The 72089-nt window shown below is 45.1% G+C and overlaps 1 long non-coding RNA gene across 1 annotated transcript; it reads left to right on the top strand.

The window, feature by feature from the left end:
* The first annotated feature begins 43030 nt into the window (after positions 1-43030).
* On the top strand, positions 43031-57097 carry LOC136572004 (uncharacterized). Its single transcript, XR_010785731.1, has 2 exons — positions 43031-43221; positions 56344-57097. It is a non-coding gene; the product is annotated as an uncharacterized lncRNA (long non-coding RNA).
* The last annotated feature ends 14992 nt before the right edge of the window (positions 57098-72089 follow it).

The raw sequence follows: 72089 nt of genomic DNA on the forward strand, positions 1-72089 counted from the left end.
GGTGTGTTGTACATACAGTGTGTATACAGGTGCATGGTACATACAGTGTGTATAAAGGTGTATAGTACATACAGTGTGTATACAGGTGCATAGTACATACATTGTGTATACAGGGGCGTTGTACATACATTGTGTATACAGGTGCATAGTACATACAGTGTGTATACAGGTGCATGGTACATACAGTGTGTATAAAGGTGTATAGTACATACAGTGTGTATACAGGTGCATAGTACATACATTGTGTATACAGGTGCATGGTACATACAGTGTGTATAAAGGTGTATAGTACATACAGTGTGTATACAGGTGCATGGTACATACATTGTGTATACAGGTGCATGGTACATACAGTGTGTATAAAGGTGTATAGTACATACAGTGTGTATACAGGTGCATAGTACATACATTGTGTATACAGGGGCGTTGTACATACAGTGTGTATACAGGTGTATAGTACATACAGTGTGTATACAGGTGTATAGTACATACAGTGTGTATACAGGTGCATGGTACATACAGTGTGTATAAAGGTGTATAGTACATACAGTGTGTATACAAGTGCATGGTACATACATTGTGTATACAGGGGCGTTGTACATACAGTGTGTATACAGGTGTATTGTACATACAGTGTGTATACAGGTGCATGGTACATAGTGTGTATACAGGTGCATAGTACATACAGTGTGTATACAGGTGCATGGTACATACAGTGTGTATACAGGTGCGCTGTACATACAGTGTGTATACAGGTGTATAGTACATACAGTGTGTATACAGGTGCATGGTACATACAGTGTGTATAAAGGTGTATAGTACATACAGTGTGTATACAGGTGCATAGTACATACAGTGTGTATACAGGTGCATGGTACATACAGTGTGTATAAAGGTGTATAGTACATACAGTGTGTATACAGGTGCATGGTACATACATTGTGTATACAGGGGCGTTGTACATACAGTGTGTATACAGGTGTATAGTACATACAGTGTGTATACAGGTGCATGGTACATAGTGTGTATATAGGTGCGCTGTACATACAGTGTGTATAAAGGTGTATAGTACATACAGTGTTATACAAGTGCATGGTACATACATTGTGTATACAGGGGCGTTGTACATACAGTGTGTATACAGGTGTATAGTACATACAGTGTGTATACAGGTGCATGGTACATACAGTGTGTATAAAGGTGTATAGTACATACAGTGTGTATACAAGTGCATGGTACATACATTGTGTATACAGGGGCGTTGTACATACAGTGTGTATACAGGTGTATAGTACATACAGTGTGTATACAGGTGCATAGTACATACAGTGTGTATAAAGGTGTATAGTACATACAGTGTGTATACAGGAGCATAGTACATACAGTGTGTATACAGGTGCATGGTACATACAGTGTGTATACAGGTGTGTTGTACATACAGTGTGTATAGTACACACAGTGTGTATACAGGTGCATGGTACATACATTGTGTATACAGGGGCGTTGTACATACAGTGTGTATACAGGTGTATAGTACATACAGTGTGTATACAGGTGCATGGTACATACAGTGTGTATAAAGGTGTATAGTACATACAGTGTGTATACAAGTGCATGGTACATACATTGTGTATACAGGGGCGTTGTACATACAGTGTGTATACAGGTGTATAGTACATACAGTGTGTATACAGGTGCATGGTACATACAGTGTGTATAAAGGTGTATAGTACATACAGTGTGTATACAAGTGCATGGTACATACATTGTGTATACAGGGGCGTTGTACATACAGTGTGTATACAGGTGTATTGTACATACAGTGTGTATACAGGTGCATGGTACATAGGGTGTATACAGGTGCGCTGTACATACAGTGTGTATACAGGTGTATTGTACTTACAGTGTGTATACAGGTGCTTGGTACATAGTGTGTATATAGGTGCGTTGTACATACAGTGTGTATACAGGTGCATGGTACATAGTGTGTATACAGGTGCGCTGTACATACAGTGTGTATACAGGTGTATTGTACATACAGTGTGTATACAGGTGCATGGTACATAGTGTGTATACAGGTGCGCTGTACATACAGTGTGTATACAGGTGTATTGTACATAGTGTGTATACAGGTGCATGGTACATACAGTGTGTATACAGGTATATTGTACATACAGTGTGTATACAGATGCATTGTACATACTGTGTGTATACAGGTGTATTGTACATACAATGCGTATACAGGTGTGTTGTACATACTGTGTGTATACAGGTGTGTTGTACATACAGTGTGTATACGGGTGTATTGTACATATAGTGTGTGTACAGGTGTATTGTACATACAGAGTGTATACAAGTGCATTGTACATACAGTGTGTATACAGGTGCATGGTACATAGTGTGTATACAGGTGCGCTGTACATACAGTGTGTATACAGGTGCATGGTACATACAGTGTGTATACAGGTGCATGGTACATACTGTGTGTATACAGGTGTATTGTACATACAGTGCGTATACAGGTGTATTGTACATACAGTGTGTATACAGATGCATTGTACATACAGTGTGTATACAGGTGCGTTGTACATACAGTGTGTATAAAGGTGTATAGTACATACAGTGCGTATACAGGTCCATTGTACATACAGTGTGTATACAAGTGCATTGTACATACAGTGTGTATACAGGTGCATTGTACATACAGTGTGGATACAGATGCATTGTACATACAGTGTGTATACAGGTATATTGTACATACAGTGTATGTATACAGGTGCGTTGTACATACAGTGTGGATACAGATGCATTGTACATACAGTGTGTATGCAGGTGCATGGTACATACAGCGTGTATACAGGTGCGCTGTACATACAGTGTGTATACTGATGCATTGTACATACAATGCGAATACAGGTGTATTGTACATACAGTGTGTATACCGATGCATTGTACATACAGTGCGTAAACAGGTCCATTGTACATACAGTGTATATACAGGTGCGCTGAACATACAGTGTGTATACAGGCGTATTGTACATAGTGTGTATACAGGTGCATGGTACATACAGTGTGTATACAGGCGTATTGTACATAGTGTGTATACAGGTGCGTTGTACATACAGTGTGTATACAGGTGTATTGTACTTACAGTGCATATACAGGTGCGTTGTACATATAGTGTGTATACAGGGGTGTTGTACATGCATTGTGTACACAGGTGTATTGTACATACAGGAGCATGGTACATACAGTGTGTATACAGGTGCGTTGTACATACAGTGTGTATACAGGTGTATTGTACTTACAGTGCATATACAGGTGCGTTGTACATATAGTGTGTATACAGGTGCGTTGTACATATAGTGTGTATACAGGGGTGTTGTACATGCATTGTGTACACAGGTGTATTGTACATACAGGAGCATGGTACATACAGTGTGTATACAGGTGTATTGTACATACAGTGTCTATGCAGTTGCATCATACATACAGGGTGTATACAGGTGCGTTGTACAGGTGTTTGTTTTACTTTAATAGCACACAAATGCTAGACGCACAGTTAATAATTAGTGCCTGCTCAAACAGAAGGTGTCACAAAGCGTGCCAGATGAAGCATATAAAACAATGTCTGCAGCGGGTTGGGATGGTTGTGTTTCGCCTCGGGGTTCACGGTGGCTACAAGTTTGACACCAAATGGCTCCAGCTGCAAGTGAAAAAATGGGGGAAACAGATGGAGGCGGGGATGATGGTGGTAGTTTGTGACGCCAGTCCGCAGCAAGGCCTGAGTGAAAGGCAGCCATATATAGTTGTGCTGTCACCCCGGGCATGCTACGAACAAAGTTTTTCTTTGCGGGAGGGGGGGTTTGGGGGTTGTAGTCTCTTTCCCTGGAGGGCGGTGTAGTAAGTGGCGCAGTGCTGGTGGTCTTAGGTAAAAAGGAGCTCCAGGAGTCAGGATAACGGGGGAAACAATGTAAGGCCGCCTGCAGACGGGCGGAAATTCCGGGGCGGGATCTCCATTAACAAACGCAATCCTATGCAGACGGCCGCGATTTGGACGCGCAAAATCTCGCGTGGCAAACAAATCGCGGCATGCTCTATTTCTGTGCAGGGCTCGCACAGGAACGTCACTCCCCGGCCGTCGGCTCCGCTCTGCTCATGGGCCGGCTGCCCGGCAGCCGGCACATGAAAGAGCCGGGGCCGCGGGAGAGTGCCCGCGCTGCTCTCTGCAGAGGCTCAGGTCGGGTCATGCTGCGAGAATTCTCGCAGCCGGATCTGACCCGGCCGTCTGCAGGCGGCCTAACTCAGTTTTTGTTTGCAGTTTTCTCATGTATTGTAGATCCCCTCTTCCATATATAAACCACGCGGAGTTTGATGACTTCTTTATTTCTAGTTTCTCTCCCCTCTTCTATAATGTCTTCATTTTTCTTGCTATTATAATCTATTCTTGTACTAAACTTCCCCTTTCCTTCTCACAGCACCATCAACGCCTCCATCTTCCTCCTGCTCTTACTTCATCTTCCCAAGCCTCTTCTTCCTCTCTGACTGACGCACTCCACTACTCCTCTACACAACTACCTCTAACTTCCTTCCCATGCGGGACTTTCCCTGTTCTCTCCTCCAATCACAGTCTCCCTTTCACTGTCACCCCACTGTCTATCAGACAATCCCAAAGTAGTTCTCATCAGACAGAAGGGCCAATGAGGACTACGACAGGTGAGAGCCAATGGGGGAAGAGGATGGTTGTTGGGCAGATTATACTTAACACTGTCTTCAAACAAATTATTTTTCCAATTGCGGTTCTCCGATTTCGAAAGTCCTACTGCAATAATCACAAATTCAAAGTTACATACATGCATAGACTTCAATGGGGACCAAAATTGTCACGATCCAGCGATTATATAAAAAACATGCTAATGACTCCATGAAAGTGTTAATCCGGCCAGCAATGAGATGATGTTAATCGCTTTATTTACAGGCAGGACTCTTCCGTTATTAGGATCTCAGCTCTGCTGTGAACCTCTGACTCCCCGCTGACTCCTCGCTATCACCCTGAGAATCTGTTTCTCATCACGGAAAAACAGACACCGCACTGCAATTAAAAGAAAATATCTCGTATCTGTTATCATTCGCACAAATGTTAACCCCTTAGGGCTCATGTCCACGGGGAAAAGAAGAATTAAAATCCGCAGCGGATTTTAACTCTTCTCCCGCGCGCGGATCCGCACCCCATAGGGATGCATTGACCACCCGCGGGGTAGATAAATACCCGCGGATCGTCAATAAAAGTGATTTTAAAAAAAATGGAGCATGAAAAAATCTGGACCATGCTCCATTTTCATGCGGGTCTCCCGCGGGGACGGCTCCCGCGGGCTTCTATTGAAGCCTATGGAAGCCGTCCGGATCCGCGGGACACAAAAATCAGATTTTACTCACACGCTCCGGTTCTTCTCTTCTCCGCGGCGTCATCTTCTCTCAGTCGCGGCCGGATCATTTTGCTTCGGCCCAGCGCATGCGCGGGGCACGTCACCGACGTCATCATGCACATCCGCCGAGCCGAAGAATGAAGATCCGGCCGCGACGAGAGAAGATGACGCCGCCGCGAAGAGAAGAAACGGAGCGGATGGGAGGTAAGTTTATTCTCATTTATTGTTATTTTCAGCGCTCATGTCCGCGGGGCAGGAGGGACCCGCTGCAGATTCTTCATGTAGAATCCGTAGCGGGCCCGATTTTCCCCGTGGACATGAGGCCTTAGTGACAAAGGCTGTTTGCGCTTTAATGACCAACTCATTTTTCTGTTCTTCTCATCGTCAGCCGTAACCTTTATCCATTGATATAGCCAGATGAGGGCTTATTTTTGTGGGACAAGTTGTTTTTTAGATCATTTTTGGGCACATATTACATACTGTATAACTTTTATTAATTTTTTAGGTAGATCGAGAAAAAAAAGAAATTCTGCAATTTGTTTTTTGGATTTCATTTTTACAGTGTTTCATTTAGTACTAGAGATGAGCGAGCATACTCACTAAGGGCAATTACTCGATCGAGCATTGTCCTTAGCGAGTACCTGCCTCTCCACCCCGTGCCCATAGTCTACGCAGCACAGACGCTGGGATGATATCAAGAATCACACCTATAGCAGCCGCCAGACTGGAGCTGCAGACTGGGTGGGTGAATTGCTTGCTGGATGAACTGCTGTAGGGCTGTAGGCCAATGCGGGAATCACTATTGCTATTGGGACTACTATGGGGGACACTAATAATACTGGGGTCAATATAGGGGATACTATTACTACTGGGCCAACTATGGAGTTCAATATTACTACTGGAACCACAATGGAGGTCACTATTATTGCTGGGACAACTAAGAAGGTTACTGATACTGTTAAGGCCATTATGTGGGACACTATTACAACTGGGGCCCCTAACAGAATCACTATTACTACTGGGGTCATTAACAGGGGTGCTATTACTCCTGGGGACATTATGGAGGTCATTATTACGACTGGGGTCACTATGGGGGTCACTTTTACTTCTGGGGCCACTATAGGTGTCATTATTTTTACTGGGGTCACTATAATTACTAGGGCTATTGAGGGGATTACAAATACTATTGGGACCACTTAGGGGGACACTTGCTATTGGGATCACTACTGGGGGCAATATTACTATGCCACATCAGACAAGTCTCAATGAATCAAATATACACTCATTGTCAAAAACCATCCCTTTCCTAAAAAAAGGCAGAATGGAATGAAACTTTCTCTGTGTGATTGTGTAATGTTGTTATAAGTAAGTTAGAGCAAAAGCATAATTTATTGCGGAGAACCGACTGCTTGTAGGGAGGCTCTAGTACCCTGTTGTACCGCCTCTAGCTTGGATACAAGATGTGATACGGGCAGGCATGGAGGCTGTTGTACCCTGCTGTACCGCCTCTAGCTTGGATACAAGATGTGATACGGGCAGGCATGGAGGCTCTTGTACCCTGCTGTACCGCCTCTAGCTTGGATACAAGATGTGATACAGGTGGGCATGGAGGCTCTAGTACCCTGTTGTACCACCTCTAGCTTGGATACAAGATGTGATACAGGTGGGCATGGAGGCTCTAGTACCCTGTTGTACCGCCTCTAGCTTGGATACAAGATGTGATACGGGGGGCATGAAGGATCTACTACCCTGTTGTACCGCCTCTAGCTTGGATACAAGATGTGATATGGGCAGGCATGGAGGCTCTAGTACCCTGTTGTACCGCCTCTAGCTTGGATACAAGATGTGATACGGGGGGCATGAAGGATCTACTACCCTGTTGTACCGCCTCTAGCTTGGATACAAGATGTGATAACTTGGGGTCATATTCGACTCTGATCTATCATTCACCCCCTACATCCAATCTCTGGCCCGAACATGTCAGCTGCAACTCAAGAACATCGCAAGAATCCGCTCTTTTCTCACTGTAGACACGCTAAAAACGCTCACTGTTGCCCTCATCCACTCTCGGCTCAATTATTACAACTCGTTGCTGATCGGCCTCCCCTGCACCAGACTCTACTCTTTCCAATCCATCCTGAATGCAGCAGCCAGGCTCATCTTCCTGTCCAGACGCTACTCGGACGCCTCTGCCCTGTGCCAGTCACTGCACTGGCTGCCCGTTAAATACAGAATTCAATTTAAACTTACTACCTTCATCCACAAAGCCCTCCACAGCGCAGCGCCCCCCTATAATGCCTCCCTCATCTCAATCCATCAACCAGCCCGGGCTCTCCGCCCTGCTAACGAAACCAGACTGAGCGCCCCTCTAATTCGAACTTCTCATTCCCGCCTCCAAGACTTATCCAGAGCAGCACCGGTCCTCTAGAACGCACTCCCAAAGGCTACCCGGGCAATTTAGGACTCGCAGAACTTCAGGTGTGCTCTAAAAATGCAGCTCTTCAGGGAGGCATACCGATTCTGCCGTCACACGGCCAAATGTCTGACCATTATAGCATCCCTCACTCTTCCACCCCGCCATACCGTGCACATCTCCAGCCCTTTACCTTCTGTATCACCCCATTACTTGTAGTATGTAAGCTCGTTAGAGCAGGACCCGCACCCCTATTGTTTCCATCAATTGATTACTTTGTAACCGTGGTTCTGTAATGTTTGTACTTTTGTCTTTCTGTATTCCCCCTGTCTATGTAAGCGTTGCGGGATATGTTGGCGCTATACAAATAAAGAATATTATTATATTATTATATGAGCAGAAATGGAGTCTCTCTTACCCTGTTGTACGATCTCCAGCTTGGATACAAGATGTGATACAGGTGGGAAAAGATGCTCTAGTATCTTGTTGTACCGCCTCTAGCTTGAATACAACATGTGATATGAGCAAGAATGGAAACTCTAGTACCCTGTTGTACCGCCTCTAGCTTGAATACAACATGTGATATGAGCAAGAATGGAAACTCTAGTACCCTGTTGTACCGCCTCTAGCTTGGATACAAGATGTAATACGGGTGGGCATGGGGGCTCTAGTACCCTGTTGTACCGCCTCTAGCTTGGATAAAAGATGTGATACAGGTGGGCAGGGAAGCTCTAGTACCCTGTTGTACATCTAGCTTGGATACAAGTTGTAATACAAGCGGGCATGGAGGCTCTAGTACCCTGTTGTACCGCCTCTAGCTTGGATACAAGATGTGAAACAGGCAGGCATGGAGGCATACAGGTTCCATATGGTGTCCTGCGGCGTGTCACTCCACCTTTGCTGTAACTGAGCCTCTAGATCATGCAAACTCATAGATTGTCAAAGTTGGGGTCCCAGATGGTCCCATACATGTTCTATTTCTGATAAATCTTGCAATCGGGCGGCCATAGAAGTGTGACAATGTTGTGGGGGCTTCCTGTGACCCCCTTGTGTGTGCGGCCGAGCATTACCCTGCTGGAAGCCCCCATGAGAGGAACACATGTGGCTGCAGGATGTCCTGAACATATCGCTGGGCTGTCATTTCAAACTTCGCCTCCAGCAGTATAAGGCTAGGGGCACTCCTGCGAGGACCCCAGCACCATACAGCAACAATGCTAACCACTGAGCCACAGAAGAGGAGGCTCTTCCTCCCCCCAAAACTTGGCAAATCAACCAAACTTTTCAAAACTTCCCTCATCTCTAATTGTGAAATTAATTGTTTTTTACAGGCCACCAAGAACAGGTGTTTTTTAAAGGACCCTTGTAGTGATCTTTTTTCATTTATCATATAACTAGCCCCCCACCCAGCATATATAAGTTGGCTAGTAATATCTTAGTTTAGTTATTCCTTTCTATTTGAATATATATATAAAACTGTGTGGACTGTACCACACAAGCTCTTCACAGGGGGAACAGTTAATGCTGATGATTCGAAGCGCCTGTCACATAGTTTTAATGAAGATAACAGCTAATCCTCCTGATTTTATACTTACGGGCCTTAGCTTATTTAGGAGTATATAGATGGTAATGATAATCACACTGTCCTCCCAGCAGGCAGAGATGGTACTGGTCCTCGCTGGTCATATAGTGCTGTGTGATGCATCATGGGATTGCTAGCTAACATAAAGAAAGCAGGAGGAAATCTAAAAATCAGTATGGTGTCTGAAAAGTATAACATAGAAGGCTGCACTACATGGAAGTGAGTGCAATATACTGTACATAAGAGATGTCCAGACTGTGACAAGCAATCAGATAAGGGAAGGGGGGATGGGAAAATGTGTTTGCACTGGAGTGGACCTTTAAGAAGTCATATAAAATATGTCAAGGGATTTGTGTTCTAGAGAACTCCACCCCTACACATAAAAGTGTCCAGAGCGCAGTCCTCAGAGCAGACGGAGCACAGGAGCATCACACAAGTCTACTGCAACTGCAGATTGAGGGAAGCAGGAAAATATGTATGAATCTTCCACAATTATGGTGACCACACAGCCAGAACTGGAACCCTACCCGCCCCCACCAAAGGATTATTTCATCTGGTCCATTCTAAATCTGCTCTGCTGCTGTTTGCCCCTTGGGCTCACTGCTATGATCTTCTCCATCAAGGTAACTGCAAACAAAACCCAGTTGCTTTAGTATTTTTTCATTGCTTCATGCTTCTTTTTGTGCTTTTTTTTCTTAGCCTTTTTTTTTCTAATTTTTTTCTTCTTTGAATGTTCTTTTTTTATTTGCTGCATTGCAATAGTCTGTTTTACTTGCTTTTTTCCTTCCTTTTTCCCTTCCAATGTCTTTGTCTTACAATATTTTATTTGCTTTTTACGTTTTTTCCTTTTTGGCTTTTAATTGTATTGCTTTTTTCTGTTATTCCTTTTTTTCTCTTACATAGTCCTCTACAGTCCTCCACACAAACCCTATCATCCTCTACATAAACCCCATCATCCTCCGCAGTCCTCCACACAAACCCCATCATCCTCCACAGTCCTCCACACAAACCCCATCATCCTCTACATAAACCCCATCATCCTCCACAGTCCTCCACACAAACCCCATCATCCTCTACACAAACCCCATCACCCTCCACAGTCCTCCACACAAACCCCATCATCCTCTAAACAAACGCCATCATCCTCCATAGTCCTTCACACAAACCCCATGTTTCTCCACACGAACCCCATCATCCTCCACAGTCCTCCACACAAGCCCCATCATCCTCCACACAAACCCATCACCCTCCACAGTCCTCTTCACCAGCGCCATCATCCTCCACACAAACCCTATCATTCTCTGCAGTCCTCCTTACAAGCCCCATCATCCTCCACACAAACCCCAACCTCCTCTTCAGTCCTCCTCACAACCCTTATCATCCTCCAAACAAAACCCTCATCCTTCACAGTCCTCCAGATAATTCCCATAACATAGTAACACAGCATGGAAGGCTGAAAAGACATATGTCCATCCAGTTCAGCCAATAACCCCCAATGTTGATCCAGAGGGAGGCAAAAAAAAGCCAAATGAGGTAGAAGCCAATTTTCCCCATTTATGGAAAAAATTCCTTCCTGACTTCAATTTGACAATTGGAATGATCCCTGGATCCTCGACCCTTCTGAATAATCAATGATCTATATATATATAAAGGTGAAAGCTCTCACTGACTCACTGACTGACTGACTCGCCATTAACCCCTTGAGTGGCAGGTTTCCTACCACCCTGTCGTGCCCACCAGGGCAGGTTTTTTAAAATGGTCTAATCATTGAATTTCAACTAGTTTTGCAGTTGCGTCTCAAGAGCCATAACTTTTTCATTTTTCCATTGACATGGCCATATCAGGGCTTATTTTTTGCGGGACAAGTTGTGATTTTTTAAACAGGGGGGAGGAAAAAAAGAAATGGGGAAAAAAGAAAAAAAGGGGCCATGTCATTAAGGGGTTAAATAATGTATTAACTTCCTTCTCTGGGTCATTACGACGCACACGGATACCACATGTGTGATTGTATTTTTGATTTTTTACAAAGTAAAGGGAGACAAGTGTTTTTTTTATTTTTTTAATAATTTTTTTTACTTTTTTTTTTTTAATTTTTTTTTTAATTTTTTTTTTTTGTCCCTTTAGAGGACTTCCACAGGGACCCATCAGGACCCCTGATCACATTCCGGGGGTCCGATGGTGACAGCCCTTTACATGCTGCAGTGACAGCCCTTTACATGCTGCAGTCACATAGACTGCAGCATGTAAAGGGTTAACACAGTAGAGATCGGAGGTTTTCTCTGATCTCTGCTGTAAGAGCTAGTACCTAGCTGTCCTCTGACAGCTAACAACCAGCTCTCCCTGCCACAGAGACCATCGGCTTGCTTCTAACAAGCCGATGGTCTCTATGGCAACTTGTAAACAAAGCAGGACATTGCCGACATGTCGGCAATATCTTCTGCTGGTTTTTCAAAGCCCTTGCACTGCTCTCTGTGGGTCTGTGCAGGCAGAGCACAATGTCACAGCTTGTGGCATTGTGCTCTGCAGCTCCCATAGTGATACATAGCCCGGAAATCTTCCGGGCTATGTTGCTATGAGCAGTAGAGCTCGTCCCCGGAAAATTTCCGGGCGTGCCACTCAAGGGGTTAATTCTCTAACTTCCCGGTATCGTATAAATGTGAAATTTGGCAGGAGCATTCTTTAGGTCCTAACTAGGAACAGTAAAGGGGTCATAACTTGATTATTCAATGCTAATTGCAAAAGTATTGGCACCCCTATGTAATGTACCTAATATAATTCTCTAACTTCCAGATGTCATACAAACATGAAATTTTGCAGGTGTAACTCTCCACATTCCAGTCTACAACGTAACTCCTCATAGAAGCTGATCAGGTTGGTTTGACAGGAACAATCTCTCATAAACCCATGCTGATACGGAGTTAGGGCGCCCACCCACTGGCGTTTGCGATTTTCGTGCGTGAAAAACGCTGCGTTTTCGCGGCGTTTTTTGCCGCGTTTTCGCGGCGTTTTCGCGGCTTTTCCATTGACTTTCATGGGTGCATTAGGAGAAAAATAAGGACACATATGCAACTGACAGTTCCTATGTTAAAAAACGCAACGCAACGCAAAACGCCAGTGGACAGGAACACATGTTATCTCTATGCCTGTGCAGGAAAAACGCAAAACGCAAACGCAGGTAAAAAAACGCAAGTGGGTGGGCGCCCTTATACAGCTATTTTCCTTGAGGTCCTCCAGAATAGCATCTCTTAGAAACCCTACAAACATTTTACCCACAATAGAAGTAAAGGCCCATTTACACGCAAAGATGATCACTCAAAATTCATTCAAAAGATAGGGAGAATGATAGTTTGAGCGATCATTTTGAAGAAGCTGCTAATAATCCCTGGATCAACCTTTGATAGTTTCTACCTAAATAAAAGACCCGAAACTACAAACCCGCTGGTCACCTAATGTCTATATCCTGTAATATTCTTCCACTCAATAAAGACGTCTAGTCCCCTCTTAAACTCCTCAATGGATTTTGCCATCACCATGTCCTCAGGCAGAGAGTTCCACAGTCTCAGTGCTCTTACAGTAAAGAACCCCCTTCTGTGTTTGTGATGAAACCTGCTTTCTTCTAGATGTAGCAGATGCCCTCTTGTTACCGTCTAAGTCCTTGGTATAAACAGATCATGGGAGAGATCCTTGTATTGTACGATCTCTCCCATGATCTGTTTATACCCAGGACTGCAACGGTAACAAGAGGGCATCCGCTACGTGTAGAAGAAAGCAGGTTGCATCACCAACACAGAAGGGGGTTCTTTACTGTAAAAGCAGTGAGACTGTGGAACTCTCTGCCTGAGGACGTGGTGATGGCAAAATCCATTGAGGAGTTTAAGAAGGGACAAGACGTCTTTCTCAAGCGGAAGGATATTACAGGATATAGACATTAGGTGACCAGTGGATTTGTAGTTCCGGGTCTTATATTTAGGTAGGAACTACCAAAGGTTGATCCAGAGATTATTCTGATTGCCATTACAGAGTCAGGAAGGAATTTTCCCCCAAATGGGCTACTTGGCTTCTGCCTCTTTGGAGTTGTGCCTTCCTCTGGATCACCTAGGGGTTGAGATGGGCTGAACTGGATGGACATTGTCTTCATTCAGCCTAACATACTATGCTAATATTTTACTATGTAATAGGCACTAATGCCTATTAGCAGCCTATTACCTTCATTTGCATGTAAATTAGCCTTTAGGCATTGTATGCAGAGAACAGCAGGTGGTCTGTTCTCTGCATACAGTTCCATTGTTTGCCATGGGGCTGCATGCTGAATGCTATGTAATGGAGAACACAGCATGCGGTCCCTGCCATCAACTCTCCAGCTGAACAATGAATTTTATGCCCACCTAAAAATCATTGTTCAGCGGAATAGTGAAAGATGGGAGCATTTACAAACAAAGATTATATAATTAAATATATAATTATCGCTCAAACGATGGCTTCTGAGTGAATTTTTAGCAATAATCATTGTGAGTAAATTGGGCTTTAGACTTACTGGCCTGTAGTTTCCAGGTTCATTTTTTGACCCCTTTTTGAATATCAGCACCACATTGGCTATATGCCAATTCAGTGGTACAGACCCCATCACTATAAAGTCCTTAAATTTAGGAAACAAGGGTCTATATATCACATTACTTAATTTCCTTAGAACCCAGGGGTGAATGCCATCGGAACCAAGTGATTTGTCTATTTTAAATCTTTTTAAGACCGCTCTACACTTCTTCCTGGGTTAGACTGGTGACATTTAGTTAAGAGTTTACTTTATCACTCTTGATCTCATCTGACATTTCATTTTCCTCTGTAAATCCACTAGGGAAAAAACTATTTAATAGATTTGTTTTCTCCTCATCCCCCTCTACAATTTTCGTACAATATTTATTAAAGGGCCAACACTTTCGCTTTTCAGCTTTTTACTATTCATATAATTGAAGAACAGTTTAGGGTTAGGTTTACTCTTTTTTGGCAATAAGTCTCTCCATCTCCATCTTTGCTGCTTTTTACATACTTGAATTTTTCCTTATAGGTTTTTAATTTTCCTTATAGTAGTTTAAACGCTTTCTTTTTGCTGTTTATTGCCCCTTTATATTTTTATTGTGCCACATTGGTTTTCTCCTATTACTAAGTCTTCTATTCCTGTAAGGTATCAACCTCTCACAGTAAGTAATTAGAATGTTTTTAAACATTCCCCATTTATTATTTGTACTCTTATTTTTGAGGACATTATCCCAGTCAGTAAGGTTAAGGGCATCACTAAGCTGATCGAACTTGGCCTTCCTAAAGTTTAGTATTTTTCTAGCTCCCCAATAAAACTCTCCTAAAAGACAAGTGGAAATGTATTATATTATGGTCACTATTTCCCAGGTTCCCCCCAACCTGCACCCTTGTTATACTGTCATGTCAGTCAGTTAATTTTAAGTCTAAAATGGCCGTCCCTCTAGTCAGGTCCTGTATAAGTTAGGTAAGGTAATTGTCTTTAGTAATTGGCAGGAAGTTGTTACATTTATGAGGTCTGTAGGTTTTGGCTTCTCAGTTTATATCCAATCAGTTAAAGTCCCCCATAATAATGACCTCATTGTGATTTGTTGCTTCATTTATTTGCCTCAGTAATACATTCTCTATGGCTTCTGTTATAGAAAACCCCTTTGCGGATTTTATTGTTTTTCCCCTCCATGTATTTCCACGCAGAGACTGCACATGTTCACCTCCATCACATATATCTCCCCATAATATGAGCTTTAAACAAGATTTTACACAAAGACAAACCCTCCCCTTTCTGTTTTTTACTATCCCTTTTGAACAGACTGTAACCCTGTAAGTTTACCACCCAATCACAGCTTTCATCCAACCAGGTCTCTGTTACTCCCACTATGTCATAGTTTTCCTCGGACATTGTTACTTCCGGGTTGTCTACCTTAATGGTCAGACTTCTAGCATTAGTCATGATACAGCTTAGAGGTTTTGGGTTATTTTTTATATTATGTGTTTCCCTACTAACTGTTCTGCCAGTTCTAACTGTACTAACCCCTCCCATGGCTCCACCCCCATTTCCATTCCTTAGTCCCAGGTCACTGTTTACACTGTCTTGCCCTCTTTCTCTCTGGTTGCCCTCCTCCCACAGTCCCTAGTTTAAACACTCCTCCAACCTTCTAGCCATCTTCTCTCCCCAGCACAGCTGCCACCTCCCCATTGAGATGTCACCTGTCCCTCCAGTAGAGCCTGTAGTCAACAGCAAAATCATCCCAGTTCTTCATGAACCCAAACCCCTCCTTCCTACACCAATTCTAGAGCCACTTGTTTGCCTCCCTAATCTCCTGATGCCTTTCTGGTGTGGCACGTGGTACAGGTAGTATTTCAGAAAATACTAGTTTGGGGGTCTTTGCCCAAAGCTTACATCCTAGTTCCCTTAAATAGTTTTTAGGGACCTTTCGCCTACCTCAGACTTTGTCATTTGTGCCAATGTGCACCATGATTGTTGGGTCCTCACCAGCCCCTCCCAGTAATCTGTCAACCCGATCCGCATTGGGTCAAATTCAAGTGCCAGGAAGACAACATACTGTTCAACAATCCCAGTCTTTGTGGCAGATTGCCCTGTCTGTCCCCTATTGAGTCTCCCACTACCAGGACCTGTTTAGCCTGCCCTGCACTCCCCTTGATAGTGCAGCAGACACCCCCTGGTGGTCAGAGATCATGTCATACTGCAGCAGTGCTAACCCTGTAATAGCATCCCCCTCATCTGCCAGCTATGCAAACGTGTTGGGGTGTGCCAGTCCAGGACTCTCCTCCCTGGCTCTCTTCTCTCTGCCGCTCCTCCTGTCACCCAGCTAGCTGCCTGCTCATCCTGCTCTCCCGAACTACCATCCACCCCCCAAACTCCTTTCCAGGATGTCAATGGATCTCAGTGTTACAAGCTGCTCATTTAGATCCAGGATCTGGGCTTTCAAATGTGCAACACGCTCACATTTCATACAGAATGGACCCTCCGCCGGCTGTTCATGGACTGCATACATGGCACAAGATGTACACTGGATGGCATTGCCAATCATGGAGCTAATTACAATAGAAAAGCATTAATTAAATAAAAGCTACTCTTAAAAGTCCTGAATCCCAAATCACTCACCCCAAGTCACACACTTAAGACACAGTACAGTTAGAAGTCAGCCGCACACCCACTTAGTTTTTGATTTTTGTAGCTCTTATTAGTAGTACCTCTGCTCATCCACAGTCCTCTACAAAACCCCATCATCCTCCACAGTCCTCTACAAACCCCCATCATCCTCCACAGTCCTCTACAAACCCCCATCATCCTCCACAGTCCGCTACAAACCCCCATCATCCTCCACAGTCCTCTGCACAACCCCATCAGCCTAACACATTATTTACCCCACATGGTTTTGTAAACATTGGCTCTGCCGCTGTAGACCGTAGGCTGCGGGTGCATCACTCACTCACGGACATGCTCAGCGTGACTCTTTTTTAATTCATCGCTCTGTAATTCATCGCAGTGTGCCACGTATGGGCAACGTTTTATACGTATATAATGTACCGGGCTCACATCACGCGGTACACAGAGTGGTAGAGCATGCTGCCATCTATTTCTCATGCATTTCGACACGCAATGTCTACACCCACATGGAACAATGAAAGTCCATTGACTTTCATTGTCTCCATGTACCGCGTTTCACGCAGCTGTGCAGCGCATGTGTAATACGTGGTGAAAACACGCCATTTGAGCAATATGTGACATGAGCTCATAGTAAATACTGATACTTAAAAACATCACTTTATATTTAGGAAGTTTACCATTATTTAGTCACAATCCCAGGCTAACTTCACACGGGCGAGTGTGATACGGGCCGTGAATCCCCACATTGCGCTCCCCACCATGTGAGTTCCCCGTGGATGCTAGGCGTTCTCATGTCACATCACTGCAGGCAAGAAGCGATCCTCCGGCGTGGTTGTCATCCGTGGAGGAGGATCGGGGAGTTATCCCCATCATATGTACCTAGCACGTAGTGTGATGCTGCCGCCAGCCCCATTGATAATAATGGGTGATGCTATGCGATGGCACGCACAAGATAGAACATCGCCACAATCTGATACTCACATCGCCGTGCTATGCAGGAAAACATGGCTCATGTGTACGACCGTTCGAAGGACTGGGGTTCATATTTGTGCATCTCACAAAGCACAAAACTTGCGCGATTTTCTGGCCCGTGTGAAGCCGCCTCACCTCACTAATCTATGATTATCTAATGAGGAGGAGATTACAGAACGGCACCGACCTCACCGATCAGATTAGGGCTTTATTAGAGATAAGCGAGCACCCAAATGCTCGGGTCCGCGTTATTCGAGTCGAGCTTTTCGTAAAATTCGAGAGCTCAACTCGAGTAACAAACCCCATTAACTACAATGGGAGACTCCAGCATTTTTGTATGTGGAACGCAGGATCCCGATCTTTTTTCTCTCTCCCTCTCCCCCTCTCCCTCTCCCCCTCTTCCCCTTCCCGCCAGACCAAAAATTTTCAATTGATGCGCTCTGCATTGTGGCGGGGAGGGGCCAAAACAGGCACATCACAGCGGGGAGGAGCCAAAAGCTGGGGCGGGGTCGAACGCGATTTGATGCTCGTTCGAGCAACGAACACCATCGAGTACGCTAATACTCGAACGAGCATCAAGCTGGGCAGAGTACATTCGCTCAACTCTAGTCTTTATTCAAATGTTTTTAGTTTTCAGATACAATAATTCAATTTTGTTTTGCTATTATTATTCCCATCATTATACTTCATCATCATCATCATCATTATATTTACCATCATCATTATTTTATTTATCCATCATCATCATTATCCTTAACTAGAGATGAGCGAGCGTACTCGGATAAGCACTACTCGCTCGAGTAATGTGCTTTATCCGAGTATCGCTGTACTCGGGGCTAAAGATTCGGGTGCCGCTGCGGCTGACAGATGAGTCGCAGCGGGGAGCAGGGGAGAGCGGGCGGGAGAGAGGGAGAGAAAGATCTTACCTCCGTTCCTCCCCGCTCTCCCCTGCAGCTCCCCGCTCCGTGCCGGCACCCGAATCTTTAGCCCCGAGCACAGCGATACTCGGATAAAGCCAATTACTCGAGCGAGTAGTGCTTATCCGAGTACGCTTGCTTATCTCTATCCTTAACCCCTTAGTGACCAAGCTGTTTGTGCCTTAATGACCAACTGATTTTTCCGTTTCCTTCATCATTGTATTCCGGGAGCCATAACTTTTCTACATTCCCACCTACGCAGCCATGTGACGGCTCGGTTTCTGCGGGACAAGTTGTATTTCCTAGTGGCCTCATTTTGGGTACATAGAAAGTATTGTAGAACTTATTTATTTTTAAGGGGATTGGGGAAAGAAAAGGAAATTCTGCCATTTGTATTTTGGGTTTTGTTGGCACAGCGTTCAGTGTGCAGAATAAATATCGCGCCCACATTCTTCTCCGGCGGCACGACTCCGGCGACGCCAAGTTTATACAGTTTTTTTATGTTTTGCTATTTATGTACACACAAAAAAACACTTTTTCTTTATGTAAAGACCCGCATTTGTGTCGCCGTGTTTCGGGATTCGAAGCGCTGTTGTTTCCCATCTCTGTGACGGCTTGTTTATTGCAGGATGAACTTCAAGCTTCATTTATCCGATTTTCGGGAACAAATGATAATATTTTGATTGCTTTTATTCCATTTTTTTCTGGAAGTAGGATTAGCAGACTCTAGCAGGGCTGGAAATAAGAATAAACTCACCTGCTGCGGTCCGTGCATGTCTTCCCTTCTTCGCGACCGGATCTTCTTTCTTCGGTCCGGCGGATGTGCTTGGCACGCAGGCAGCGTGCCGCACGCATGCGCCGGGCACATCCGCCGGGCCGAAGAAAGAAGTTTCCGGCCACGAAGGAGGAAGACCTGCATCGCCCGGAGCAGGTGAGTTTAATTCAGGCGCGGGTCTCCTGCGGATCCGGACGGCTTCCATAGGCTTCAATAGAAGCCTGCGGGAGCCGTCCCCGCAGGAGACCCGCACCTAAATGGAGCATGTCCGTTTTTTTCATGCTCCAAAAATTTTTTCATTCACTTTTATTGACCATCCGCGGGTATTTATCTGCTGCGGATTTTAATTGTTCTTTTCCCTGTGGACATGAGGCCTAATGGTTTTTTGTTTTTTTTTGCAGGATGAGTTGTACTTTTTTATAGCATTTGCTGATTCATGTGACATTTTGATCACTTTCTATCCCGTTGTTCATAAGGCAAGATAGGTGCAGACTTGGAGCCGGCAGGATTTCTACTAGTGTCACTGATATTAGTAAGGCCTTATTCACACGAGCGTATATATACGCAGTTATTTAGCTGCGTCATCTGAAGCATTAGGTTCCAATGATGAGCGATTTTTGGGCGCGTAAAATGGCGACTGATTTTATATGCTGCGTCAAAAGATAGATCTTGCCCTATCTTTTGCTGAGATGCGCTGGAAGTTTCCATAGACTTCTATCGGATCTGAAAAAAAGGGACGTGGAGCGAGTTTAACTGCGTCCAACGTTGGGAAAAGATGACAGCTGTGCTTAATTAAGCATTAGTAGTCATTTAAAAAATCAGATCTGCCATGCCAAAAAAACAATAAACAGCTTATACTTACCTCTCCCGACTCCCAGCATGTTCCCTGTCAGTAGATGCTGATCCCCGCTGTGATACATAGTTTACAGGCTACTGCAGCCAATGACTGAGTTCAGCAGACGTTCATTGAGCTCCATCATTGGCTGCAGCAGCCCGTGGCATCCCATACTCCTGCTGCTGCAGCCTGTAAACAATATGTCACAGCAGAGCTCCAGGGCTGCCAATGGAGGGCATGCGGGGAGTTGGGAGAGGTGAGTATAAGCTGTCTATATTTATGGGTCATGGGGACAAAAAACTTTTAGCTTGCACAAAAGATGACCACTCCAAATTGTGTATTTATTACTGGAGTCTGTCCAAAAAGCACAGATTCCTCATCTGGAGGATCACTTGAACAAAGAGAAACAGACAGGAGATGAATAATAGTTTTAGCCACAGCAATATGACGAGCCTTCGAGGCGTCACAATCCAGCTTTTCCAGATCCCAAATCTGCCTAATTCTGTAACAATATGGCGGCAGGGTGTGTACTGCATTTATTTGTAAGCTGCCTTTCAGGGCACTGAGAAAGCCGGATAACAACCCCTGGAGGAGCTGTAAGGGCTGCCATACTGCCTGTCATCTATTTATCCCTCTAGGAAAGCTGGGTGGAGACCCCTTGGGAAGTGTAATGGCTGCCGTATTGGTAGTCATTCCACTTTCCAAGAAACAGGAATAACAAACTGAAATGTCTTCCGTGCTCCTTACACCATTGATGAATCTCCTTTTTTTCACAGAGCCGCAATGCCGCGCAAGAGAATAAAATGCTCTTAGCCACTAAGCACTCCGGTACAGCCTGTGGCCTGAATATTGCCGCCACAGTGGTTGGGATCTTTGCAATCATTATCCTTCTGATTACTTATTCCAAAGCACACTAAAAGTAGAAACATGGACACCCGCAATGACTTTGTGAAGAGCCCTCCGAGAAGGGAAGACATCAATAAACCTTCTGAAGATCCCGCTGCGTGCGGTTGTGCGTTATAATAGTGTGATGCAACTACCACAACTTATTCACCCTTCCTGATCACAACAGTGACAGTTGGACATGTTTTTATGGTGTCCATTATCGGTGATGACCAAGGATCATCATTGGCATCAGTGTGGGATGTGTAGAGTGATGTCATAGAGTGGTCATCCTATAGACTTCTCCTATCAGCTGGGCTCCAGGACTTCTCTCGTGCCGCACCTGCTGTCCCTCCAGTAATGAAGGGAATGGAGGAACACAGAGGAGGAGCAGAAGCTAATTAGAGACCTCTCCATAACTTCCTCAGTGCTGGTTTTCACTCTTAGGACTGAAGACGGTGATCATCAGTGGTCTGGAGAAAGTGGTGCCAAATTTATTAACAAGTGCATTTGGCGCATCTGTGGCTCTCCGCCCATCAGAAATTCAAAGCTTCACTTCTATGTACCTCCCTTTTCTTATCCACATTCTCTGTAAAGGCATGACTTCGGGCCACATTTGCGTTTTATTACTCAATGTAGATTATTTGATTTATTTTTGTGTTTTATGCAAAAAATGTATTTGAAGCCACCACACTTTTCACGATAAAGACATTAATAAAAGAGAACACTTCAATGTTAACCGTCAACTTTTAATGTGTGAGCATTTTGCTTCCACCTAGATGCATATGTCTACAAGTACAAGCCCTCAGCTATCCCCGGCATTCCTATTTAAAACCTTTATGCCTCAGTGACGGTCATTTGCCTCCATAGACAATCTGTTTTACTTTCCTTTTGCTTAGGTGCGCATTTTTACCCTGGCTTAAAAGGGTTTTTTGGGCCATAAGTATTGATGACCTATCTTCAGGATACGTCATCCATAGTTGACTGCCAGGGTTCCACCACTTGGATTTCCCGTTGATAAGCTGAAAACCTCCAACACCGGGGATGGACACGGATGTCTAATAGCTGCTTTAGTGCTTAATGATTTCAATGGTAATGAAACCAGCTATGGCACTTCCTCTTTGTTCCCCTATAATGATGCTGAAGCGTCCGAGAGCGGGCCCCAGCCTAGGAGACAGTGAGGTAGAGTTTGGCCTTGTCATGGTGGCTCTACCATCTCCCACCCGGAAGGTAACTGGTGACATGTCCAAGGAGCCATGGGCAGGCTATTCAATAGGGGAACCCAATGATGGATTACCTTAGTCTTTTGTGTCACGCGTGACGCCACTGTCCCATCCTCTGTGGTGAATCCAGTTGCTGATAATAAAGAGTCCACACACAGGGATTTATCTTCCTGAGCCAAACCGGAATGCTCGGTGATACTCGTTTACTTAAAACAACTTGAAAATACACGCCAGCAGAAAAACACAGTGCAAGCTTCAAAGTGGTGTGACAGGGAGGATTCTCGGGAGAACAGGAGAAACCACCGTCCGGTTATCTGTGGGTCCTGATCCCAGCAACACTCTTGTTTCTCTTCAACTCTCCAGTGGTCAACACTCACATTTGCACGGCGATTCCTCATTCTCTCTCTCTCTCCTAGCATCAAAGAGGTACTTTCACATCTCCTGGGTACAGTAAGCCCAGGGCAGGCTGTAGATTCCTTTCAGCCTCTTCCATTCTGGGCCACACAGGTTGAAGGTGCCTATGTGGCTCCCTTACAGATCCAGAACAGAACTCCACTCTCTAGCAAGCCCAACACTCCCTCTCGTGGACCTTGCATCCTCATATTACAAGGTCACATGACAAACAAACAGATACATTTTCCAGACAGTCAGCTTACATACCAGACAGTTAACTCTTTCAGTGCTGCAGCTATACAATACACATCATTCATGCAACACAGAAGACACTGACAATACAGTAGACAAATGCATGTACACTACTATGGAGGGGCCCCATTGTTCTGGGCCACTACAATGCCCATTGTCAACTCATCCAGAGCAGCAGATGTTCGGCAAATTAACTATTGATAACCTGTATTGAGGACAGGTCAGTATTAGTTATTGCTTGAAAAAACACCTTTAATGTTTTTATATCATGCTCTTATGACATTTTACTTAGTGACAAATGTTTTCCTTTTTTTCTTTCCCCGTTTGTTGCCAATTTTTTTTACTGTTGTATCACCCCTTTTTGGTTTTAATGTCACGTATTTTCGTAATTCCATACAGCTGTCTGAAGAAGAGGCTTACGTCTCGAAATGCATTACATACTGGTTAAATAAAGTTTCTCTTTGTTCTGATTTAATGGCATCCTCATCTCCATATCACCATCACAACTAAAAAAGAGCAAACTTTAAAGGATGTTTATGGAACATTTTAAACGACCTCTTGGCTATTTTTGCAGCTTTTTTTAGACTTGTAAATGCGTAAATGATTTTCATGCTTTTCCTCCCTTTTTTTTACAAGCCTGATTCTTGCATATACATGCTTCTAATGCAGCTTTTTTGGGTGCCTGAAGAACGCCATGGACCCAAAAACAGCACCAAAAGTGAGAAAAACTGCCAAAAAATGTACTTTGCAGTGTGTTTCTTAACTTGGCAAAAACGACAGCATTTTTCCTGAAAACACCTGGTCTGAAACCACCTTTAAAGGCAGTTGTACCAAAATAGACTTGTATCACCTACCTATAGGATAGGTGATAAAAGTCTGATCGGTGGGCGTCCCACCATTGAGACCCGCACTGATCCCAATGTAGTGGCCCAGAACACTGTCCTGGTCCCCTCCATAAATGTCATACATGTTTGTCTTCTGTAGATGCGCTGTGCAAAGCTTGCCCTGTCATATCCAGTGTGTGCATTTGACAGCTGCGGCGCTTGAGGAGTTAACTCTACTAATCGACATTCTTAAAATGGATATAATTCCCCGATTCCTCTACATATTCCAGACACCTTCTATTAAAATCCTGGCTCACTTTTTTTAAACACACCCAAGCAGCCTTCCGCAGATTTGTATGGGGGGGGGTAGAGGAAGTAGGTTGAGCTACCGCACTCTCTCGACATAAAGCACATGGAGAAGTGGGAGCCCTGGACCCTAGACTATACTATTTGGCAGCTATACTTACCAGACTTCTCGAATGGCGCTTCTGTTCCAATACCAAACAGTGGGTGGAGGTAGAGACAGCCATGATCGGAACTAATATACAGGATCTGCCTTGGCTGTCTCCTGAAGACGGACCATCCTCTATGTTGTCTTCCCCACTGGCTGCAAATTGCCTGGATGTGTGGGATGGGTTGGTGGCCAAAAAGAGTCTCCCAATATGTAGGGGAGCCTTGGCTTCCTTATTTTGCAACCTGGCATTTCCACCCGGTCTCCATGCACACAGGTTCTTGTATTGGAAGGCATCACATAATGTAAGACTGGCAGAGGTGTCCCCCAAGGGGGGTGTTACCCTCATTGCCCACACTTCAGGCCAGCCATCCAGATAAGTTGCTCTCCCGGTTCGAACACAGACAATTATCAGCCTTTCTCACTTTCCAAACAAAACCCTTTCAGCTGGGAGATGTTCCCATGGCATTTGAAAACTTGTTCTTGCTGGATTCCCTTCCCTCCCATGGTATTTCTAAGACATATAGTATACTAGCTGATATACCTGGCTTCGCCCGAGTTAATTTGGTACTGGTGTTTATCTGGTGTTCACACGGAAAATCTTATGAAGTTGTGGTTACTGTAGAGATACCAGGAAAAAAATATGTTCACCATTTTGCATGGTTCTTTGCATTACCCAGAAAACACCATGTGGAGTTAACCATGCAATGTTTCCTTTATATAAAATGACATCGGGAAGTGAGAGAATTAGATTCTGTACGTAAATTTTGGACGCTAATTCTTTTGCGCTTAGAATTGAATAATCGAGTTGGGACTCATTAACTTTTCCTATTTATGACATATTCAATGCTCTTACCAAATTTCAAGTTTCTATGACATCAGGAAGTGAGAGAATTAGATTACGTACATAAAATTTGGACGCTAATTCTTTTGCGCTAGAATTAAATAATCGAATTAGGACCCCTTTATTTTTCCTACTTTGGACATAATCTATGCGTGTGCCAAATTTCATGTTTCTACAACATCGGGAAGTTGGAGAATTAGTGGCAAGTCAGAAAGTCAGTCAGTGAGTCAGTGATGGCTTTTGTCTTTATATATATAGATCAATGCCTGTGCGAAATTTTAAATCTCTATGACATCGGGAAGTGAGAGAATTAGATTACAGATGTAAAATTTGTACGCTAATTCTTTTTCGCTTAGAATTAAATAATCGATTTTGGACCCATTAACTTTTCCTATTTATGACATAATCAATGCTGGTGCCAAATTTCAAGTGAGAGAATTAGATGATGTACGTAAAAGTTGGACGCTAATTCTTTTGCGCTTAGAATTGAATAATCGAGTTGGGACCCCTTTATTTTTCCTACTATGGACATAATCTATGCTTGTGCCAAATTTCATGTTTCTACGACATCGGGAAGTTGGAGAATTAGTGGCAAGTCAGAAAGTCAGTCAGTGAGTCAGTGACGGCTTTTGTCTTTATATATATATAGATCAATGTCCGTGCCAAATTTCAAATCTCTATAACATCAGGAAGTGAGAGAATTAGATTACAAATGTAAAATTTGGACGCTAATTCTTTTTCACTTAGAATTAAATAATCGATTTTGGACCCATTAACTTTTCCTATTTATGACAATCAATGCTGGTGCCAAATTTCAAGTGAGAGAATTAGATGACGTACGTAAAAGTTGGACGCTAATTCTTTTGTGCTTAGAATTAAATAATAGATTTGGGACCCCTTAACTTTTCCTATTTATGACATATTCAATGCTCGTGCCAAATTGCAAGTCTCTATGACATTAGGAAGTGAGAGAATTAGATTCCATACATAAAATTTGGACGCTAATTCTTTTGCGCTAGAATTGAATAATCAAATTAGGTCCTGTTACATTTCCTACTATGGACATAATCTATGCTTGTACCAAATTTCATGTTTCTACGACATCGGGAAGTTGGAGAATTAGTGGCAAGTCAGAAAGTCAGTCAGTGAGTCAGTGATGGCTTTCGTCATTATATATATAGATCAATGCCCGTGCCAAATTTCAAATCTCTATGACATCGGGAAGTGAGAGAATTAGATTACAGTTGTAAAATTTGGACGCTAATTCTTTTTCGCTTAGAAATAAATCGATTTTGGGCCCATTAACGTTTCTTATTTATGACATAATCAATGCTGGTGCCAAATTTCAAGTGAAAGATTTAGATGACGTACGTAAAATTTGGACGCTAATTCTTTTTCGCCTAGAAATAAATAATCGATTTTGGACCCCTTAACTTTTCCTATTTATGACCTAATCAATGCTTGTGCCAAATTGAAGTTTCTATGACATCGGGAAGTGAGGGAATTAGATTCCATACCTAAAATTTGGACACTAATTCTTTTGCGCTTAGAATTGAATAATCAAGTTAGGCCCCTTTAACTTTTCCTATTTATGACATAATCAATGCTTGTGCCAAATTTCATGCTTCTATGACATCGGGAAGTTAGAGAATTACATTCCATACGTAAAATTTGGACGCTAATTCTTTTGCGCTTAGAATTGAATAATCGAGTTGGGACCTATTAACTTTTCCTATTTATGACATAATCAATGCTTGTGCCAAATTTCATGTTTCTATGACATCGGGAAGTGAGAGAATTAGATTATGTACGTAAAATTTGGACGCTAATTCTTTTGCGCATAGAATTGAATAATCGAGTTGGGACCCATTAGCTTTTCCTATTTATGACATAATCAATGCTTGTGCCAAATTTCAAGTGAGAGAATTAGATTACGTGCATAAAATTTGGACGCTAATTCTTTTGCGCTAGAATTGAATAATCGAATTAGGACCCCTTTACTTTTCCTACTTTGGACATAATCTATGCTTGTGCCAAAATTTCATGTTTCTACAACATCGGGAAGTTGGAGAATTAGTGGCAAGTCAGAAAGTCACTCAGTGAGTCAGTGACGGCTTTCATCTTTATATATATAGATCAATACCCGTGCCAAATTTCAAATCTCTATGACATCAGGAAGTGAGAGTATTAGATTACAGACGTAAAATTCGGACGCTAATTCTTTTTCGCTTAGAAATAAATAATCGATTTTGGACCCATTAACGTTTCCTATTTATGACATAATCAATGCTGGTGCCAAATTTCAAGTGAGAGAATTAGATGATGTACGTAAAAGTTGGACGCTAATTCTTTTGCGCTTAGAATTAAATAATTGATTTGGGACCCCTTAACTTTTCCTATTTATGACATAATCAATGCTTGTGCCAAATTTCAAGTTTCTATGACATCGGGAAGTGAGAGAATTAAATTCCGTACCTAAAATTTGTACGCTAATTCTTTTGCGCTTAGAATGGAATAATCGAGTTGGGACACATTAACTTTTCCTATTTATGACATACTCAATGCTCGTGCCAAATTTCAAGTTTCTATGACACAGGGAAGTGAGAGAATTAGATTACGTACGTAAAATTTTGACGCTAATTCTTTTGCGCTAGAATTGAATAATCGAGTTGGGACCCATTGGGTTTTCATATTTATGACATAATCAATGCCCGTGCCAAATTTCATGTTTCTATGACATCGGGAAGTGAGAGAATTAGATTCTGTACATAACATTTGGACGCCAATTCTTTTGCGCTAGAATTGAATAATCGAGTTGGGACCCATTAACTTTTCCTACTTGGGACATAATCTATGCTTGTGGCACATTTCATGTTTCTACGACATCGGGAAGTTGGAGAATTAGTGGCGAGCCAGTGAGTCAGTGAGGGCTTTCGTCTTTATATATATATATATAGATTACTGAGTATCATCATTCCTGACACCCCCTCGGTTGGGAGAGAGAATTGGCCGTTTCGGTACCAGACCCCGATTGGGATAGGGGATATCTGTTCTCACATGAGCTACAGGTGGCATGCACGCCCAGGAAAAGAACTCATACAGTTCTAATCCACCATATATATCCATCAGTCTCAGACCAGTGCTGGCGGTGTAACGGCAAGACGGGAACGATGCTCCACATTTGGTGGGAATGCCCAGACCTGAAGCCTTTCTGGAATGATGTATTCTGCCAGTATGAAAGGGTGACACATGGAGAGGTCATTCAGTCAGTAAGCTGGCACTGCTCTCCATTATCCCAGAGAGTCTATCAGTGATTAATAAGGGCCTCTTACGCCACTTTCACGCAGTGGCGAGAGCCGTGATCCCTGGGCACTGGCGGAGTACACGGCCCCCCACGATACTTGAATTTGTTCAGAAATTGTGTCTCCTGAAATACATGGAGGAATTAATGTCAGAGGACTACCCAGACCGTGGGCACTGCATGGGAAAGTGGTCAGCTTGGAGCCTTTTCTTGGAGACAGCAGAGTTCCAGCAATTCCTAGGGTATGCAGATCGAGGCAGTCTCAAATATTGAATTAAATGAGCGCCACCAGACAGGATACATTTTATCCCCTCACCTCCTCTTTACTATCCCTTTACCTGGAACCTCTCACCTCCATCTTTCTTCTCTTTCCTTTCACTTGCCCCTTTTTTTCTTTTTCTTTCTTTTTTCTCTCTCGCTTCCAGTCTATTATTTTTACATTTTTCCTTTATTAAGAGATTGTTTATTATTATTACCTAATGTTTGTTAAAGGTCATATTTTGTAATGCTATACTGGCAAATATAGGATTGCAGTTGATATGGATACAATGTTTGTATTTATATCTATTATATGAGCAACCGGGGAAATCCTTAAGGGCTTCCTCCTAGGTTGTCAGTTCTAGACAGCTCACAATTACTTGACTGATATCTCATCACATATGGATATCCGATGTGCTGTGTTCACTATACACGGGCGTTGTATTTGTGTGTGGCAAGATAAATCTTTGCACCATATGTTGTATGACTATGTTATCTAATACCAATAAAACAGTTTAAACATAAAAGATGTGTGTGCAGGTTTAAAGCCCATTGGTGAGGTCAGTAAAAAGGCGTATTGTGGTCACTAACAGGTTAACATTTATTTCCATTTTACGCAGCATCCCAACTTTTTTGGAATTGGCGTTGTATATAGGATTTCTTGATTACTTTTTTTTATTCCTGTTTTGGGGAAATAAGAAAATGGCTATTTGTTGTGTTTTTTTAAGTTTTTCTTTTCTTTTTGCTCTGAGCTCCCGCCCCCTCTATGCCTCCTCTCCACCCCCCTGCACTATTTTCAATGAGGAGAGGCGGGATGGGGTGGAGCTAATTCCTGGCACTGAGCCCCACCCCGTCCCGCCTCCTCTCATTGCAAATAGTGCAGAGGGGTGGAGAGGGGGTGGAGAGGAGGCATAGAGGGGGTGGGAGCTCAGTGCACTGCTCCCGACTCTTCCAACTTCCTCCCCCTGCAGAGAGAGACGCCGTATATCGGCTGGGCGTGAAAACCCGGCCGATATACGGTCGTCTGAATGCACCCTTAGGCAAATACAACGTCAGATGAACAACAGAGAATGACAAATCACACCGTGTCATCTATTTAACAATAGAAGGTCAACTGTCATTTTTTTACAATATTAAAAAAAATTGTGTAAGGGGAGAAAACACTTTTTTACATTTTTTACATTCTCTTTTAAAACAGATTAGATGCTGCCCCCTTATGTGACAGACAGAAAGTATATACTCTGATAAGTGTGGTACTGATAATATGACCAAAAGTCCAAGTCAAAACCCTCACCGGGACGGACAGGAGAATTGCAGTTGGTTCTCTGTTGTCTGCTCCTTCGATGATGCACCCCCCCCCCCCCCCCACACACTCCTCTCTGCACACAAACTAAAGAGACAACTGTAAATTCAGTATTCCTGCTCCCACTTTAAATGGCTGTGGCTCCGGCTTTCTCCATGCTGCAGGCAACGTTTTGGTCTCATTTTAAAACCAATTGTGGCTTTTTAAATAAAACCAAAAGCATCAGAGAATAAAGCTACAATTGTATCGTTACATGCAAGGTTTCATTCCACAGCTTAGCATTGTGGTTACTATATTGCTTAGAACATTATTTACCCTGCACAGAGCACGTCATGAAAAAAACATACAAAAAACATGGCGAAAATAGCTAATTTTCCCTATGTTGCTTTACAAAAAAAAGGAATAGAAAGTGATCAAAACGTTGCATTAATCAACAAATGGTACCATTAAAAATTACAACTCATCCCACAAAAAACAACCCCTTTTACAGCACCATTGACAAAAAAAGAAAAATGTTAGGGGTCTTTGGAAAACATGCAAAAAACAAACTTTTATAAATTTGGTATTGACTAGAGATGAGCGAGCATACTCAGAAAATCACTACTCGCTCGAGTAATTTGCTTTATCCGAGTATCGCTGTGCTCGTCCCTGAAGATTCGGGTGCCGGCACGGAGCGGGGAGCTGCAGGGGAGAGCGGGGAGGAACGGAGGTAAGATCTTTCTCTCCCTCTCTCCCGCCCGCTCTCCCCTGCTCCCCGCTGCGACTCACCTGTCAGCCGCAGCGGCACCCGAATCTTCGGGGACGAGCACAGCGATACTCGGATAAAGCAAATTACTCGAGCGAGTAGTGCTTTTCCGAGTACGCTCGCTCATCTCTAGTTTTGACATAATTGTACTGGCCCACAGAATTAATTGAACATCTTACTTATTTGTCTTTGATGCGTGCACAACACAAGTACATGGTGTATTCAAAATATTGGGTTCTACTCATTTGAACATTATTGACTTATAATGCTAGGATGAGATAATTAATTATATACGTGACAAACCTAAGAAGTACATTACAAACAGAATCTAACTAATAACAATGGTTTTACTTCAAGTGTATAACATTTTCAATGTAGGTGCATTTATGTCAGAGACCTGCATGTGAACTTATTAAGAGCAGACATGCTTACAGTGCTACAAGCAACAACTGAATATACCCCAAATGGTGTTGGGGTTACAGGTTCCTTATTGAACCAGCAGTCAAGGACCATTTGTGCAGTGTCCTACTGAATGAGGTTTTCTTTTGCTTTTACACATTGTCACAAGCATGTGACTATACTCTGGGGCTTTGCAGACGGTATTGCTGACCTGGATTCTGTAGCAGTGCAGAACCACATTGTTTCAGTATGCGTTCAATCTGCTCTTGTGCTATGATAGCATAGACCAATGTCTAGAGAAAACCATAAGTCTTCTGCAGCTCCTAGCCAACAGTGGCTTTAAAGCACCCGAATCTAAGATACATCTCTGCCAGGCTTCAGTTGTGTTCTTGGGACATTGCATTTTACAAGGAACTAGGGATATTACCACTGAAAGGCTACAGGCTATAAAGGCAATCCTGCTTCCTAGAAATCCAAGAGAATTACGTGCCTTCTTGGGATTGGTGGGGTATAATGGAGAATGGATGCCTCAAGCTTTAAGACTGTTGCAACCCCTCTATGACTTTTTGTATCTCCCAAATTTTCAGGGACCTAAAGAGTTCTATTGCCTCAACACCAGTCCTTGAGTTTTACCGATCTATACCATGCCCTTTACCCTGTTTCCTCATGAGCTGCAGGGCCATTCACAGGGTGTGCTTACCCAAAAACATCATGGTTCCTTATAGAGTCATGAAAATGCCTACAGAGCACAAACTAAATATCTTTCAGCTGCCAGACTCACTAAGTATGAGACCGACCTGCTAGCACCCTCACCTATCCCAATCCAAGGTGTTCTGAATTCGGCTTGATTACTTCCACTGAATTTGTAGAGCAGCAGGGGCAGACCATGTTATTTAATTTCAAGTGCATGATTGTCTGCAATTAATGGAAGTGAAAATGTTGTTTAAACTCCCATTGCTAATGCAGATTTTGAGTTTTTCGTAGGCAGTTCTAGATATCATGAAAATGGACAAGCAAAAACAGACTATGTTGTAGTAACCAACACTGAAGTAATTCTACATGCAGCTCCCTTCTGGAAAGTTTTGTTATGTCAGGGCTCGAACCCACAACCTCTTGTGTTCCAGTCAGCAGCTCTCTCGGCTAAGCTAGTTCAGCACTTGGACAGTGCTATTGTGGAAACCTAGCCTTGCTCTACATTTCCCAGTTACCTAGTTCCTGCCTCCTGGTCCTGACCCCGCCTTTGTTCCTGATTACACTTCCTATAAAAGCCCAGCCTTGCGCGCTCCTTCAGTGCATGATTATTGTGTTCCACCACTGTAATCAAGCACCTCTTGCTCTGTCTCCTCCATTGTACTGCATATCGATATCTGCTGCTGACCTTTGGCTTCCATTGACTAAGCTTCCATCTCATCCAATTTGTACTGCAATCGATACCTCCTGCTGCTGACCTTTGGCTTCCATTGACTACGCTTCCAGGTGGCTGGTTTGTCCTCAAAACACATGTCAGAAAATGTTTGGAACCGAGATTTGATGGTCCATATCAGATTCAGCTGTCAATTGGAAGGAGAAGACAACTGGATAGATGTCAGCCGCTACAAGAGAGTCCTCACCCCTGAACCAGCAAAAGACTCTTGTCACTGTTGCTACATGCTGCCGTACACACGGACTCATTAATGTGTTGAAAGATGATTGGGATAATAAGTTTGTTAAAAATCATGAAGTACTTGATGCAGAAAAACTGAAAATTGTTGAGTATGTATTGATGCCTCCTCTACGCCCTTTGTGACTATACCCTTCACTGTGGAGAAGATCAGATATTGCTCTAATAAAAATCTTGGTACTGTGTTGTTATGAAAACACCAGAGCAGAGCTGCCCCAATAATGGTTGGAGCATGGCTCGGTGACCCCTGGTTGGTTCCTAATCACTCATGGACGGGGGATCATCATGACATCTCATTTGCCCTGGAAAATGTCACTGCAAACGGTTATCCTTCCTGGACAAGGTGTGCATGTATGAAGGCTACAAATTATGGGATGGCTCTGTTTTTGAATCACACTCCCTATCGGGATTGCAATGGGTTACCAAATCAATGTGTACAATGTGTGGAGGTCAAGCACACACTGAGGGAATTACTACATTGTTTAAATGACAAAAAAAAGCCGGGTCTCAAGGTTGGACAACATAACACAGTAGAAAATTGGGCCAGAGCATGGGATGTCCTCCTCTTTGGACGACAGTTGTCTGGTGGTCTAGTTCACACGATTGTAGCCATGCCATTTAGTATTCACATAGTCTGCCTTCATGAAGTATACAAATAGTTCCTTCTTAATCATACATACCTTTGTACCCTTGCTAGGCTTACATCTGTGACCTTTGCCTTACCGCATGATGGTCTGTCATAAAGGGTAAGCCCTGAACACACACTCTCCAGGAAAGCTGCAAGTAATTGGTCAAAGCCAAATGGTAAGCCTAATATAGTATCTATGGGCATGGCTAATAGGATTTTCAGTTCATTGTTTATTTGCCTATTCATACTACATATGTGGGATAAGCTAGTGGAAGCTACAGACTATCTAGATGATAAGATTTTCACAATATTGGGGCTAGTTAATCAAATTAATGCAATTAAAGCTCAATTGATTGTGGTGACCAGTACACAATAATGCTAGATTACCTTACAGCTGCTCAGGGTGGGATGTGCCAGATCATAGGATCTGCCTGCTGCCATTATATAGATCCAAGGGGCAACTGAGGTCGCCCTCTCTGGACATGCTCTTAAAGAAGCGGGAAGGTGAGAGTAAACGCATTAATTCACTCAACCTTCATATAATTACCCTGATGGAGTATTATAAAGCCAAGAGGATTCCAAGAGGGTTGCACCCACACATTAGGCCAACATTACTACCCAGGAATGCCCAGTTCTGTGCAAAATTTGAAAGTATTACTAACAAATATGCGTTTGATATCATGCTCTTAAATGTAGAATTCCTCCAGGTGGAGGTAAAATTGTTTAAAAGGACTGAGACGCAGTTGAGAGTAATGATGACACAACAGGATTGGGATCTATATAATAAAAGAATAGATGCTGCATTGAGATGATTTAAAGAGGAGTTGGAAGGAACTAAAAAATCGAAATGGTTCCGTGATTTAAAAAGATTATGCCAATGGACATGTAATTAACTGGCAAACCTCTAGAACAGCTCCACTGGCCACACAGGATGTGGGACGCAAGAGACAAAGAGTGAGAAAATGTCAACAGAGACCTCCTACATGATTTGGTTTTCCTCCAACAGGCTTGGTGTTACCATTCGGCGGTTGCTGGTCCTCCCAGGGCGCCGGTGTGCGGGGTCCCGTGGTCGGGGCGCGTTCCCCAGGCTTGTTCTTCAGCTGCTGGGGGTGCGGGTGCCTGGGCAGCGTGGTGCCAGTGGAGTGCGGCCCTAGGCGCGCACCAGTGAGTGCAGCTGCCATGCACGAGCTACCTTTTCTTAATTTCTGTTGGGAGTTGGCTGTCTCCCTCTCTCCGCCCCTGGGTGGAGGCTTTTGTTTAAAGGTCAGGTAGAGACTTGCAATCACTGCCAGTTATTGGTTTCCCTCAGTGTGCTAGCTAGTCTGCCTCTGTTGGTCTCCTGCTTCTGTCATCTTGTCTGCTATACCTTGCTATTATCCGCCAGGTTTTTCCATCTGCCTCAGTTCTGCTTAGCAATATTTGTGTTGGTTATTTACATCTACCTTTTCTGTCGGTATTCTACCCTTTCCGTCCAGGTACGCCAGCGTCCCTTTTCGGTCCCTAGTTAGAGTAGGGACCGCCGCCCAGTTGCCTGCCTGGGGTTAGCCAGGAGGGGTGGCAAGTAGGCAGGGACAGGGGTTGTGGGTGAGATCTAGGGCACCCGGGCTGGCGTATCACGGATAGTATACCGTAACACTGGCTTTTATGGATGATTCGTCTAGGGGTCAGAATATGAGTGGCCCTTTATATGCCAAGCCTATACTGGCAGAGGACACGAAGAGGAGGCCGAAAACATTGGAGAATGCGGAAGAGAGGTCTCAAATATGACAGCCAGATCGACAATCAGACAACTACCGCCAAAACACAGGAAAACAGGAGAGATTTGGTGGTAAATATATCCTCCAAACCCTTATCCAGTGTGCAGGTGATGTTGCTTTCAAAGGAACTGTCTTTTTGCCAAAATCCACGTATGCACTGGTTTCAAATTGACCTGGACTTACATGGGTTTTTTAGAAGATTACGCCTGAAGTCTTTTTTTGCTTCACAGGTTACTGGATGTGACGCTGTTGCTCAATCCGACTCCCGTGAGGGATTTACCTTGAGTGGAGTCGGACTGCGCAACAGGAGGCGTTTTCAACCCCCCACATTTAACCATTGCTTAGAAACATACATTAAATTTGTCCAAATAGATGTACAGAAATTAAGATCACAGTGATATAATGATTCTTGTAGACACAATCTAAATAAAGATGAATATAAAGCATTGAAAATATTGTCTGAAGATAAGTCCATCACCATCAAACCGGCAGACAAAGGTGCTTTGGTGGTGATGATGGACGTTATCAGAGGCAAGTGTTAAGACAACTGGGGGATGAAAGTGTTTATGAGAAACTGAAAGGTAATCCTACATCAAGATTTCAGACTTATCTTAGAGTGATGTTTAATGAGGCCTTGGGGGAGGGTGTGATTGACCAGAATTTGGTAAATTTCCTCGATGTCCCTTTTCCAATAGTCACTGTACTTTATATACTGCCAAGGATGCATAAAGACCTAACTAATCCCCCTAGATACCAATTGTTTCAGGATGGGGCTTCCTCTTTAATAATGCCTCTAGATTCCTGGACAGAGTGTTGAGAAAGTTTGTAACGGGGGCTCGTTCATACATAAGGCATACCAGCAATTTTTCTGTGTAAAATTAGAGATCTTGAGATCACTGAACAGAATATGGGCTCCTTTCAATGTTGTCTCTTTATACACATCCATTGTGCATAACAAGGGTCTCGAGGCAGTAAGTCGCCATTTGGAAAGCTCTGATATCTCAGCAGGGTGTGCATGGTTTGCCCTGTCGCTGCTGGAGTACATCCTCAATAATTATTTTGTTTTTTGGGGGTGTACTTCGGACAGCAACAGGGCACCGCAATGGGGTCCAATGTGGCCCCTACATACACTAATATTTACTTGGGGACCTTTGAGGAAGAGGTTGTCGATACTTCCCCACACTGGTGAGACGTCAGAGCTTGGTGGAGATATATTTATGATATCTTCGTGGTCTGGGAGGGGTCTCAGGACAATCGTTTGTCCTTTCAGTCAGCCTTAAATGCAGTGCATTCAGAACTACAATTTACTTTAACATCTTCCACAGAGAAAATCTAATTCCTCTAAGTCGTGGTTTCCAAATGTGGCAGGAGCCTTGAAACGGATCTTTATATAAAGCCCACTGACAAAAATAATCTTCTTTTGTACCAAAGTTATCACCCTAGGAGGAGGATGGATTCATTATCTTGGAGTCAACTCCTTTGGGTTAGACGTATTGGGAATGACCAAGCGATAGGTACAAAATTGGAACAGATATGTTCTAAATTTATATCGAGGGTCTATCCGAAGTCATTGATTTTTAAGGCCTCTGAGCCAAATCAATGACACGTAAGGAACTTGTAACACCGAGGAGTAAGACACATGGGATTGATAGGGTACCCTTTGTTTCGACCTGTGGGCCGATAAGAATTAAGATTGCGGACAATAGAAAATATTAGCCGATCTTAGTGAGGGGATATGGGAATGTTGCTGAGTTTATAACTTTCCCCATGATGTCCTATAGAAGAGGAGCCAATTTGAGAGATAAATTGGTTCACTCAATATATAGTGCTGTCAATACCCCTAGACAGAAAATACTAGCACCCTTAAAAATGGGCAATTTCTCCTGCTGTGGTAATCTATAGAGTGGGGATAAATTCAGACATCCATTGACAAATGAATCATATGACATTAAAAGTAGATACACATGCACATCAACATTTGTGGTCTACATCATAACATGCCCTTGTGGTTTATGCTATGTTGATGAGACCATGATGGAAATTAGATTGAGAATAGTCAAGCATAACAGCACGATTCGTACAAACAATAGGCAGCTATATCAAAACACTTTCTGGAAAAAGGGCATTCTTTTAGCCAATTGTGATTTAGGGCCATTGACCATGACCCTACGCTAGTGAGGGGTAGCGACCAGGTCCACTTATTGAAGAAAAAGGAGCTTAGGTGGATTTATACATTGAATACTTTAGCCCCTATGGGTCTAAATCAGACTATAATATTTTGCAGTACATGTAATATAATCTTCCTTTAATCTGCTATGCTAAAGTATATGGTTTGCTTTAAATGTAGGGTTAAATGTTTTGTTATGTGTTTTTTATCTATTTTTATTTCATTCTAGGTTCAATGGGAATCTGGGATCTTTATGTGCCCTGACCTGGCTCCCTCCACGTGGCGTCCATGGCTCTTGATTATTGCTGCAATGTGTTATGTCTGGGATTAAAATAATGGCTTCTTATCCATATAAATGTTGTTAGATGTGTATTTGGCATGCTTTCGCATAATATTCTAACATAATTACTTGGTTGTATATCGTTATATATGGAGCATATCTTGGCTAGTTGGAGCTATATACGCAATAAATCAACTTGTTACTTATTGGTCTATCTGTAGTGCCCGAGAGTTGGGGTCCCGCAGTGCTTTGTCAGCTACCTCCTGTGGTGTATATGTTTGTCTATGTGTATATGTGTGTGTATGTGTGCCCATGGTTTGTCTTTGTGTATTGGCCATGTCTGGTCACTAAACAGTTAATATCTGTTGTCTGTTTTGTTTGTTTCTGCATGACTTTGCAGAATTCTTTCTATCGCCTATCCATCACCCCTGTCTAGCCCTGGCATTGCTTAGAGAGGTTATCTCTTAGCCCAGGATTGGTCAGTGGGGATGGTATAAAAGTCAGCACATGGGGGTAGAGAGAGGCTGGAGCCAAGATATGGGGAAATCAAGCCCCAGGCCTGTGGAGTGCCTGGCCTAGGCCTGGAGGGAGCCTTGGAGGAAGTCTAGGCGTGAAGTCAGCAGGAGGGGAGAAAAGCAGGACAAAAAGGAAAGTCTTCTACAGTCGTCTGCAAGCTTGCCATGAGAGATTGTTGCAAAGTAAGGTCAGCTTGTCAGCAGAAAGGGATTCAGCCACCACAATCATGAGTTTAACCTGTCCCCATTCAGTCAAGAGCCAGAGTGTTTACAAGAGAGTCTGTACTGCTCCCTCCATTCCTCCGCCAATACCCTCCTAGTCCAACCACCAGATAACTGGCCACCTCATTTCTGTCCCTGGTAGAAAACTAAGAAGTAAATGCCTGAAGTTACCGTTTGTTGGACTTTAACCTGTTTTCCCAGTTACAAGTAAACTGTGTGCCTTCGGTTTCACTAAAGCGCTTGGGACTGGACTCTATTTTATCATAACGCTAAAAGGAGCTGGTGTCACATCGAAGCTGAACTAACTACCAACGGCAGCGGCAAGATCCCTATTGCAATCCACCTGCTGCAAGAGCCACCACCGCTAGGCAGAGTAGCCGCCACCATGACACAATTAGAATTGGCATAACCACTCAAGCTACCCTCCTGCCAACTCCTGCTCACTGAGGAACAGATTTCTTTGGTGTCACGAACAGGATGATATCTCCATGCCTTCTACGTCAAAATGTGGAGAAATGTGTTCTTTCTACTCCCAGATTGGATTACAAATGATGGCTAAAAATTGGAAACTTTAATGGGGAAAATATGTGCTAAAATGCCCCATATGTTGGAAGGAGACCGTGTAATACTACTTGGTGATTTAACTTTACAAAATGGAGCTAAACAGACTGAAATTTTGTGCTGTGCCATGAATGCCCAAGATGGTTTGTTTTCTTTCTTGCCAGAAAAGCCTGCCAGCAACCACCTGCCTCATTATAAAGAGGGTTGTGACTGGTTGTCTCTTCAGTGTCCTCACATGTGTTACTCGTTCCTCCATATATCAGTCTGGCCTCTGCATGTGTGAGGGATAGGTGGTTTATATGCCTGCCCTCTTTTATCAATGTATCAATGTATTTTCTTTCTGTGATCTATTAGTATACCGAAGTCTTTTTCACATGTGTTGCTCTCTCTCTTCCCTAGTGTTAGCTATCCCTCCTAGCTTTGTGTCGTCGGCACATTTGATCAGTTTCCCATCAATTCCCTCCTCCAGATCATTTATAAAAATGTTGACCAACACTGGGCCTAGGACAGAGCCTTGTGGTCCCACCTGATACATTCTTCCACTTGGATGTGCAGCCATGTATGACCACTCTTTGAGTACGATCACTCAGCCAGTTGTGAATCTACCTAACAGTTGCCTTGTCAATCTCATAATTCCTTGTTAATAAGTATGGTATATCATATGTTCTACTAAAGTCAAGATATACTATATCCACCGCATTTTCCTGATCAACCCAGTCGGTGATTCTGTCATAGAAGGAAATTAGATTCATTTGTCATGACTATGTCTACATGTCTACGTGATTGCATTGCTGCGGGCCGATGATATCATAGACATCTCACTCTGTGAACCCTTAACATTGATCAAGGCATGCAAGGGGTTAAAAGCCAGGTTCAAGGTTTTCACCAATCCCCGCTGTTACAGCGGGAGGCCAGTTCTTTCAGGTTCTGAGCCTATGCCATGTATAAGACTTTAGTTTATGTCTATTTGTGGGAACACCTTCTTGGCCAGGATGTAAACTTAAAGATGATTGCATTTGATGAAGTTTATAACTCCAAATACTTTTCCCTTTTGAGGTTGACCTAGATCTCACATTGCTGTATACCTGGAGGAATCACTAGTCCAGCAACAGCATTTTTACAATCAAGCTTTGCAATGGCTTCTCTTGCTAGCAGCTCTCATGGACTACAGGTCTTCACCTTTTAGCCCCTTATTGAGACTTGTCATGTCCTAGGAGAAACCTGGTGTCGTGGCCTGTCGGTCGCAACAACGTCATGGCATGGTGGCCTCAACACAGGTCAAAGATCTGTTGTCTTGTTAAGCAGGTTAAGGGTTAATGCACTATGTGCAGAGTTCTGTTGGTGCTGTCTGTCTTTGCTGCATGGAAGCATGCTAGATTAGCCATGCCTGGGAGTAGGCTGGAGGTGTGGTTTGCTATTCATTCTGCCAGTGTTCAGGTCTAGAAGGGCTATATATTCTCACCCCTCCTGGTGATCAGTGCTGCTTATTCTGTTCCACAACTTGGAGTTTGGACCTCTGCTGTGCTGGGTGTTTCACAACTTGCAGATAAGTAGCTGCTGGTTCCTTTTCAGTTCATTGTGTGGCTTTTCATTTCTGTTTTGCTTTGCGTGTCGGTGCACCACTCCTGGAGTTCCTATAGGGACAATTAGAGCCCAGAAAGACCACCGCTGGGCCGCCTTTTATCGAGGCGATGTCCCCACTTTAGACAGAGACCCCTCACCCTCCCTGTTAGGTTGGGGCCAGGCTTCCTTCCCTCTCCCTGGATTGGTGCTACCGTCCCACATAACGTGGTGTGCGGAGTGTTGTGGTGCGCACTGTTCATCTGTGCAATAGTCGATTTACTACAGTCGTGGTTATCATCACCCCACGTCCATGCTGAGCTTAGGGCTCGTGTGCTGCACAGACATGACATCTGGGTTTTGGGACCCAATCACCAGGTCTCTAACCCAACCCTGGGGAAATTGGCAGCAAAATAAAAAACTGAAAATAATTACCTCCTTCTCTTTCTCTTGCAACATCAGTTGCTGCCTCATTATTGTGTGGTCACATGATCTGAGCATGTCACCACTGTGGCCTATCACTGGATTGGCTATATTGGACACGAGACAAGAGGCTAGGGAAGCGCCTATAGCAGATTCAGACATCACAGAAGGGGAAATTAAAAATTAAAAACAATCACAGAAAATGGCCGTTACTTACTGAGTGAGGAGTGCATATAGATGCATCCTCTCACCATGCAGGTAGCTGACTACCAAATGGAGGAGCAAATAACACCTGTGCAGGACACCGATAAGACAACCACTCCAGGGTGGCAGTACCAATGTGGTTCACTGATGGAAATGCAGGGCAACCCGCCAAATTATCATGGCATCATTAATAGGTTGTTGGGCTGCATGGTGAACTACATATATCAGAATGGTCTGGCACCCTGTATCCACTAAGTGTGGGAGTGTACGCCAAGCATCTATCCCCCTCATTATCAAGAGGCAGTGTGAGTGGTTGTTTTATCGGTGTCCTGCACAGGTGTTATTTGCTCCTCCATTTGGTAGTCAGCTACCTGCATGGTGAGAGGGGTATAGCAGATTCAGGCACTAGGGTGGAGCCTGGGACCTTAAATGGGACATACAAAAAAAATGTCCCTGAGATGAAAGACCAGCAACCATTACAAATTAGGTTTATTTGTCAAATTTACTAAATTTCAGTTGTGTAGCGGTTTCAGGCATGGGGTTGGAGCCTCAGGTGTAGCAGCCGCAGGTCTGGAGAGTAGTCAGGAAAGAGCCAAGAGTCAGCTATGGGAGGTCTCAGTTTGCAGTACAGATAGATGAGGCGGGTAGAGTAGACAGAAGGGAAGCCAGGAGTCAGCAATGGGAGGTCATGGTTCGAAGTAAAGATGGATAAGGCAGGTAGCATAGTCCGAAGGGAAGCCAGAAGTCGGTATCAAGAGAACTTGTAGCAATAGCAGGGGAGCAGGCAAAAATGGAACTTGACCAATGCTGTGGAGCAGAATAATCATACAAGGAAGGAGTGTCAGGGCCATGCTTTTATAGGAAGTCCTGATCAGGAACAGTTGGAGCTAGAACAAGGGCTGGATAGTAGTATCTGGAAACAAGGTCAAGGTATGCAGGGGAAGTGTCCAAGGCTGGATGGCTCAATAGGGAGAGCCACTGACAGTGCCTAGTGTAGCTTAGGAGGGAGACAGAGGTGAGTATTGTTCAGGTTTTTTTTATTTTGATGCATTAAAGCAGTAAAGAGGGCTAACAAGTGTAGACACTGTAAAAAGAGGGAACTAATGATCTCAGTGGCCACAAAGAGGGAGAACTAATGTCTGTGAAGGCCACAAAGGGGCCATTATTATTTTATTATTTTGTGATGGGCACTGTTACAGCGTGGGGACTGTTCCCGTATAGAGGGCACTATGAGGGGAAACTGTTGACTGTGGGGAGTTAATGTTTGTAGGGGCAAAAAAGAGGAGGAACTAATTACTTTGGGGAGTATTATTTTGTGGTGGGCACTGTTACTATTACAGTGTGAGAACTGTTATTTTATAGGGGGCACTGTGAGGAGGACTGTTGGTAGCATCTGGATGGGCAAAGTATGTTGACAGACGTTGTGGTGGTGGAAGTCTTCATGGAGGTCTGGGCCCAAATAAAGAAAATAAACATTAATTATTGTATACACAGTACTGTCTCAATTTATAAGTTGGGTTAGTGACTAGAATCCATTTTTATCACATTCAGCTTTACAATTGGGGGTTCCATTTTAGTGATATACAATATTATAGTGTGCTTGTACCACTGCCACTCTGAGACTATTGTATTCATTTGCATGTAATGTATCTGTGGCTCTAAACTGGCCATATTGCCTTTCTTCTTGTAACTCGTATTCTGTGAGCTCATGCCCTGCTTCCTACAGTTTTATCAGCCGGTACTAATTACACCCGACCCACCAGAAGAAGATTTCTGTTTCTTTTGGGTACCCCCTCATATACACAGTAGATCTTTGGCAACACAGAACAGTGCACCATTGCGAGGCCACTTGCCATCTCACAAAGTGGCGTCCAAATTAAAGTCACATCACACAGTCACGTATAGCAGAAAAACAGTACAGTACAATTTTAAATAAACTTCTTGCCGATGGGAAATAAACTTCTTACAGATGTAGGAGTGTGTTTTTGCTGGAATGATCCTATAAAAAGTCATATAAAGTATTGCAAATAATTCCTTTTCCCCGGGACTCCACCCCTGCACATAAAACCAACCAGAGCACGGGAAAAAAAAATCACACAAGTCTACTACAACTGCAGATTGAGGGAGGCAAGAAAAAAAAATGTACGAACCTGCTTCAAATACGGTGACCTTGCAGCCGGGTCCAGTGTCCTACCCACCCCCACCAAAGGATTATTTGATCTGGTCCATCGTGAACTTGGTCTGTTGCTGCTTGCCCCTTGGGCTCGTCGCTTTGATCTTCTCCATCAAGGTAACTGCAAAAAAAAAACAACTCATTGTTATTGTATTTTTTCATTGTTTCATATTTTTTGTTTTTCTTATTTCAGACATTTTTTCATTTTTTTTTTGCTTTTTTTACTTACTTGCTATTTTCATTTTTTATTGCTCATTGTCTTTTCCTTTTTATTACTTTTCTGCTCTTTCACAGTTCTTTCCTCTCACATGACATTTTCCTCCAGATGTCTGTCTTTCCTTACTCTACTGGTAGTGATGTTTTGTAGACGTTTGTTTGGTGCCTATATGAGATGCTGTTTAACAGCCGATTAGGAGACGGAATGACGCCATAAGACATGATTGAGGGGGGAAGGAAAGGGTAGCATGAATATTTATCTGAGGCGTGGGGCTGCGGAGGTGGGGTCCTCACATCCCTCCGTTACCATCGGAGCTGATTCCTACGTTCTCTTTAACTTTATACTTTTGCAGTTTCAATCAGCAGCTCTGGTTTCGTCATGCGAAAAAACAAAAACATAACCCCCCTTCCTTCACACACCCCTGTTCTTGTCTTCGATCACCGCACTTATCATCTGAAATACTCTGTGCTGCTGGAGGCATCCTTGGTCCTCCCACTATATAACTCTCACTCTGATGCCTCCATAGAACACAGCACCCCTATTCTGTACTGCAGTAGAAACACTACTCCTTCCACTCGGTAACTCTGAGTGTTTGACCTCCAACAAGATCAACATGCTTTCCTCCTAAAATACTCTGTGCTGCTCTTCTCCCTCCATTATGTAGCACTGTCACTTCCCACTAGATCAGCGCACTTCTTTTTTTTATATACCTTGTATCACATTTGTTTTTGTACTCTAGATTTCTGTCCCGCGATACGGTGTACAGTTTGGCACAAGTGCAGCCCGATGGATGCACCAAATGTATTCGGAGACTTTTGCCTTTTAATACATCTGGAACTTTTCATGGTAGCGCCACTTTTACTTAGACTGACGTCTAAACCGCCGGCCAAAGTACATATATCCTCTGTGCCGCTTCGTGCTCTGAGACTCCTTCTACCAGCCTACTCTTGGTTTGTGACTTCTCACAAGCCCAACATGGTCTCCAGAAATACTGCGCTGTTGGGTCGTCGAAGCTTCTTCCACTACGCAACTCTCAAGCCGACACCTGCCAGAAGACCCGCCAATCTCCTGATATAACATCGCACATGGTTGTGGGTGACAGCGGCATTCACCACATCCTCCAGTGTGAACACTACACCAGGGGTAGCATTCATAGCGCCCCATAGCAAAATGTGATGACCCCTACCACCAGCAGAGCAAGTAGCGATAACGAAAGGCACAGATAACGGCACCATACTTATACGAGAGCCCACATAGGGTGCTGGAGAGTAGAAACCCACCAATGTTCCTGCACCTTAGTGGCCCCCTAGACCTCTGGACCCCATCACGGGGCTATAATTACATCCCGGCTACACATTGTTTACAAGTGAAGAATTCCATAGGTTCCTGCCAAGAGAACATTCTATAAAATCCCCGCTGGCCGCTCTCATCCCGATCTGCGTTCATTAGTGGAATAACTATGCTGGATTGTTCGTCGCACATGTGGAAACATTTAAAGAACTGTCACAGAATCTGCACAAACAAGAGCAGCCCGACATGGGAAGAACGGAAACGCGTCACGTGTCCTCGGCATTCAACACATATACTATGGGAACGCCTTCTGTGTCCCGATATGACAAGATTTAAGCCTGTTTAAGGGGCCTTTCACACAAGTCGGAATTGTCCGCAGGATGCAGTGCAGATCCGGATGTGGTTGCGTTTTAACTGCGGAAGGCTTTCTGCGGAACGTCTAAACTGTGTTTTATTCTGTAGACTTTAATTGCTGAATTACATCTTCTGTATGTTAGAAAGCCGCACGAACAATTCCGCATGGCTCCCTTCATTCCGCTTTTCCGGTGCAGAATTTAATCTTGCAGTTTTGAAGTAAAGACGCTCATTAGCATGGGCTAACATTGTGACGCAGAAATGTCCATGTGGACTAATTCTGTCCCGTGTAAAATAATAATCAGTGGGGGTCCGCCACTGATCAGCTGATACAGTGCCCACTGTCAGGTGGCCCAGTGAACAGCTGATCCGCGGGCATACTGAGCGTCAGATCCCACAGATCATCTATTAACGACCTATCTTCAGAGTCATCAATAGTAAAGTCCCAGAAAACTCCTTCCATAAAGGGTTGTTAGTAGAGATGAGCGAACGTACTCGTCCGAGCTTGATGCTCGGGCGAATATTAGCGTGTTCGGGATGCTCGTTACTCGTAACGAGTACCACGCGATGTTCGGGTTACTTTCAGTTTCCTCTCTGAGACGTTAGCGCGCTTTTCTGGCCAATTGAAAGACAGGGAAGGCATTACAACTTCCCCTTGTGATGTTCCAGCCCTAGACCACCCCCCTGCTGTGAGTGGCTGGGGAGATCAGATGTCACCCGAGTATAAAAGTCGGCCCCTCCCGCGGCTCGCCTCAGATGCCTTGTGAGATAGCTGAGGGACAGTGCTGCTGGTGCCGGAGCTGCTGTAGGGAGAGCGTTAGGAGTTAGTGTAGGCTTCAAGAACCCCAATGGTCCTTCTTAGGGCCACATCTAACAGTGTGCAGTAGTGTGGAGGCTGCAGTTAGCAGTGTTGCACTTTTTTTTTTTTTCCAAATCGGCCGTGCAGAGCATTGCGCCCTGCAGTAATACTACAGGGACAGAATTGTGTAGGCAGGGCCAGAAGACATATTTTATTGATTGAATATACGCAGTGGGCCTTTCCTTTAAAAAAAAAGGGAAAAAATTCTATTTGGCCTGCAGGCTTGCGCCAATTTATTTCCTGCCTGGGAAATCACCGCTCTGCTGTAGTTAATAACTGTGCAACACTGCAGTTCTGTGACACATTGCAGGGCCACAACACATTTATTATTGATTGAATACACGCAGTGGGCCTTTCCTTTAAAAAAAAGGGAAAAAATTCTATTTGGCCTGCCTTTGGCAGTCCTCAGCGTTCTGGGTACGTGTGTGCTGGGTGGAGAACTTAAACAAAAATCATACGCAGCCAGCTAAGTTTAACAGCAGGCTTGCGCCAATTTATTTCCTGCCTGGGAAATCAAATCACTGGTAATACAGCATGCTGAGGGGTAGGGGTAGGCCTAGAGGACGTGGACGCGGCGAAGGACGCGGAGGGCCAAGTGAGGGTGTGGGCACAGGCCGAACTCCTGATCCAGGTGTATCGCAGCCGACTGCTGCGCGATTAGGAGAGAGGCACGTTTCTGGCATCCCCACATTCATCGCACAATTAATGGGTCCACGCGGGAGACCTTTATTAGAAAATGAGCAGTGTGAGCAGGTCCTGTCGTGGATGGCAGAAAGTGCTTCGAGCAACCTATCGTCCACCCACAGTTCTGCGCCGTCCACTGCTGCAAATCCGAATCCTCTGTCTGCTGCTCCTCCTTCCTCCCAGCCTCCTCACTCCACTACAATGACACATGCTCAGGAGCGGGAAGACTCCCAGGAACTGTTCTCGGGCCCCTGCTCACATTGGGCAGCAGTGGTTCCTCTCCCACCAGAGGAGTTTATCGTCACTGATGCCCAACCATTGGAAAGTTCCCGGGGTCCGGGGGATGAGGCTGGGGACTTCCGGCAACTGTCTCAAGACCTTTCAGTGGGTGAGGAGGACGATGACGATGAGACACAGTTGTCTATCGGTGAGGTAGTAGTAAGGGCAGTAAGTCCGAGGGAGGAGCGCACAGAGGATTCTGAGGAAGAGCAGCAGGACGATGAGGTGACTGACCCCACCTGGTTTGCAACGCCTACTGAGGACAGGTCTTCAGAGGGGGAGGCAAGAGCAGCAGCAGGGCAGGTTTCAAGAGGCAGTGCGGTGGCCAGGGGTAGAGGCAGGGCCAGACCGAATAATCCACCAACTGTTTCCCAAAGCGCACCCTCGCGCCATGCCACCCTGCAGAGGCCAAGGTGCTCTAAGGTCTGGCAGTTTTTCACAGAGACGCCTGACGACCGACGAACAGTGGTGTGCAACCTTTGTCGCGCCAAGATCAGCCGGGGAGCCACCACCAACAGCCTCACCACCACCAGCATGCGCAGACATATGATGGCCAAGCACCCCACAAGGTGCGACGAAGGCCGTTCACCGCCTCCGGTTTGCACCGCTGCCTCTCCCCCTGTGCCCCAACCTGCCACTGAGATCCAACCCCGCTCTGAGGACATAGGCACTACCGTCTCCTGGCCTGCACCCACACCCTCACCTCCGCTGTCCTCGGCCTAATCCACCAATGTCTCGCACCGCACCGTCCAGCCGTCGCTAGCGCAAGTACGCTGCCACGCACCCGCACGCTCAAGCGTTAACCGTCCACATAGCCAAATTGATCAGCCTGGAGATGCTGCCGTATAGGGTTGTGGAAATGGAGTCCTTCAAAAGTATGATGGCGGCGGCGGCCCCGCGCTACTCAGTTCCCAGTCGCCACTACTTTTCCCGATGTGACGTCCCAGCCCTGCATGACCACGTCTCCCGCAACATTGTACGCGCCCTCACCAACGCGGTTACTGCCAAGGTCCACTTAACAACGGACACGTGGACAAGCACAGGCGGGCAGGGCCACTACATCTCCCTGACGGCACATTGGGTGAATTTAGTGGAGGCTGGGACAGAGTCAGAGCCTGGGACCGCTCACGTCCTACCCACCCCCAGAATTGCGGGCCCCAGCTCGGTGGTGGTATCTGCGGCGGTGTATGCTTCCTCCACTAAACCACCCTCCTCCTCCTCCTCCTCCTCCAACGCAACCTCTGTCTCGCAATCAAGATGTGTCAGCAGCAGCACGTCGCCAGCAGTCGGTGTCGCGCGTCGTGGCAGCACAGCGGTGGGCAAGCGTCAGCAGGCCGTGCTGAAACTACTCAGCTTAGGAGATAAGAGGCACATGGCCCACGAACTGCTGCAGGGTCTGACAGAGCAGACCGACCGCTGGCTTGCGCCGCTGAGCCTCCAACCGGGCATGGTCGTGTGTGACAACGGCCGTAACCTGGTGACGTCTCTGCAGCTCGGCAGCCTCACGCACGTGCCATGCCTGGCCCACGTCTTTAATTTGGTGGTTCAGCGCTTTCTGAAAAGCTACCCACGCTTGTCAGACCTGCTCGTAAAGGTGCGCTGGCTCTGCGCACATTTCCGCAAGTCCCACACGGACGCTGCCACCCTGCGGACCCTGCAACATCGGTTTAATCTGCCAGTGCACCGACTGCTGTGCGACGTGCCCACACGGTGGAACTCTACGCTCCACATGTTGGCCAGGCTCTATGAGCAGCGTAGAGCTATAGTGGAATACCAACTCCAACATGGGCGGCGCAGTGGGAGTCAGCCTCCTCAATTATTTTCAGAAGAGTGGGCCTGGTTGGCAGACATCTGCCAGGTCCTTGGAAACTTTGAGCAGTCTACCCAGGTGGTGAGCGGCGATGCTGCAATCATTAGCGTCACCATTCCTCTGCTATGCATCTTGAGAAGTTCCCTGCAAAGCATAAAGGCAGATGCTTTGCGCTCGGAAACGGAGGCGGGGGAAGACAGTATGTCGCTGGATAGTCAGAGCACCCTCCTGTCTATATCTCAGCGCGTTCAGGAGGAGGAGGAGGAGCATGAGGAGGAGGGGGAAGAGACAGCTTGGCCCACTGCTGACGGTACCCATGCCGCTTGCCTGTCATCCTTTCAGCGTGTATGGCCTGAGGAGGAGGAGGAGGAGGAGGAGGATCCTGAAAGTGATCTTCCTAGTGAAGACAGCCATGTGTTGCATACAGGTACCCTGGCACACATGGCTGACTTCATGTTAGGATGCCTTTCTCGTGACCCTCGCGTTACACGCATTCTGGCCACTACAGATTACTGGGTGTACACACTGCTCGACCCACGGTATAAGGAGAACCTTTCCACTCTCATTCCCGAAGAGGAAAGGGGTTCGAGAGTGTTGCTATACCACAGGACCCTGGCGGACAAGCTGATGGTAAAATTCCCATCCGACAGCGCTAGTGGCAGAAGGCGCAGTTCCGAGGGCCAGGTAGCAGGGGAGGCGCAGAGATCAGGCAGCATGTACAGCGCAGGCAGGGGAACATTCTCCAAGGCCTTTGCCAGCTTTATGGCTCCCCAGCAAGACTGTGTCACCGCTCCCCAGTCAAGGCTGAGTCGGCGGGAGCACTGTAAAAGGATGGTGAGGGAGTACGTAGCCGATCGCACGAACGTCCTCCGTGACGCCTCTGCCACCTACAACTACTGGGTGTCGAAGCTGGACACGTGGCCTGAACTAGCGCTGTATGCCCTGGAGGTGCTTGCTTGTCCTGCGGCTAGCGTCTTGTCAGAGAGGGTGTTTAGTGCGGCTGGGGGAATCATCACAGATAAGCGTACCCGCCTGTCAACCGACAGTGCCGACAGGCTTACACTCATCAAAATGAACAAAGCCTGGATTTCCCCAGACTTCTCTTCTCCACCAGCGGACAGCAGCGATACCTAAGCAATACGTAGGCTGCACCCGCGGATGGAAGCATCGTTCTCTCTCACCATCCAAAACGGGGACATTTCTGCTTCATCAATCTGTGTATAATATTCCTCCTCCTCCTGCTCCTCCTCCTGAAACCTCACGTAATCACGCCGAACGGGCAATTTTTCTTAGGGCCACAAGGCTCAGTCATATAATTTTTCTAAACAATTTTTATACGTTTCAATGCTCTTAAAAGCGTTGAAACTTTAACTTGAACCAATTTTTCGTTAAACTGGGCTGCCTCCAGGCCTAGTTACCACTTAAGCCACATTAACCAAAGCGATTAATGGGTTTCACCTGCCATCTTGGTTGGGCATGGCCAATTTTTTCAGAGGTACATTACTACTGTTGGTACACCAATTTTTTTGGGCCCTCACCTACAGTGTAATCATAGTAATTTCTATGTTCTTCGCCTGCACTCATGGTACAGAAAGGTGTGTGGGGTTGGCCTACACTTTAGCTACATAAATGTAACTGGGGCCTTGTCTATACTGCAGCTACTGAAATGTGAAAGAGACTGTTATCTCCCTAAACTGCTGCAATGGGAATGTTACTGGGGCCTGTCTTGAGTGCTACTATTACTGAAATGGAACTAAGACTGCGCTCCCCCTATACTGCTGCTAGTGATATGTTAGTGGGGCCTGTCCCTAATGCTACCGCTGAAATGTTAATAATTGTGGGCTCTGCCTATACCGCTGCTAATGGTATGTCACTGGGGTGTGGAAACAGAGGCTTCACAAAGACATGATGGCGGCGAGGCCATTTCCCACCAACGCTGTTACTGTTAGGGCGCCCACCCACTGGCGATTTTTTTTTCTTTGCGTTTTGCGTTTTTTCTCAAGAGCAATTAGAATTGCATGTACTCCTGTCCACTGGCGTTTTTCTTTGCGTTGCGATTTTTAACATAGGAACTGTCAGTTGCATATGTGTCCTTATTTTTCTCCTAATGCACCCATGAAAGTCAATGGAAATTAATGGAAAAGCCGCGAAAACGCCGCGAGAACGCGGCGAGAAACGCCGCGAAAAACGCAGGGAAAACGCTGCGTTCTTCACGCACGAAAATCGCAAACGCCAGTGGGTGGGCGCCCTTAACGTGCATATAACCACGGACACGTGTAGAGGACACGTAGTGCCTCCAAAACATCCCCCTCCTCCTCCAACAATGAAAACATTCTTGGCAAATACCTTTGCATTGGTCCGTCTGGTGGCAGTATAAGAATTTCACCTTTAATGACACAACAAGAGAGCACCACCACCATCCCCCCGCCACGGCCCACTTAATCCTGGCCACATTCCGAAAACCAACTACATAAAACCGCGCTACCAGATCCGCAGTCACCACCACATTACCACCAACGAGGTTACTGTTAAGGTACATATTACCAGTCAGACTGGGGCATGCAGTGTGGGCCGAAGCCCACCTGCATTAAGCATGACATTACTACCTCAGCTGTGTTGGGCAATGCAATAGGATATTTTTATGTACCGCCGGTGGGTTCCAGGGAGCCACCCATGCTGTGGATCCACAGGGAATTATAAATGCATCTGTTTCCACTTCTAAAGAACCCCAGTCTGACTGGGGCATGCAGTGTGGGCCGAAGCCCACCTGCATTAAGCACGACATTACTACCTCAGCTGTGTTGGGCAATGCAATGGGATATTTTTAGGTACCGCCGGTGGCTTCCTGGCACCCACCCATGCTGTGGGTCCACAGGGAGTTGTAAATGCATCTGGTTTCCACTTCTAAGGAACCCCAGTCTGACTGGGGCATGCAGTGTGGGCCGAAGCCCACCTGCATTAAGCACGACATTACTACCTCAGCTGTGATGGGCACTGCAATGGGATATTTTTATGTACCGCCGGTGGGTTCCAGGGAGCCACCCATGCTGTCGGTCCACAGGGACTTCACAATAGGGAGTTGTACCTGCCTGTGTCTATGAATTAAAAGGCCCGGTCTGACTGGGGCATGCAGAGACACCTTGACAGAATGAATAGTGTGTGGCACATAGGTTCCCCATTGCTATGCCCACGTGTGCAGCTCCTGATGGCGGTGGCACAGGATTATATTTCTCATTGCTTCTGTACAGCATTGTGGACTATCGCCCTGCCCCTTTTAAAGAGGATCGCTGCCTAGCCGTGCCAACCCTCTGCAGTGTGTGCCTGCGGTTCCTCCTCATGGCAGACGCACTTATAAATAGACAAGAGGGTGGTGTGGCATGAGGGCAGCTGAAGGCTGCGCAGGGACACTTTGGTGTGCGCTGTGGGGGGGAGGGGGGGGCAGTTGGGCAGCATGTAAGCCAGGAGAAGTGGCAGCGGAGTGTCATGCAGGCAGTGATTGTGCTTTGTTGGAGGTAGTGTGGTGCTTAGCTAAGGTATGCATTGCTAATGAGGGCTTTTCAGAAGTAAAAGTTGTTGGGGGGGGGGGGGCACTCTTGCCGGTATTGTGGCTTAATAGTGGGACCTGGGAACTTGAGATGCAGCCCAACATGTAGCCCCTCGCCTGCCCTATCCGTTGCTGTGTCGTTCCCATCACTTTCTTGAATTGCCCAGATTTTCACACATGAAAACCTTAGCAAGCATCGGCGAAATACAAAAATGCTCGGGTCGCCCATTGACTTCAATGGGGTTCGTTAATCGAAACGAACCCTCGAGCATCGCGATAATTTCGTGACGAGTAACGAGTACCCGAGCATTTTGGTGCTCGCTCATCTCTAGTTGTTAGAGATAAAAAGAATTTTTGTAAACATACGTTCCCTATGGCAAAAAAAAAAATAAATACGGCTTATACTCACCTCTCCCGACTCCCCACATATCCTTCATCTGCAGCTGTATTATTACTGGAAGACTATCACTACTGGGGCAACTTTGGGGGTTACTATTACTATTGGGGTCACTAAGGGAGGCACTATTATTACTCAGCCAACTACTCAAGGCTGAGTCAGTTTCTGTATGCGGAATCCGACCCTGTGCCTGGCCGGTGAACCCCGCATACCTGTCCGGATCTGGATTGCAGAAGTGTGACCAGAGCACACGCGCAGTTCAGATTATGGTGATGATGCGGATCCTGCAATCTTGGTTGCAGAAGGGTCCTGGGGTGGATGGCTTCCATTGACTTCAATGGAAGCCGTTTGCACGGAAGCCACATATAATCGCAGCATGCTGCAATTTCTTCTCCATGAGTGGAAAAATCGCAATTGATTTCCGCTCATGTAGAGGAAATTGCGTTTTGCTATAGCATGCTTGGGGTGGCATTTGCTGTGGAATCCAGAGGCAGACGTCCGCTCTGGATTCCGCAATGCAAATCCACCCGTGTGCAGGCGGCCCAAAGGGTATATTATTACTACTGGAGTCACTAATGGGGGCCTATTAGTAATGGGGTCACAATAACTACTGTGATCACTATGGGTATCATTATTACTACTGGGCCTACTATAGTTGTTACGATTTCTTCTGGGACCAGTAAAGTGGCACCTAAGGGGTTACTTTTATTACTTGTGCCACTATGCGGACACTATTACTATTGGGTCCAATAAAGGTGTACAATTAGTACCGGTGCCACTTTGCCACTGCAGGTACTTTGAGGGGGGGGGGGGTCACTATTATTATGGAGTCCTCTATAGTTGTCACTATTACTACTGAGACCACTGGGGTGGGGGTCACTAGTACTCCTAGGGCCACTATAGTTGTCACTATTACTACTGAGGCCACTATGGGAGTCACTATTACTCCTGGTGCCCATTTAGGAGTCACTATTACTCCTGGGGCCACTATAGCTCTCACTAATACTACTGGGGCCACTGTGGGAGTCACTATTACTCCTGGGGCCACTATGGGTGGTCACTACTACAACTGGAGCCACTAAAGGGGCACAATTATTGCTGGGGCCACTATGAGGGTCATTAGGTCATTATTACTACTGGAATGACTATGGGGTCACAAGTATTGCGGCTTCTAACAGGGGCAATATTAATACTGGGGCAACTATGAAGTCACTTTTAATACTGGGGCCACTATTACTACCTAGGCCACTATAGTTGTCACTATTACTACTGGGACCACTAGGGGGGGTCACTAGTACTCTTGGGGCCACTATAGTTGTCCCTATTAAACTGAGGCCACTATGGGGGTCACTATTACAACTGGAGCAACTAAAGAGGAACTATTATTATTTGAGCCACTATGGGGGTCAGTATAATTACTGGAGCCACTATAGTTGTCACTTTTACTCTTGGGGCCACTATAGTTGCCCCTATTAAAACTGGGGCCACTATGGGAGTCACTATTACAACTGGAGCCACTAAAGAGGAACTATTATTTGAGCCACTATGGGGGTCAGTATAATTACTGGAGCCACTATAGTTGTCACTTTTACTAATGGGGCCACCATAGTAGTCAATATTACTACTGGGACCACTATGGGGGTAGCTTACTAGTGATGACACTATAGGAGTCACTATTACTTCTGTGGCCACTATAGTTGTCACTATTACTACTGGGACTACCATGGGGTCACTTTTATTTCTGCAGCCCCTATGGGAAATCACTGTTACTACTGAGTCTACTATAGTTGTTACTATTACTACTGGGCTTACTATGGGGGTCACTATTACTACTGGGGCCACTATAGTTGTCACTATTACTACTAAGGCCACTCTGGGAGTCACTATTACTCCTGGTGCCCATTTAGGAGTCACTATTACTCTTGGGGCCACTATAGTTGTCACTAATACTACTGGGGCCACTGTGGGAGTCACTATTACTCCTGGGGCCACTATGGGTGGTCACTACTACAACTGGAGCCACTAAAGGGGCACAATTATTGCTGGGGCCACTATGAGGGTCATTAGGTCATTATTACTACTGGAATGACTATGGGGTCACAAGTATTGCGGCTTCTAACAGGGGCAATATTAATACTGGGGCAACTATGAAGTCACTTTTAATACTGGGGCCACTATTACTACCTAGGCCACTATAGTTGTCACTATTACTACTGGGACCACTAGGGGGGGTCACTAGTACTCTTGGGGCCACTATAGTTGTCCCTATTAAACTGAGGCCACTATGGGGGTCACTATTACAACTGGAGCAACTAAAGAGGAACTATTATTATTTGAGCCACTATGGGGGTCAGTATAATTACTGGAGCCACTATAGTTGTCACTTTTACTCTTGGGGCCACTATAGTTGCCCCTATTAAAACTGGGGCCACTATGGGAGTCACTATTACAACTGGAGCCACTAAAGAGGAACTATTATTTGAGCCACTATGGGGGTCAGTATAATTACTGGAGCCACTATAGTTGTCACTTTTACTAATGGGGCCACCATAGTAGTCAATATTACTACTGGGACCACTATGGGGGTAGCTTACTAGTGATGACACTATAGGAGTCACTATTACTTCTGTGGCCACTATAGTTGTCACTATTACTACTGGGACTACCATGGGGTCACTTTTATTTCTGCAGCCCCTATGGGAAATCACTGTTACTACTGAGTCTACTATAGTTGTTACTATTACTACTGGGCTTACTATGGGGGTCACTATTACTACTGGGGCCACTATAGTTGTCACTATTACTACTAAGGCCACTCTGGGAGTCACTATTACTCCTGGTGCCCATTTAGGAGTCACTATTACTCTTGGGGCCACTATAGTTGTCACTAATACTACTGGGGCCACTGTGGGAGTCACTATTACTCCTGGGGCCACTATGGGGGGTCACTACTACAACTGGAGTCACTAAAGGGGCACAATTATTGCTGGGGCCACTATGAGGGTCATTATTACTACTGGAATGACTATGGGGTCACAAGTATTGCGGCTTCTAACGGGCAATATTAATACTGGGGCAACTATGAAGTCACTTTCAATACTGGGGCCACTATTACTACCTAGGCCACTATAGTTGTCACTATTACTACTGGGGCCGCTATGGGGGTCACTATTACTCTTGGGACCACAATAGCTGTCACTATTACTACATGGGCCACTTTAGGGGGACTATTACTCTTGGGGACACTATAGTTGAGCCTTTGAGGAGCTTCAATCCAGCTTTTCCATATCTCCATTGGCAGTATCATGTGAAATCAGGACACAGAGGAAGTTACAGTCCGGCAGAACATTCTGCATCAAACATGGGGAATGTGTGGATTTTGATGCAAAATTGAAAATATCTTAAATCTGCCTGTGAATCCACATCAAATCAGCATTTAGTCATGCGGATTTTGGTGCAGATTTCTGCGTCGACACTTCCTGCTGCGTCCTTTCCGCCCGTGTGAGAGCACTCCTAATCTGCCTAATTATGTAACGATATGGCATCAGGGTGTGTAATACATTCCTTGGTAGAATTGCCTTTCAGGGCACCAGAACAGCTGGATGACAACCCCTGGGGGAGCAGTAATGGCTGCCATATTGCCTGCCACCTATCTGTCCTCCTAGAAAAGCTGGTTGGCGACCCCTGAGGGAGTGGAATGGCTGCCATATTGCCCATCACTCAGCTTTCCCAGAAGCAGGAATAACTAGAGAATTCTTCGAACTCTTTACGCCATTAATAAACCACTCTTTTTTTTTTTTAACAGAGTCGCGATGCCGCACGCCTGAATAATTCGCTCTTGGCCACCGAGCACGGCCGTACAGCCTACGCCCTGAATATATCCGCCACAGTCATTGGGGTCCTTCTAATCATCATCTTTTTGGTGGTTAATTTCATTTTTCTTTCCAGATCCCGCTACTAAAAAAAGAAACGTGGAAGTCTACGACGACTGGCTGAAGAGTCCCCTGAGAAGGGAAAATGTAAATAAAACCTTCTAAAAACACCCGCTGTGTGCTGCTTTATATATTCGCACTTCTCGACCAAAGCAGCGACAATTATATTTACGGCGTCCATTATCAGCGATGACCGAGGACCATCATTGGCATCAGTGTGGGATGTGTAGAGTAATGTCGTAGAGTGGTCCTCCTATAGGCTTCTCCTATCAGCCGGGCTCCAGGACTTCTCTCGTGCTGCACCTGCTGTCCCTCCAGTAATGAAGGGAAGGGAGGAACACAGAGGAGGAGAAGAAGCTGATTAATGCCCCTCCCTTCTTACTCCCTCAGTGATGGTTCACACTCTTACGACCCCCAATACCACCTGAGATTTTCACTCCTACCCACATTTGCATGCACAACTATATAATGATGAGAATCACATATACAATGCAGTAAAAGGATGGACAAGGGATTTCCAAAAAGCGCCATCATCAGAAAATACGCACAGAGACCCCTTCTGTCATTGGTGGACTTTTTAAAGGGCCAGTTCATTCTGGTGACAATAAAATGTTTTGTAAGTTTCCATTGGACCTTCTGTTTCAATTTCTCACCCTTTTCAAGATATAAGCTTGCTGTCAGTGAATGCGACCATTCTTGGTTACATTTGGAACTCACACAGCTGCGGGTTGTTACAATGTCTTAGTGTAGGTTAGGTGGGCCTCTATCATGAGTTGACCTGAGACTATGACCTCAGGCGATAGGCTGTAGGACCGTAGAGGGGCAGCAGTGGGTTGCCACCAGTCAATAAGTCACCGGCCCAGCTGGCATTTTTTACCGGTCATATTAATGACCAATAAAAAATAACTGCCAGCTGCCAGCCAGCCTGGCAGCAACCAGATGAGCATTTCACTCTGGCAGCCACAGCTGTAATCAGTCTGTGACCCCTGACTCTTCTCCGGCATCTCTATTCCTGCATGCAGATGCTGTCCTGTAAGCAGCGCAGCTGCTGGGCCAAAAGGGCCGGGGGTGACAGACTGAATACAGCAGGGTGGCCGGAGTGGCCACTTAGAAATTTTTTAGTACAATAAATGGTAAATTTCATAGTACCATTAAAAAATACACCTCGTCCCTCAAAAAACAACCACCAGAAAGCTATATTAATGGATAAATAAGAGTTATGATTTTTTTACAATAGGGAGGAAAAAAACTAAATTGAAAAAACAAAAAAGGGCCGCGGCCATTAGTGGTCCAGATGCTTTTATTTCACCTCGTAAAAAAGCTATAAAAGTGATCATAAAAACCATAGGTACCCCAAGATAAAAATTACACGTTTTCATTAAAAAAAAAAAAAAACAGACCTCACACAGCTCCATCCATCAAAAATGAGATAATATATAGAATTTGGGTATTGTCGTAATCATACCAAGCCACAAAAAAGTATAGATCATGTCAGTTATGGTGCAAGGTTAACACTAAAAAAAACAAACCCCAATGGTAATATTAAGGTGTTTTTCTCTCTGCCCTCCAAAATGAATTAATAAAAGTTATGTAATACATCATATGTGGAGTTGAGCGAACATAGTCTGCCGAGCTTGATGCTCGCTCGAGTATTAGCATACTCAATGGTGCTCGTTACTCGAACGAGCATCACGCCGTGTTTGACCCCGCCCCAGTTTTTGGCTCCTCCCCGCTGTGACATGCCTGTTTTGGCCCCTCCCTTCTGCGATGCAGCATGCGCATCAATGCCAAATTTTTTAGTTGGCAGGCAGCGGGAGAGAGAGAGACACAACACACGAACCACGGGAAAAAAAAAGCTCGGGACCCTGCGTCCCACATACAAAAATGCTCGAGTCTCCCCTTGTAGTCAATGGGGTTCGTTACTTGAGTAGAGCTCTCGAATTTTACAAAAAGCTCGACTCGAATAACGCGGACCCGAGCATTTGGGTGCTCACTCATCTCTAATTATATGTACCCAAAAAGGGTGGCAATAAAGAAGACAACTCTCCACACAATAAACAAGTCCTCATGTAGCCACGTCGATGGAAAACTAAAAACGTTAAGACTTTTGGAAAGTGGATGAGAAAATCCCAAAAAGATTGTTGCCTCCTTTGGACCGAAATACGTCACCAAGGGGTTAAATGACAATGCCCCCCGAAAGATAAACACACTGACACACTGCAAGAAACTCAATAGGGTAAAGGGAAAGCAAAATCCCCACACTCCCGGTGGTTGGATATGAAGTATAGGAGTAAATTATAGGAGTGCACGTATCCATGCTGTGATTTTTTTTGTACGCTGAGATGACACGGTAGCGGTCATGTGACCGCCATATCGTGTCCAACATGCGGCCACGTGACTAGTGCTACAGCAGGATCACTCGAAGGGTGGAGGCTCTAGTCAATGGAGGGAGAACCCCGTCATCAAAAGGAATTACCCAACTGCAGCCTGGAGGCGGACCTGTGAAGTCATGATCCTCCTCTCACCGCCCTTCATCCTCCTCCCTTCCCTCCCTCTCCCTTCTCCCTTCCCTCCCTCTCCCTTCTCCCTTCACAGTCAATTACGCTGCCTTTATATAAACTACATGTCAAACTCATTCGCTATGCTTGAAAAAGAAGGTTCCCTTACATACTTTCGAAACGCGTTGCATATACAACCTGTCTGATTCATGTCCTGTGAATACCCTGATATTTTGAATAAAAACTCCATAGATTGAAATGACCTAGAAGCTTTCTGGATTACTGAGAATTAACCTGGATACAGAGCAGTCCTATCTGGAACAGGACTCCTCTCCGAGGTAGGTGCACTCATATAACTTATTATCCAACCACCAGGAGCACGGGGGATTTTACTTTTCTTTTACCCTGTTGTATTTATATGACCGCCGTACTCCCTTTCCTGCGAGCTCTTTCCCTTGATGCTCTCCCTGTGTTCCTTGAAGACGTTACCAGGGATCTATGCATTGGATGTAATACAAGGCCCTCCTGGACCAGTGGTGGGGACGCCTGTCAACAAACGGGTGTTCCACACCAGGTAAGTGTCCCGCTCTTCTTCTTAAACAAACTGATCTAACATCCATTGATTGGAGAGCTGTCCGTGAACTTATTTGTTCTTGTACAGTGCAAGAATCTATCAGTTGTGTGAGCAGGACCAGGCCAGGCAGGTGTTTTTACCTTCTGCATATAAACACTGATGGAAAGCAGAGATGATAGAATCATAGAAAGGTAGAGTGCCAAGAAACCTCCAGGGTCATCGGGTCCAACCCCCTGCTCAGTGCAAGATTCAGTAAATCATCCCAGACAGATGTCTGTCCAGCCTTTGTTTGAACACTTACATTGAAGGACAACTCACTACCTCCCGTGGCAACCTGTTCCACTCGTTGATCCCCCTCACTGTCTAATATCTAATTTGTGTCTCCTCCCTTTCAGTTTCATCCCATTGCTTCTAGTCTTTCTTTGTACAGATGAGAATAGGGCTGATCCCTCTGCACTGTGACAGCCCTTCAGATATTTGTAGACCGCTATTATGTTTCCTCTCAGCGTTCTTTTTTGCAAGCTAAACATTCCCAGATCCTTTAACCGTTCCTTATAGGACATGATTTGCAGACCGCTCACCATCTTGGTAACTCTTCTCTGAACTCGTTCCAGTTTGTCTATGTCTTTTTTAAAGTGGGGTGCCCAGAACTGGACTCAGTATTCCAGATGAGGTCTGACTAAGGAAGAGTAGAGCGGATAATGACCTCACGTGATCTAGACTCTATGCTTCTCTTATACATCCCAGAATTGTGTTTGCCTTTTTTTGTTGCTGCATCACATTGTAGACTCATGTTCAGTCTGTGATCTATTAGTATATCCAAGTCTTTTTTACATGTGCTGCTTAGCCCATTTCCTCCCATTATGTATGTGCTTCTTGCAGCATAATGATTAATGCAGCTGCCAGTGACTGGAGGGCGCATTTAGGCTGGTGAGTGCTGTGACCCACAGGGAGAGGGGTGGAGAATACATGATAAAGGGAGGAGAGAAGCAGGAACAAGAAGGGTGAGGGTGGGAAGAAGTTGCATCCTTCTGTCCAAGGAGTGTGGATGAGAAGACAAGGAGAAGACAAAGTGAAGATAGAGGCCCTGATAAGGAGCATTCGAGAAGCAGTGTCCCAGGGGGCACATATGTGGCTTGAGCAAGTGCTGGAGGCCTGAAGATCGACGGCACAGAGCGGAGCAGAGACAGAGAAAAACCAGTCCAGGAAAAGGATCGTCGTTGGGAGTGGACAGACACACATCACAGGGCGGAAAAGAGCGGTGGTGCGCACAGGAAAGTACCGGAAGAAAGCCCGATACAGGAAAACAGGAAAACGTGACACAAAGTTTGGTGGCAGCCGGCCGGCTGCAGATGCAGGCTCGCTTTCTGGCGCGGGTCTGCGACACCATGTGGCCAACAAGAGCAGGGATGACGCATGGGACAGTAGCTCATCCCTATTTAGCAGCGCGGTTAGCATACAAAGAGGTGTGGGGGAAAGGGAACCTGCAGGGGGCTGGGGGAAGGCACTAGAGGTGCCAATACAGCAGGGAGGTGGATAGCTCTGGGCCAGAATGCCATTCTAGCCAGCAACGTGGTGGGGAGAGGAGGGGGAGGGGGGGGGGAGATAGCAGCAGGGGACAGAGGCAGTTATCAGCAGAAATGAGCCACAGACAAGCAGCCCCCACCCCCCCATACACAAGTTCCAGGTCAAGGGAGGTATATGCACAGTCTTTTGCGCAGCATGCAGAGAGATTTGTGGGAGAGCAGTGGCGAAATAAGGGTTGCACAAATGGGCCTAGTTATTAGGTCAGCCTCAACTTCAGAAAAAGGTGTCAGGAATCAGATGGGAGTGGGGGGAGGAGCCAGCTTTGCGGCGGTGGGTAAGATGAAGGAAGGCAGCACAGGCAACCCCCGCATTTGCTCAGGCAGTGAAAGGACAATTTCACGGGAATTCTGGGTCCTCTTCCTCCCTCTCCACAGAGGAGCAGCTGCAGCAGCAGAGGGAAGCTTGACGCAGTCATGCATCCTATTCCGAAGCTAGGAGCGGTGGCATATAAGACAGGCATCGGGGACGGTCCTACATTACACAGCACCACCATTCACCATTGTCATGGAATATAAAGTGTTAAGTTTCAGAATGCAATAAGTATATGTTTCTTACCTTGTATTGGACTATTGACCCTTAAATAGAAGACTAAAACCTATGCTTTGTAGTGTTGGGAACTAGGATTTTAAGATAAGAAGTCAACAGACAAATTAAATAAGGCTAAGCTATGTTAACAGAGAAGACACACAACTATTAAAGAACTATTGTCTAATGCAACAGCAATATCCTGACTTAGGTAATTTCTATGTCTGAGACGAGTCTTAAGAGCTTTGAGACTATTTGGTAGATGTCAATAAGTCTTGTAAACAATAAGTATTTTCACCTTTGTAACAGTAAGCTACGTAACACTAATCTTTGTACCAAGCAACATTTGGATACGCCCTCGTCTTTCTGTATAAGAGTTGGCAATGTTCATAATAAAGTAGAATTTCCTTGAGATTCTCACTGAAGAAGTGTCTTGACATAACATGGAGTGATTTCATGCTATTGATAGATAATTGCTAGCAAATCTTCTCATCACGGGCTTCCATATCTACCAATTTGGCACCTGGCAACGAGGTCATCAGATCGGTTCCGGTGTGGTCCGATAACACCATCTGTGTCCTCATCCAGATCGTCCTGTATCAGAAGATATGATAGAAAAGATTAAAATGGTCAATATGTGGATATATGGTTGCTGCTAACAGTTGACCACATTGATGTAGATAAGGAGCGTTTTTTCGAACGGGGTACAGATAAAAAGCCTCCGGTGGCGAAAACGTTCAGTAATTGGCTCCAGGCCTTTTTGGTCCTAGCACACATATTGTGTCAGCATCAGCTGAGTAAAGGCCCGGAGCTTATGCTCTATGTCAACACTATCTATAACGCTTACAAGCTGCATGGAGGTGCGGCTTGGTGGCACTATGATGAGGATGTCAGGTGGCGGGCTCAGGGTCAATTAAATGGGCCACAAAAGCAATGGACGTTTGAATCCAATTGATACTACTGCAACGTCCACAGCGCATGCTCTTTCCCATAGGAACTGCAGCAGTCGGTCAACAGAACGGCGGTTGTGGCTTTAAGACCAAATAGTTCTTGTTGGCTATTCAACGAAGGCCATTGTTGATTCTTCGCCATGTGCAAATTCCGCCACGAATGTTCCATGTGCGTGGGTTCACATGCAGCAATCTGGGAAACAGTGCATGCCTGCCATGCTGGGCTCGTCCAGCAGCTCAGCGAACTCCAGTAAAAAGCAGCTACCTGCAACTGTTGCAACTGTGATTCGACAATTACTACAGGAAACAGGAAGAACATCTCATCAGGGAGAGGTTCACTAAAGGTTTTTATATACCTCATCACTCGCAATCGTCGTTAATGTTATGCGTCAATCTGAAATCCGCATTGCATAACAGAGATAGTAAAAGAAAAAAACTTTTAACCTCTTCCCGCTCCATGACGTATAGGTACGTCATGGAGCGGCGGGGTATGTATGCAGAGAGGTCGCGGGACGACCTCTCTGCATACAGCGTGGGCGTCAGCTGTTTAATACAGCTGACACCCGCGGGCAATAGCCGCTATTGGCCGTTCATCCGATCGTGGCTATTAACCATTTAAATGCCGCTGTCAACGATGTTCGGGGGTCACGCACGGTCCCCCCGCGGTGAGATCGGGGGAGTCGGGCAGGTGTCATGGCAGCCAGGGGCCTTTAGAAAGACCCCAGGGCTGCCTTAGCAGGCTGCCTATCAAGCCATCCCCGTGGGGTGGCTTGATAGACTGCCTGTCAGGATTCAGTATGACGTAATGCTATAGCATTACGTCATACTGCAGGAGCGATCAAATCATTGCTGGTTGTAGTCCCCAAGGGGGACTTTAAAGTAAAGTAAACAAAAAAAATCAATAAAAGTTTTTTTAATTGTAAAAAAAAAAAAAAAAAAGTTATAAAAGTTTAAATCACCCCCCTTTTGCCATATCTATTATTAAAAAATCTAAATCATAAAATAAATATATGTATTTGGTATCGCTGCGGCCATAAAAGTCCAATCTATCAAAGTAGCGCATTATTTTTCCTGCATGTTGAGCATCGTCCGAAAAAAAAACTAAAGAACGCCAGAAATCCACTTTTTAGTTACCCTGTCTCCCAGAAAAAAACGCAATAAAAAGCGATCAAAAAGTCGTATGTATTTCCAAATTGGTATTATCAGAAACTACAGGACATCACACAAAAAATGAGCCCTCGCTGAACTATGTCGATAGAAAAATAAAAAAGTTATTGAGCGCACAAAATGACCGCAGAAAATAATTAAAAAAAATGTAATGTCTTTGAACAAAAAAAGAGGAGTATAGTAAAAAAAAAAAAAAAACTATACAAGTTTAGTATCGTAGTAATCGTACCGACCCATAGAATAAAGTTATCATGTCGCTTTTGTTGCAGTTTGTGCGCCGTAGAAACAAGACGCACTGAAAGATTTTACTCCACTTAGATTTCTTTAAAAGTTTTTCAGTACATTATATGGTACATTAAATAGCACCATTGCAAAATACAACTCATCCTGCATAAAACAAGCCCTCATACAGCGACGGATGGATAAATAAAGGAGCTATGATTTTTTTGAAGGGGAAGGAAAAAACAAAAATGGAAATAGAAAAAGGGGCCGCGTCATTAAGGGGTTAAAAGAAGTGGAATTAGGGCAGATGGTTGGTCCATTCCAAAAACCCCCCTTTTCAAATTTGCGGGTGTCTGCATTGGGTCTAGTTCCAAAAAGGAGACAGATAAATTCAGGCTCATACACCACTTGTCTCTTCCCGCAGGAAAAATCGGTAAATGACGGTATTACCGAAGGGCAAGTGGTGGCCTTGTGTCCCTTTTTTGACCGTTTTCTTGGTGCAGCGTTTGGAAAACAGAGCTTTTTTTGGCCAAAGCTGACATTGAGTCATCCTTCCGTTTGCTGCGGCTACACCCAGAATGTTTTCATCTCCTCAGTGGCAGGGTAAAGGGTCAGTTTTTGGTGGATATATGCCTGCCGATGAGATGCTCCATCTACTGTTATTATTTTGAACTTTTTCAGCTCTTTGGTATACGAGACGGACATCACAACGGTTATTCACTATGTAGACAACTTCTTATTCGTAGTTCCAAAAGATTCCCCGGTTTGTGACTTCTTAATAACATTGTTTTGGAAATCGGTGCAGTATTCTGGTGTCCCCCTTTTGGAAGAAAACATGGTCGGGCCTGTTACCCGCCCGGTTTTCTTCAGTATAGAGATAGATCTGAACGACATGGTTTTTTGGTTACCAGGAGAAAAAGTGGGGCGTGTAAAGCAAGCATCGAGTCGGCTAGCGGTCTCAAGAAGGCAACATTGCAGGTTCTCTTGGGACTGCTAAATTTTGTGCGTATAGTCATCCCCATGAGTTGAGCGTTTTTGAAACGTCTTTCCTTGGTGACAATGGGAGCGAAAGATCCCACACCATTTTGTGCGGGTAACACAAGGTATACGGGCCAATCTTCACGCTTGGCGAGGGTTGCTTCAGACATTTAACGGAAGGGTCATTTGTCAAAAAGGCGAATTATCGAATAGAGAGCTCAGCTTATTTTCAGACGCGTCAGGAGCAGACGGTTTTGGTGTCATTTTCGAGAACCATTGGTGCAGGTCTTCCTGGCCAATTTGGTGGAAGGAAAAGCAGGTGATTCGGAGCATGGCTTTACTCGAAGTATTTCCCGTCGTTGTACCAATGGAGATTTTGGGTTCATAGATGGCCAATCGGAGAATTTGTTTTTGGTCGGACAGGGAGTTCGTGGGACAGGCGATTAACAAGCAATCATCTTCATCGCTCCCGGTCTTGGCCTTGCTCAGGCATTTGGGCCTGTGTTGCTTGCAGCACAATGTTAGGTTTGCTTGCTGTTTTGCAGCGTAGAGTTAGTGAATTAGTCCCAGGTAGTAAAATGAAGGCAGGGGGTTTGATGAGTAAAGATGGGTTATTGGTGCAAGGGGTTTTGAAAGTGTGTGTGAGTAAGTCAAAGACAAACTTTACGGCAGGGGCTCGTGGCTGTCGATAAATGCATTGGGTTTGGATTGGTGTCCGGTCAGGTACTTGGGGAGTTACATGGCACAGCAAAAGGGACCAGGACAGTTTTTATTGGATGAATCGGGCACCCCCATTGACACGTTGTCAGTTCAGATCGGTTTTCCGGTCTTGTTTAAAAAATCTGGGTTTAGATCCGAAGGAATTCAGCATGCACTCTTTTAGGATTGGGCCGGCAACAACAGTGGATGCACGTGCTAATAATGCAGAAGGGGTAAAATGGCTGGGAAGGTGGAAATTTGAGGCATACAGATTATATGAACGTCCTGACTTGATAAATTACTGATACGGTTGGTAGATAAGGGCAAGAAGCAGGCCAATTGGAGAGGACCTGGGCCTGGACAACGCGGTAGTGCACTGGCACAGCATCAGGGGACTTCAGTGGTCCAGGCTGTTACAGGAAGTGATAAGGATCAGTAGGTGGACCCTCCTAATACATGCTCGAGGAAACAATCTGAGAAGGATAAAAATGGGTGAATTGATCACACTCATGAAGCAGGACGTGATGCGCTTCCTGCAATTTTTCAAAAGCGTGTTTTAGTTTGGTCAGATATAATATCCAGGAGGGTGTGGAAAGGAGCGAGGAAACCAGGGGCCATTGAAAGAGCGAGAAAGTTTGTAAGTGTAAAAATGCCATTAGTAGGGAGAGTTGCAGTGAGGCATAGCGAGCTGGAGGGACAGAATTGGTGCATACTTAAGGAAGATGGAGTGAACCGGCTAGATATATTTTTGTCAACTTTGCAGGATCGGTTAGAGGCGGCATTAGTGCTGTCAAGTGGAGTGGGGCGGAGTGCAGCATAGGTAACATGACAGCAGTCTTTGTAGGAGAATGATGCCTTTTTCACACTCATGGAAAATTTTGGGGAGAGCATTTGGCATGGAAAAAGGTTTGTTAAGGCTTTGGAAATATTTAATAAAGCTGTGGCCTACCCCCAGTGTCTTATTTTGGGGGAAACATGGTAGCTTTTTGTCATCTGCAAATTTGATCCGTTTTACCCTGAATTCCCTCATCTAGATGATTCTTAAAAATGTTGAACTGGCTCCAGGAGAGAACCTTGTGGTACCCCACTTAACTCATTCTTCCACTTGGATGTGCAGCCATTTATAACCACTCTATGAATATGATCACTCGGCCAGTTGTGAATCCACCTAACAGTTGCCTTGTCAATCCCAGATTTGGTCATTTTTTTCAATAAGGATGGTATGATATACTTTGTCAAATGCTTTACTAAAGTCAAGATATGCTATATCCAACCAATTCCCCTGATCAACCCAGTCAGTGTTGATCAGTTAGATTAGTTTTCCATGACTTGTATTGGGCGTCGCCCTGCTCTCCTGAAGGGTGTGTTCGGGGCAAAGGCCAAGAAAGACAGGAAGCGGTACTATAATGCTCTGGCTGATGAAGCTGAGGAGGGTCTAAAGTCAAACAATCTAAGAACAGCATACAAAGCAGTCGCCAGAATCTAAGCGTCCCCAGGGACCAGCCGGCATACCCAAATCCACAAATCCGATGGCAGCCCTTGTACAAAGCTTGACGAGACACTTCAACGCTGGTCTTGTGGGAAAGTCCCCGTCGAATTGAAGAGGGCATCATCCTCGCTCTGTACTAGGGAAAGGGTCCAAAAACAACATGCACTAGCTAGAGGCAGATACCGCTCCTCTCAGTTCCCGGCATGGTCTTTGTGCATGTTCTACTCTCAAGAGGACACCCACTCCTGACCTCCAAGCGGAGACCTCAGCAGTCAGGCTTCACGGCAGGCCACTCCACCATGGATGCCATACTCTCTCTTAGGCTCCTCTCAGAGATACATAGAGAATTTAACAAACCGCTCCTCATCGCGTATGTCGATCTCAAGGCAGTGTTCGACTCAGTCGACAGAGAAGCCCTCTGGAAGGCCTTGCGTGGCATTGGTGTCCCCACATCCCTTCTAAACCTACTAAAAGACATGCATCAGGGCACACCCGCCAAAGTTCGTATCAACGGATCAACCTCTGTTAGTTTTGAGACTTCGTCTGGTGTTCGACAAGGTTGCGTCTTGGTTCCTGCACTCTTCTGCAGGGCCATGGACTGGATTCCTCAGCGTGTTGTCCAACATAATGGGGTCACTCTTCTGGAGTACCACTTTACCAACCTGGACTACGCCAATGATGTTACACTTTTGGATGTCACATCTAATAATCTGAGACACTCATTGGAACAGTTCGATTTTAAGGTGGCCTGTCTTTGGCTTCACATCTCCTGGCAAAAAAACAAGCTGCAGAATCTAGGAGTTGGCGCAATCCCTCTGGACCTAGACATAAACGGACAGAGTCGACGCTGTCAGTGAGTTTGTGTATCTCAGCAGCATTCAGCACACAGATGGAAGGGCACTTCCAGACATCCTGAAATAGCGCTGGCAGCCTCGGCGATGAGGTCCTTGGATGAACTCTGGCGGAGGCAGAACATAACACTCATGACTAAGATTCGATTCCACCAGACCTGCGTTTTGCCAATATTATTGTACGGCTCAGAGACTTGGACCTTGCTGTCGCAAACTACTGAGCGTCTAGAGCATCCTTTCACATGCAATACCAACGCCAGATTCTCCGTGTCCGTTGGTTTGACTTCATCAGAAACAGCGAGATACAGGCTTGTACGGGGCTTGAATCAATCACAAAAACAATAACAAGGAGACGACTTGCATTTTTTGGTAATGTCGCATGCTTGTCAAAAGCTGTTCCGGCCCACAGTGCTCTAACAGCAGCAATTGCTAGGAAACTCGAGAGACGACCCCCTGCCGGATGGCAGAGGCCCCCTGGTCGTCCGCGGCACTCGTAGGTGCAACAAATAGACAACAGTACCTCCTCTGACATCAACACCAAATGGAACAATGCTTGTGGTCGTGGTCATTCTAGATTGGCGCTACGGACCCTCGTCGTCCAAGCAAGATAACTAACTAACTTCTCTCCCTGTATAACATGGCATTTTTCCTCCAGCACTGTGGGAATTAATTCTTCCCAGTGCCTTCAGCCCAGCTGCAAACTAATAAGCCGTTACCCTCCTATTTAACTGGGCCAGAGACCTTCCTTCTTGCCTGAGCTTTGGTGTTGTTTTCTGTTTCCAGTTAACTATTCTGATTTTGATCTACCACGTACTGATCCTTGGACCTGTTTACTGTGCTTGCCTGAACTTTGCCTGCCTTGACCCTTGGAATGATGACCTTGACTTGCTTGAACTCTGCCTGCCTTGACCCTCAGACTTGTAACCCGGATTTCGTTTACATACTGCCTGCTCTGACATAAGGTTCATAGCCTGTCTCATGATGCATTGCACCAGTGTCACAAACCCCCGTGGGTTAGCCACCAACTACACCGGGACTATCCCAGGAGGTAGTGGCCTGTTCGGTTCCCCACAGCAAAGGCCAGATTCCTGTACAGGAACTAAAGGGTGAACACCAGGGAACCGTCAGGATAATGCCCTTAAGGCTCCTGCACACTTGCGTTTTTCTTGTAATCCAATATACAACACTGATCACAGCACACACTTGACCTTCAAATATGCAGGGAAGACAGTCCTCACCAGCTGGTGCACGCTCATCAAAGATCCTGGATCCTGGATCACAATTTCAGCAGCAAAGTATGTATGAGAGCAGCACTCCAGGGGTTAAATAAAAGAATAAATCTTTATTGTGCCCACACAACGTTTCAACCCTCCATCCAAGGGTCTTTATCAAGTTGGTTGAAACGTTGTGTGGGCACAATAAAGATTTATTCTTTTATTTAACCCCTGAAGTGCTGCTCTCATACATACTTTGCTGCGTTTTTCTTGTACGTGTTAAATATGCATCGCACAAAAATTACAAAGTACCAACTTGCAATGCGTTTTTAACATTACAAAGTCCCATTAACAATAGCGTGAAAAAAAATGCAGCGATATGGTGTGAAAAAAAACGCACAAGAAAAACGCAAGTGTGCAGGAGCCCTTAGGGTTAGCCCAATGTCAAGCCGGTTGGTTGGCACAGTGGGTCCACACTTGCTGGTGGTAACAACTTGTTTGTTACACACCCATGCTGGCTCTGGTTAATTACTCAATTCTCATCCAAGTAGTTGGGTCCACCTTCTTCCCTTTTTTGAAAACGGGGACATTTGCCTTTCTTCAATCTTCTGGGACTTCTGTTCTCCAGGAATTTTCAAAGATTACGGTGAGTGCAGCGTCACGTAGGGTGACCCCAGACATAGGGCGTATGTTGAGGAGCTGGGAGGGCAAGATGGCGGCTTGTCATGTCAGTACTTAGCACGCTCCCTCCCAGAGAGACACGTAGCCTCAGCCAGGGCACTGCTGGGCCTCTTCCGGACACCATGCGGAGAGGGATGCCCAATAAACTTGTGAACAGATATATGGGTTGTCACGGGTGATGCCACCATTCCATTACCCACCGGAAAGACCTTCGACGGAAATAAATGAGCTGCAGACTTGTATAACGTACCTCAGGTCCCTGGAAACAGTCAGGACCTGGCAAAACTTTACTTCTCATTAAACACTGGGTGAAAGGCATGAATTAAACAGGACAGAATGCAGGAATGACAGGAATCTGTATTAGTACCTTTACATGGTGATCCCAGGGCAAAGGATGGCCGTGTAGGACAGCAGAATTTTAGTACCTCTATGCGGCGATCCCAAAGTACAGGACGGCTGCATAGGAAAACAGCACAAGAGTACCACTGCACAGAGGCTGGGCCTTCACTCACCACCAACACGCTCACGCTCTCTCTCTCTGTTTTGGGACTCTCACTCCTCCACGGTCACTGGCACACAGAAGATCAGTAACCACTCTTCCTCCTCGATTCTTCACCAACATGGGTGTTATAGGTACCCCCATGTGGTTGGAACTCTCTCTGACTGAATCTCTAACTCTATGATGGGCTCTCTACCACACGCAAAACACTCATACTTATAGACAACATGAATCACATGACAGGATATAACTGATACATTGCAAACATCTCCCAGGCTCATGCTACCACTTAACCTCTCACTTGCTGTAGCTGTGCAATACACACAACGGAATGGGTAGACAATTGGCACAGCACTCCTACAAAAGACATGAGATATCTCTTTATTCTGTGGGTCAGTATGATTATGGTGATAATTAAAGGGGATTTCCAAGCAGCTCCCTCTGTCAGTGCCCTCTGTCTCTGTCTTATGACTGAACCGATAGCTCAGAGCGGACCACATTGACTATAATTGGGTCTATTTGGTTTCTGCTCAGCTGCTCGTCATTTTACTTGAAGAAAAAGAGCTGCATGCAGTGCTATGTCTTCCGGTATTTTGTGCCAGATCTGTGAGGAACCTCTAAAAGGGGGTTCCAGCACAATATAAATGCTGCCTTAAAGATGTGACATCCTGAGAATGACTGCACGATTGGTATTTAAACCCAACGATAAGTGAACGAACCAACGATGATTTTTATACTAACATAAAATGATTGGGGAACGAAAATAGAATGATTTATCATTTGTCATGCAATTATCGTTCATTTTCGCTCATTTGAACATTTTTCCTTTCTCTCATTCAGTTTTTATTGAAAATTTTTAAAGCTGTCCAATAAGAGGGCAATGAATCTCATATAAATCACAAAACAATTTTATATATACAAAGAATGTGTCGTGGCTTGTCTGTCGTGACAGCAATGTGGCATGGTGGCCTCGACGCAAGCCAAGGCCTGTCGCCTTGTTATGCAGGATAAGGGTTAATACACCATGTGCAGAGACTGCTGGTGCTGTCTCTCTTTGATGCATGGATGCATGCTGGATTAGTCATGCCTGGGAGAAGGTTGGAGATAGGGTTCTCTAATTGCTCTGCCAGTGGTCAGGTGTAGGGTAGCTTTATACTCTCCCCACTCCCTTTGCTCAATGCTGCTTATTCAGCTCCATAGATAAGTATTGGAGTTTGGAGTTCCTCTGTGTTGGGTCTACTGCTACATCCAGATAAGTTGCTGGGGTTTACTTTTCTGTTCGTATTTCTGTTTTCATTTCTGTTTTGCTTTGCTGTTCGGTTCGTCTCTCCAGGGGTTTCTCTAGGTACAATCAGGGCCCAGGAAGAAGACCGCGGGGTTGCCTCTATCGAGGCGATTACTCTGCTTCTAGGCAGGGACCCTTCACCTTGCTAGGTTAGGGCCAGGCTTCCATCTCCCTGGCTTGGTGCTACTGTTCAGCATAGTGTGGTGCACACTGTTCTACAGTGCATGGTATTGTCAACTGTAGTGGTTGTGAATGTCACCCTGCGTCCATGCTGAGTGTGGTGCTTGTGTGACGCACGGACGTGACAGAATGGCTGTAAAAACTAGAAAACGTACGAAAATAACAAAAGTCAAAGAAAATATAAATAAAGAAGGCAGAGTTATAAAGGAAAATGTTGAAG

This window comes from Eleutherodactylus coqui, chromosome 6 (assembly GCF_035609145.1).
Source record: "Eleutherodactylus coqui strain aEleCoq1 chromosome 6, aEleCoq1.hap1, whole genome shotgun sequence".
Classification (NCBI taxonomy): domain Eukaryota; kingdom Metazoa; phylum Chordata; class Amphibia; order Anura; family Eleutherodactylidae; genus Eleutherodactylus; species Eleutherodactylus coqui.